At 45.4% G+C, this 72,089-nt stretch overlaps 1 protein-coding gene across 1 annotated transcript; it reads right to left on the bottom strand.

The window, feature by feature from the left end:
- Window positions 1-3,513: 3,513 nt before the first annotated feature.
- Window positions 3,514-51,981, bottom strand: svila (supervillin a). Its single transcript, XM_071896956.2, has 40 exons — window positions 51,924-51,981; window positions 48,219-48,282; window positions 46,833-46,924; window positions 45,706-45,769; window positions 45,434-45,576; window positions 44,708-45,019; window positions 44,293-44,671; window positions 41,579-41,662; window positions 39,740-40,663; window positions 39,029-39,178; window positions 38,232-38,266; window positions 35,905-35,969; window positions 35,003-35,139; window positions 34,366-34,461; window positions 33,442-33,760; window positions 31,387-31,933; window positions 29,525-29,708; window positions 26,618-26,750; window positions 24,393-24,446; window positions 21,956-22,121; window positions 20,933-21,016; window positions 19,915-20,001; window positions 19,304-19,481; window positions 19,046-19,218; window positions 16,230-16,385; window positions 14,351-14,487; window positions 13,415-13,562; window positions 13,164-13,309; window positions 12,753-12,928; window positions 12,028-12,181; window positions 11,141-11,420; window positions 9,390-9,544; window positions 9,061-9,166; window positions 7,719-7,926; window positions 6,971-7,104; window positions 6,460-6,615; window positions 6,168-6,311; window positions 5,869-5,990; window positions 5,348-5,503; window positions 3,514-4,521 (listed from the first exon to the last, which is right to left on the bottom strand). Exons 1-40 carry the CDS (start codon window positions 51,979-51,981, stop codon window positions 4,435-4,437), a joined length of 6,993 nt encoding a protein of 2,330 aa, XP_071753057.2. The 3' UTR covers window positions 3,514-4,434.
- Between the last annotated feature and the right edge of the window lie 20,108 nt (window positions 51,982-72,089).

The following is a 72,089-nucleotide window of genomic DNA, read 5'->3' on the forward strand; positions in this document are numbered from 1 at the left end:
AAAACACACATAGATAATAAAACAACGTATAAGCTATGTAGGCCTGCGTATAATAAGCTAGCTAACTGCTCTACCAAATTCAAGCAGTTATTGTAGTTGAGATTATTGCTAGCTAATGGTACATCTGAAGTCCTCATTAGGCTGTGTTGTAAAGCTAGTTTTATGCCAACCTTCCACCCCGAGTGTGACATGAGGTCAAAATGGCCGCTGTGGGAGTAAGGTCAGTTCCAGTATAAATCAGTAGAGTAAAGCTAACGTCTACAGAGCTCGTACTGTAGTGTGTGGTCCCTCTCTCTCAGGCTGAGCCTCAGGTGGTGCAGTGCCTCCGTCCAGCTTTAGAAGGGACCGTCCAGGTCTGAGCTGGACTGGAGACAGAGGGAGCGCAGGGACCTGAGGCACGTGGCTGCGCTCCACATAGTATAAATCCACACCACTTTTATGGGCTCCATCAGGGCAGCGATCTAAATCTGGGTTAATAAGCACAGCTCACCACTAAGAACCAAGGGCAACAGAAAAGAGAAAAAAAAGTCTTCTTTCCAAAATTCATTTCCCATAAATCATCTCGGCCCTGGGTCTTTGAAGTGGCTTTCTTCGTTTTTGGACAGGAAGCGTGGGGCTTAGAGCTTTTTCCAACCCAAGGAGCGAGGGAGAGACACAGGAGAGGAGAGGAGAGGCACAACCAAAACCCATGGCTCTATTGTGATGCTGAGAGCGAGTGATAATCCACACATAAATAGAAACTCTTAACAAAACGGAAACAGCACGCAGAAGAATATGTGCTAAGCCTTATTGCGGCTGTCATTGTTCAGTCCTTGTCATTTTGTGTGGATGGAGGAGAGGAGAGGAGAGGAGAGGAGGAGAGGGGAGGAGAGGTGCTGGGCAGGCACCAGGCCAAATGCAAATATTGTGGAATAAATGGTGCTAAAGCTCAACTGTGCCACTTTGCACCTAAGCCTGTGTGTTGAATTAACACTGTTATCATAAACATTATGTTCCTGTGGAAGTGGGCTGAGCATCGACAGATGGTTAAGAGCATTAGGGAGATACCTGCCAAAGGCCGCTTTTCACCTCCAGTTTGGGCTATTAGAATTCACAGGCGAGCCGTGGCTCCGAAAGCGCCTGTGGCATATGGCCCGCTAAATATTGACTGATATTTTAATTACGCTTTGCATAATCTAATAATTAATCACAAACATGCGGTTTCACCTTTCCGTAGCACAGGTGCACAGCTTTAAACTCACATGCTGTGGAGACTCCTTATGAATTGTTATTAGTGATTTCACTAATCAGGGATGTGATTATTTTTTGTTTTGATGTTGCATTTATTTCTAATGGCAAGATTATTGTTCCCCTTTTGAAGCTTTTTTTTTTGTAATTCTGATCACACCCATGTTAACAAAATGATACAAAATTGTGCCGGCCTGGAAAATTGAACCAATCAGTGGAGGACAAATGAAATGCAAAGAATAATTTTCAATCAATAACACACCTGAAAGCACAAGGGACCTGCTCTTTCTGGTTTGTTATGATTGATCTTTACTTGGTAGTCTTTTTCCGTTAAGTGCTCTTGGTACATCTATATGTGCATATATAACAATACTGTGCGCGCATTTACAAACTGTATGTGCATGCATGTTACAGTGGTTTGCATTCATGTCTTTGTATCCTATAAAGGGATTGTATGGTAAAGGAAATGCTCACTGGGCTCTGCATAGAAAACTGGGATCACAGTCAAAACGAGCTCAGAAATATTACATGCACCTGGCAGTGTCTGCACAGTGTACTGTACCTTCTACTGTCTTCCTGCTGAGAGAGAGAGAGAATGAGAGAAAGGGAGAGAGAGACGTAGAGTCAGAGAGAGGGAGGGAAAGGTTGGAGCATCTTGCGCTGAGTGGGTGGGGAGGAGTGGGTGGGCGGATTCACATGTCGCACATCAAACTCCTCACAGGCCAGGGGAGTTCAGAGGAGGCATCTGCAACAGAATAATACACCACAGGCTCCGCATCCAACAACTTAGCATGCAAGAGGGAGCGAGAGAAAGACAAGAGATGAAAACCAGCGAGGGGAGAGAGAACCCTCGCATCATGCCAACCCTTTGGAACAGCAACAGCTTCTTCTTCTCCTCGTTGCCGTTTCAGGGCAAGCTGTCAGGAAGGCTGTAAAGTGTTGTGCAACATCCAAGCAACGCCCCGCCTGTTGGATGAACAGAACAGCACTAGACGCCGGACAAAAACCTGCTGTGTATATTGTTCTACAGTGATTGCATGAAATTCCCCTCTAATTGCTCTTGTTCCTCAGCACAGTCCAACGGGTGATATTGAGAACATCTGAGAGCTTTCAGTGTTTCAGTGTGTGTGTGTGTGTGTGTGTGTGTAGATTTGGAGGACAGCCTGGAAAATGAGGCGGTGAGATTTGACAGGTTGGGCGGGGGGGAGTGTAGCTTTCACCTGTGTGCATGCGACTCCACATAGGTAACTGAGCTTTTAAATCCCCGTTAATGGAATCCGTCTAATTGCCTGGCATATGGGGGCCATGCGGACCACATGGTGGCTCGCTGCTGCATGTCAAACCCCATAGGACCAGTGATGATCAGAGCCACTGATAGAAGTGTCTGTAGCACAGGCAATAAAAGCTTAGTAGCATAATCACATAGTGCCTCACTGATGATTGACACTATTAATGCTGTAGTAGCCAATAGAAAATGAGGAATTACATAATGCTTGGATAAACTTGATTTCTCCAGACAAACATGCAGTTTTCCATCAACACCCTGCTTCCAATTCACACAGTTACACACATTTACATTGGGAGCTGCCCAGTACAACCACAGCCTTCTACTTGTGGCCACTAAGCAGCTCTATTGGACTAGTTGGGGGTTAAGTGCCTTGTTCAAGGGCACCTCAGCAGTAGCTGTTGAGGGAGTGGACAGCGTTAACATTTTTCCCCCCATACACAATGTTCTGGCGAGCCTCTAGCCTCAAGCCCACTTCTTTATCCTCTTGGCGACTGCCGCCCCACATTCAACATGAGCTACGGCGCGCTTGTCTTGTGTACTAGAATTTCTGTTTTGTCAATATCCAACAGTGAACCAAAAAAAAAAAAGAAAACAGAAAGGGGCCTGCATCATGTCATGTTGACGACAGAATCCTGGCACAGCTGCAGTGCGTTCATTACAGCTACTGATAGTAATGTACAGTAATCTAACATGACTTAAATATGACTCACTATGAGTCCATTTGATCATCTGAGTTTCTGTGCCAGTAATGTCTCCACTCTCCACCACTAGCTGCTTCCCAGCCATGGAAATTAGTATTGTACTGCCCTCTATAGGATGATCTGAGAAGTGTTCATATTGTGTTGACTGATCGCTTAGTCCATTGTATCTCTGTGGAATAACATGAATTTAAGAGAATCAGTGAATATAAAACCTAGATTTAAGCACAATAAGTATGCTGAATTTGTAATATGATGAGATGTGCTCAAGTAAAGAAAAAAAGACAAAAGGCTTTCTGATTTACAACTTTCAGTGTTTATTTCTCTAATAGTTCTTTATATCACAAAGAGTCTTCAAAATGCAGACTAGGATCTGTATATAAACTGTACACAAAAGCAAGGCACTATACACTGTAGGATTTAAAAATCACAACACATTCCCACCGCTCTTCCTCACCATGCCTTAATTCACGCCTGCAAAATGATCCTTCCTTCCATCTGAGCACCTGAACCAACAGTGACACTCGATACACCAGAACGAAGCTGCATCATTTGATCGGTAAATGGCAAATGGTTTACTGTACATGGTCTTGCGGCGAGAGAGAGAATCACCATACTTGTCCACTATTTATCAACATATGACACAAACCTCCTCCACGTTAATTATACAATTTATTTCATCATTCTTAGCTCAGTGAATACTCGCAAAGCTGTTTTTTAAAATTCCTATATGGATTTGATATAAATATAAATTATTTGTAACGCACAAACATACATACGAGAGTAGCGGAGAGTTTGATTTGGAGTGTGCCGAACAGGTTGACAGGCCTGCTCCCACTCCAGTGCATGGCTGCATGGCTGACAATGTAAGGGCAATGGCTGGCCTGCATATACATATGTACATACATCAACTACATAGTGTAGATTTAAAAAGCCACATGAACAAACACACATCCACTCAGAAGAGCATCCGCTTACATTTATCTCCTACCTACACAACCAAAACAAAACAACACAAAAAGGAGGGTGAGGAAATCGGCGCCGCAAAAAGGCCGGCACGCCTCTCGTTGATCCGTCTCTTCCACGCCGCAGCTCTTCTCGTCCGTCCTCATCCCTCCATGTGTTCGCTCAGGAGAGTCCAATCCTGAGCCTCTTATTTATCCAGAGGTAAATGGAACAAAAAAAAAAAGTTCTTGGTGGTTTATTCTGTTCCTGTCTGATCTAGAAAAGTCCTTTGGCTTTCTTCAAGTTCACCTGCTTCCAGCCGGGCAAACACTCGTACTCCTCCCTGCTCATCTCCAGGGCTTTCTGTGGGACCAGCCATGCACACAACAATCAACAATCAGCATACAATACTGTTACAGCCATCAGATTATAGTTCACCATACAGATCAATTTCAGACCCCTTATTTACAGACCACAAACCATATTCTGCCACCTGCAAGGTGAGGAATGCAGAGACGTAAGGAAAACGTAACCTCTGAGCACACACTCATGCATGAGTGAGATTAAACACACAGCCATCATTCTTCACTTTGCTTCCCAATAAGATATGGTTTGACAAACAGCTCATAACTCCACGATTCAGTACAAGTGTCCACACCACTTTGTAGATTGTGAGTGAATGACATGCTGAAAAAAACATACGATAGAGAAGTTAGAAAGGTCAGAACTAAATAGATTATGGAGGAAATGAGAAGAGTGATGGAGTAGAGTTGGAAGGAGGCAGAAGTATGGGTGATGTAGTTGAAGGAGGAGAGAGGATGCTGTGCAACAGGACTTGTCTGGGCCACCCATGCTCACGTCAGAGGACTCACCTTCCCATAAGCCCCTACACCCTGGAGGGTGGAGTGAATGAAAAAGGTAAGTTTACAAAAGAGACAGATGATGGAGAGAGGATGACTTGAAAACATAATCAAACACTTATGCACAGAGAGAAAGGAGGAAGAGAGGGATGAATAAGAGGATATTCTGAAAAGACAATGGATCAACACAGAAAAGAAGTCAGGATGACCATACAAATCTATTCTATTCCAAACAGTGATGAGAAACACCATAAGATCGACTAAAATGCTACACATAGCACTTGAAAGTAAAATCAGTCAGTCTGTACACTGTAGGTTCTGGGTCTCACCTCAAAGTCTTCATCAGACAGGTAGACCTCCAGGCGAAGGGGGTCCACTCCCTCGGGCAGCGGCCGGGCCAGCAGGTCTGCCAGGGGGTACGTGGTCTTACACAGCCTGGCCAGCACATCCTCCACCAGAATGATCTGGTTACACACCTCTGCCTCCTGGTAGGGGACACACACACACACACACACACTTAAATTATACACAGACCAAAATTTCTCCCATGCAAGTTCACAACATCATATATAGATAAAAATACATTTCACTGACCAAGTATTTGTTGTTTATGGTGATATATATCCAATATATATTTAAAATGAATATGATCTAATTGTACAAATAAATTTTTTCCAGTTTATATGTTTTGAAACATCTCTCTAAACACATTCTGAAGTATATAAGACTATTTTTTTGTGGTATGGGACATATCAGTGTAGACTGATGGCTTTCCAGTGGAAACTATACTGTTCACTTATATCAGATTACATAGCCTGCAGTATTAAGATAATATTATTTTTCCACCCACCCTCTCAGTGATCTCAGCGATGTCCTCTCGGTGCTCCCAGCTGGGGAACATGTTGGTGAAGGTGAGCGGCTCCAGACCGGCGTGGATCAGATACGATTTGGGAGGCTTCTTCTCGTTCTTTTCTGTGGGGAGGAAGCACAGAAGGATGTTTTTGTGGAGAAGTCTTACAGTGGTAATCCTTATGTTCCTTGTTTTTGGATTTTGTCTCTATTTAGCGTTTCTGCACTGCACTTCCCAGAGATCAGCTGTCAATCAAACAGTGTGTCCAGTACCGTGACTGTGAAAATATCAGACCATACCTCTACAGTACTGCAGCACAGTCTCCATGGCACACTTCCTGTCCGAGTCCCAGCGGATGCGAGCTGAGCCGGTGCTCTCGCTGTCCTGAGGCCACCAGCCCTGCCACAGGTAAACCTCATGGTGGTTGTCCACCAGGAACAGAGCTTCACATAGGAGAGAGACAACCAGAGGGAGATTACACCATAGTCATAGTGGTAAACGTCTGTTTTTTTTCAGGGAAGGTTTCCTGAGCACAATGCAGTTACACAAATTTCTGGCTATTCATTCAGGCCGATTCATCCATGTGTGTACCTGGCTGGGAGGCTGTGTAGAGGTCCTCCTGCAGGAAGGGCAGGGAGTTGACCTGCTGAGGGTCTCTGGCCGGGTAGAGAAACTCCACGGCTGAAAACTCCCCAGAGCTGCTGCTCAGCTGGTAGAGGCGCGGCGTGAAGTTAAACCTGCCTGGGTCTGAGGGTCAAAGGTCAAGAGAGACGCAGAATTAAAGTTTCTAGTAAATTAGACAGTCCACAAAGGTTGAGTTTTGGTTCAAGACAGTTGAATTCAAGAAGAGAAAATGTGACCCAAGATGGACACAGGCAAATTGCTTTTCAAAAATGCTTTTCATACAGGATTAGCCTTTGCATTCAGTTCCTATAAATGGTACATTTCCATTTGTTAACCCCTATAATTATCAATTTTTAATTACTGTACCAAAAAAGTGCATTTTGACTAATCTTTTTCTGATGTAAAATGGGTCTCCATTTAAGTTAAATGAGCATGCCGTCACACACGTGAACAGCTGGTGTCCGTTTGGTTCACCCACCTTGCAGCATGCAGTCGTACGCTTTCCTGTCCCTCCTCCCGAGGGCTTCCCAGAATCCCGTGGGCTCGGCGCCCTCGTCACATTCACGGATGGTCACCTTGCTGCTGCTGTGGAGGCCCGCTTCCAGAGGACAACTGCACACGGACAAAGGTGTCACACGGACTGATGATAACGCTATATATTAATATTTCAATACGTGTAATGAGGTTCTGATCAATAGATATCAATAGTGGTCTCAGGAATTGATTTTGTTATCTGTTCTTAAGGTCAGAACTGAATTAGGCATGTCCTCGCTCTTCATGGAACTCACTGCATAATGATTTCAAGTTGAAAGAGCAGGTTTAAACTGCATGATTTAAATAGGTTTTAACCTTGTGAACATGCTGGTTTGATATTGGTCTAGTGGATTTTGGAGCGCTTATACAGAAGATTTTACTTTGTATAAAATCAAAATACAAGCAAAATCACATAAAAGAGAACATTGTTTTACCTTGCTCTTTCTTTTATGTGACTGACTGTATTCCCACTTTGTACATTTTTGTATGCTACTGGTCTGCAGTGTTTGTGTTTGTCATGATGCTGCTTTCTTGGCCAGCTCTCCCTTAGAAAAAGAGTTTCTTAATCTCAATGGGACTAACCTGGTTAAATAAAGAGTTCCACTAGTTTAAAGTTTGCCTAAATAAATATAAAACCCGCTGTGTAAATACTGACTACTTTTTTGGGGAAAAGAAGTTCAGACGCCACCCACTGTTCTTTGATCTTGTTGGCGGCGGTGCGCGCCACCTCCCGCGTGTGCGTCTGAGACTTGCAGCCGTGCCACAGGTAGATGAGCGCCTGGCTTACGCTCAGCAGCACCATGGAGACCCTGGAGCGCAGGCTGCTGCAGTGGCAGGCCACCTCCAGCAGGTGGCCCTCCACCGCCACCTCGCCCCGCACGCAGTACAGACGCCAGTCGTCTGGGAGGGAGAGGGAGAGGAGGGGGGTCAGCGTCAGTAAATGCTAGAATCTGAATCTAAAAAAGGCTTCAGTTGTGTTTGCATTAAGTTTAGCATTCCACAAGTCCTGCAGCCAAAACAACAACAGCTCAGTTGATTCGGAGGTGCGGATAAATACGGAGCGCCTGCAAAATGCAGGGTGCTGAAAGAGAGATTGTGAATGTTTATCCCTTAGGATAGTTTCTATTCTCGACATCCAATTCTTCTCTAAGGTCCTAAGCAGCTCTCAGCGGAGTGAGTCACTCATGGGCAGATGATGAATTTACATGGCTTCCGCAGAAGAGCATTCATCGCTGTGAATGCACGGCTAAAAAGCAATTGTGATAGTCTCCTTCTTTCAGAGCCGGCATAGCTGATGTATCCAATTATAACTTGGAAGAAAAGATGGTGAAGAAAAGGTGTGGGAATTAAAGGGGAGTGAACACACACACACACACACACACACACGCGCACACACACACACACACACACAAACACACACACACAAACAGAATGGTAACAAAAACCAAAGGGGAATCCATACTCCAAAAGGAAGTGATTTGTTTAGGGGCAAAAGAATATTTTGCTCTTCTCTTTGGTGAGTTTGATTTCTCGTGTTTGTGGTGTGCTTAACTTGTCCGTTTTCAGTGAGTGACCTCTTCACACCTACCATTCTATTCCTCAAGTATGCCCCTTTTTCCAATGATTAGATGAATGTGTCATTGCTCAATTCACAGTTCTTGCCAATTCCCCCATAAAGACCAAAGTTTGAGCAGCAGAAGAGAGAGCAAACTGCTTTTTTGTCAGCTTGACGAATTACTTTTATGTTAAAGTTAAAGATTAGGTTAGCCGGTGTCTTCTTTTAAATCACTTTTAAAAACACACTTTTACCGTCTGGCTTTTACTTGAACCTTTTACTGGCTTTTACTTAATGTGTTTATAATCTCTGATGTCTTACCTTTTTATGTAATTTTGCTTTTTATTGTTATGTCTTTTTATGTACCTATTGTTCTCTCTGTTTTGTAGAGCACTTTGTAACTGTGTTTTTTGTCTTTGTAAAAGTGCTATATAAATGAAGTTTATTATTATTATTATAAAGTGCAAATCTGGGCTTACTCTGTGAGTTTTCCTCCTCCTCCTCTCTCTTCCCTGAGTGGACCACCATCCCTCCTTTGAAGCACTGCAGGAAACATGGAGGCTCCTTGCCCTGCTGGACCTGAACCTGGAGGAGGAGGAGGAGGAGGAGGAGGAGGAGGAGGAGGAGGAGGAGGAGGAGGAGTCAGGCTCACGCTTTCACATGCACGCAAATGCTTTGAATACCAGCAAACAAATGGACAGACAAAGAAAACAAGCTCATATCCACAGTGACCGTCTCTCTCACAAACACAAGTACACAGATAATGATCAGGATAGAATCTAACACACACACACACTCCCAGCTGTACCTGCGCTCCCCGCTCCTCATCCAGCTCCACTGTCATCAGCGCTGACGTTCCCTTCTCGCTGACGGTGGCGTTGCGGCCCTGCCAGAAGAAGTAGCAGCACTTCTCCTTCCCCGCTCCCGCCGTCCTCAGCTGCTCCGGATTCTGTCTCTTCCCAACTAACGGAGACATAAGTAGGAAGAGACTGTTAGAAAGACAGAAAGTAGGGATGTGTGTAAAACTACAATGCTGGAAAAAAATTGTGATATTAGTTATGACTGTTCTGTTGCTTGCCACCTTAAATCAGTTTACCCACATTTTTATTTGTGGAATAGAGCTTAGCCAATTTTTTAGGCTGATATAAATCTTTATGAAGTAAATTCATAGTATACATCTCAGTAAGTAGTATCAAACTGATCCAAGTCATTGGATAGGGTCTTTTAAAGGGAAAATGGGGGGGAGGGTATGTTTGGAAATCCTTTTTTTTTTATATAGGCTTTACACTACTGAATGTTCCTTGTTCCCATAAAAAAAAAAAGACAAAATTGTACTATTTCTTCTTTGCCAATCAAAACACGGTTGGATTGTTATATAGAAAGCCGACTTTTTTGGAGTCGACCAATCGTATTATGTTTGGAGCAGGGGGGCGGACACTCTAGTCCTGCCAGCCAATCAGAGCAGTGGCTCTTACTGGCTGCTACAAATGTGAATCCAAAAGGTCCTGTAGCTCTTTAGGTGGGAGGGGGGCAGCAGACAATAAATTACTAAAAATGTTTCCAAATAATTTTCACTTGGAAAAACTTCACAGGTACATTTCTTAGATTAAATTATAATAAAAGTACAGTGGTTGCTCTCCTCCACTGCTCATTAAAGGAGTGAGACAAGCCTTCTTTTCCTTCAACTCACTCCACTGTCACATGGGTTGCTGTCTGTCTGTTCACTGAAAGACTGTGGCCTGCCATAACCAACTAGTGGGTTGGATTCCTTACAGAACACCTTGGAAGACTTTCCTCCGGAGTTTATGTTGTGGTTGACTACCATGACTTAAGAAAACACAAGGAGAAGGAGGGATGGAAGAGAGAAGACGGAGGAGAGAGAAGAGAATAGCAGGGGGAATCTGACCTCGCATGGAAACACGTCTCCACAGGGTGTAAACGGAGAGGATTGGTGTCTAAATCAGAGACGGCTTCTGATATTCTTGGATGTGTTCAGAGTGAGTCAACAGAGGGGGAACGCGGTGTGCAGTTAGATTGGCCTAGATCTACAGTAACCCACATAAAATCTAGGTTCAACTAGTGGAATGGCTTCTGAGGAAGAGAGAAACTGTGAGAACCCTGCAAAAAATGCCCTTTAGTGGCATATTCACTAAATAAAATCTTGTTTTTTAAAAAATGGTAAAATGGGTTGAGGCTTGTTTCCAATGCTGTTTCACTTGCACAAGTGGAATTAGTGACAAGTGCCAATATCTTGAAACAAGGAAATGATCTCACTCTTTTGTCAGATTGTTTTAAGAAAAATAAGACTTTAAGATTCAATACTAGACTACGTGTTAAAAGGGATATTTTTTGCAGTTGAGAGAGAAATGAAAAGCTGGATGTCAGAGGGAAAGGGCATAAGAAAGAGCCAGATGGAGCAAGTCAAAGACTGTGTGAGTAAAGAAAGAGAGAATAAAATACAATAAATTGTGTGTGTGGTGACAGAATGTGTATAAGGCCTGGAACATAATAGCCGAAAGACAAAAGCTGCAGTGTATGAGTGCATCCGGCGACACTAACCCGCGGTGCTGACCATGTACTTCCACTTCACCACGTAGGTGTCTCCCTCGTGGAACTGGCCGATGCTCTGGCGCGGCAGGCGGCTGTAGTCGAACTCCAGGATGTGCCACACCTCCGCCGCCAGCGTGCTGACCTCGTAGCTCCGCCGCTCCTCGCCCTCCACCAGGCCGTAGCCCCGGCCCACGTTGAGCCCGTCCAGCACGGTGCGCACGGGCGCCTGGTGCAGGGGCAGCATCAGGGAGGCGTCGTACGCGCGGGGCTGGTCTGTGGCGGGCTGCTCCTGGGGTGATGGAGGAGGAGGAGGAAGAGGGAGAAGATGAAGAGGAGGAGGGAGAAGAGGAGGAGGAGGGGGGGGGGGGGGGGGGGGGAGAGAAGGAGGAGGAGGAGGAGGAGCGGGGATGGAAATAAGAGTGATTGCAGAGAGGGAATGTGGGAATAGGAACACAGACAGGCAAGAAAAACATATCAAAAAATCCTAAACAACCAAAAATCAAGTTGCTTTTATCCTTGACAGATTTTATGGAAGGTACTATTCTGTTTGATTTTGCCCACTTCTTAATTGTGTGTTTCTTCTTACGCTTTTGTTTTATGTTTAACCACTTTTCTCTTGAATGTCATCCAGTTTTTCCCCAGTTTATTTTATATTTCACTATTCACCCAGTTTCCCCATGGGGATCATTTAAGTTTCTAATTTTAGGCCTTCTTTTAAAGCACTTTCCAAACTCTACTTTTAGGTAAGTTAATATTATTTATAGAATAGAGTGAATTGAAAGTGAATGACTTCTGCATTTGAAATGTTTCTGTGTCTGAAACTCCATATAGCTCTCTGTGCCGTGTTCATGACAGATAAGACAGAGGAGCAGGACCCTTTTTACTTGTCTCTTTACCTTTTGGTCATTGATGTGGTCATTGCCGTTCTTGGTGGGACTGGGGGACTTCCTGGACTCGCTCCAGTCCAGGAACTTCTCCTTGAACAACGTGGTCTCGTTGTGTTGGGTTAGTCTGCCGAACACCGCCCAGTCTGGGCGGCCCTGGCCTTTCCTACAGGTGAAGTCCATAAGTCAGGGAAGAAACAAATGTATACTTCCAATACTCCAGTCTCTAGGATAATTGAAAATTATCTTGATGCATCATTCACTTCTGTAGTTTTGTTAGTTTTATGGTATTCATTCAATAATAACAAAATGAGGTAGAAATTTACAATAGTGTTGCAACCACAAAGCTATTTGATATTTAATAAAAGGCAGATAGCCAGATACATCGCCCAATATATCGATTTAACCCTAATTTATATAGCTTGGTGGACAATTTGATATCCAAGTTTGTTTATGGAATAAGGAGAGACAAGTTGCCTGAGCGGGGAGATGACAGTGTTGCCCATTTATAGCTTGTGAAATGCCGAGCCACAGCAAACGCTGTTCACACACACTGCTCTGAAATAGCAGGCTGTAGACTTTCAGAGGGGAACAACACAATGTGGAAATACACAACCTGTGCTGGCATGAGAGGATCTGATGGGCACCAAAACATACAAGCCTCTGCAGTTCACCATGTAGCTCAGATGATCTAGTGTCTCTGATGCATCTGTGCTGCGGTACGTGCGTTTCCTTACTTGGGTATGAGGGGGTTGCACTCCCCCGGGTCTAGCGGATTGATGTCACAGTTTGTGTAGTCGAAGGTGCCGTTCCACAGGTGCTTGGCCAGCTGGAAGGCCACCTTCCTCTGCGCCAGCGTCACTTCCTTCCCGTGCCATATGTACATCTCACTGCCAAAGTCAAAAACCAAAACCTGCAGAGGAAACACAGACGGGGAGAGTTGCCATTTTTCAATCCAAGATGGTTGTGGAGTCTGAGATGAGAGATGAAGCAGATTGTTCAACAAGGCGGTTTGTTTTGAAAGGTGAAAACGGTGGCTTAAGAGTCATGTGTGAAATATTTTTTAAGTACTGATTGATTTTTAGATTTTTTCCATGTCAAATGAAACAAAAGATAGGTATCTAACTTTGCGACCCCAGATGTCTTACCTCCTTGGGATTGAGCAGGGAACAGCGGGGGACTTTGGCCCAAAAGTCATCATCAGGGACCAGTTTATCATCCATCAGGCGGTAAATACAGTTGGTCTCCACGATGGCACCTTCATACAGTTCATCTTCATCTGGTGTTCCTGCCGCTACGAAGGAAAAAGAGACAGATTTACAAAGGTGCCTAGTAGTGAATGATTTATAGAAGGAAGGAAATTTATAGAAGAATAACATTCCCAGACAGTAATCCTTACACTGGTAACTGGCCTGCCCTCCCAGGATCTTCCAGAACTCCTTGGAGGCATGGCTGTGTGTGTTGACGCCCTCCTCGATCACCTGGACGTAGTTGGCACGGCAACCCAAGTCCCTCTTGGTCTGGATGAAGTTGGCCAACTCTTTAGTCTGCAACAAAGACAGAGAGAGACACTCTAAATGGAAAAAGCTCTCCTCATTACATATTCCTGACAAGTTTGTTTTGAATCTGATTGCAAAAAAGCACAGAGGTAAATTAATAGATATCCATTTTGGGGGGGAAAAAATGAAGTTCATCATTCAAAATCTGTAAAATATAAAGGATTGAGTCTGTGTAAGTGTTACCCTTCAAAAAGTAAATTGTTAATCTACTGTATGTGCCATCTATCATTTTCTACAAGAGTAGATGTCACATTTTTTTCCAAACGGGTGGATCTGTCATTTTGGATAGAAACTTTTTATTTATAACTACAACTGCTCATAAATAATGCGGGCCATGGCTAAGAGCTGAACTAGTCAGATTGAGGTCAATGCTCTTTTCAGCCACCCAGAGGTCATCAGGCCAGGCCGGGCTTTGAACAATAGCCTTGGTCTGTGTGTCAGAGAGAGGCTTCCTGCAGCTGCCCCCCCCTCCCCCCCCCCCCCCCTACACACACCCCCACATTTCCCTGCCTGCCCACGCACACCACTTCCTGTGCTGCGCCACTGCTACTTCCTCCCAGGGCTGTGTTTACTTCCTGCACGTGAAGCCCGACACTCATAACAACATCACCCTCACTCGACCTGTGTTGATATGACAGAGCTCTTTAAAAGGCTGTAAAACAAGTTCAGATCTACTCACAAATCCGAATTAAAATGTAAGCGAAACCGAAACCAGCTTTTTAAAAAAATCGACCGACTGTATTATTTTCCATCACGTAACAAAAATCGAGACTCACCTTGTTCTTCTCAATGACGTTGGAGAACTCCCCGGTCCAGATGAAGCAGTGGTGCGGCGTGATGAGCAGGAAACAATCCCCGCTGTTCAGAGAAGACGCTCTGGGCTCCACCAGTCTGGTCTGGACGTGCCGTCGGCCTGGGCAGGAGTAAACAAACACACAGACAGGTGGCTTATCAGGGACAGTTCTGATTATCGCTGTCAGCATGCCTGGATTATCCTGCTAGGGGCTTCGGGGCAACCATGTCCCCCTTCACTGCCAGCCATCACCTTTTGACCCTGTACATGGTGTACCTGCCCTGTCAAGTACCCACCCCATCATAGATAGATAGGTAATAGGGATGGGACAATATGCTTATCTCACGATACGATTACATATGTGATATGGGGTTCACAATTCCATACAACCATGATACAGTGTAATAAATAAAAGTTCAATGACAAAGTCTGACTGTACAGAATTATATTTATTTCTGAGCCACAAATCTGTCTAGCGATGGTACTGGCTTGCTAGAATTTAAAACAACAACTGGACGAACGAAAAGTTGCTCAATGTACACTTCTACTGAATATAGCCGAGACAGTATGCAAATATACAATCAAATTACAGATGTATCTACACAGAAACACGGGGCTTTTGGGGTCCCGTGGCCCTGCAGGTAATCCAGGCATGACTGTCAGAAGCCAGCAGAGCCTCTTCCAAAGAAACGGCTTTAGCACAATGAGTTTGGAATAGTTAACCCCCTAGTAAAGAGGTACCCCTGGTTTAGTGGATTTGGTCTGGATTACAGACAGTGGGAAGGTTGGGAGGGCGGATCAGCCCGGGATAGCGTGAGCTGACCTGGGGAGAATGATTTAGGGCCGCAGCTGTCACCGACAGACGCGTGGAGGAGGTGCAAAGACACCAAAATAGACCGCCTCCCTCTCGTCTCCCATTTTAGATATCCTCTGGAAAGGACACCCTTCAAGCAGCATCCTCCACCGCTTTGTCTAAAATGCCAATTATATTTCCACTCCTCGGACTTCTGAAATTAATTGCTGGTTTAAGAGGTTATCTTGAGTCATCAGTATGATATACTCTTATATTTCGCCAGACAAAAGGAAGATAAGTCTCTGCAGGACAAACAAGCCAATTTAAAAGATTAGCATAAAGTCGACGGACATTTTGTTCACCGTTCCCATTGGCTGGCCTCAACAGGGCTGATGGCAAATGTCTACGTCTGTCCAGTAAACAAGCTGCTTCTCCTGGCCTGTTTCTTCGAGGGGACTGGCCTCAATTTCACTTTTCTAGGCCAGTGCCTTCACACGGGACTGCAAGAGATATTTCTCGGTGCAGCGTGACAGCCGAGGAACGTGCCTTCTGAGGACAAACCATTATCGGTGTCCCAGCAGATAGCACCTTGCTCCCCAGAGTGTTTGCTGGAGTAGCAAGATCTTTAAGATGTCTGCTGCAAATCTGACTGGTGCACCAGCTCTTCTTTAAACTGTATTGCTGAGCTCTGTTGATTATATATCTCTAATAAGACAGTCCAGTGGAAAGATGGGCGAGAAGACAATGGTTGGTATTACGGCCATAGAAGGTAAGATTAAGGGGATCGTGGTTGCCATTATTTATTAATCAGTGCACATTTCAGCCACACATCTTTCACTGGGCTTTATCTAGTCTGGACTATCCCCAAAATGGGTTTCAGTGTGTGATTCAAGGTTATTATCGTAAACTAAAACTAGGACAAAAACTAGGTGTTAAAAAACAATGTTGTAAAGTGAAACATAAATTAAAAAATGAAACTTTGTGAAAAAAAAAAAATCCCAAACTACAATAACAGTGGTGTGAGAGCAGGTGCGGCTGTTTGTCAGGGGGGTCGGCCCACTGAACTGACCTTTGACCTGCAACAGCATGAGTTTCTTGTAGGGCACGGCGCTGTTGTTGGACATCTGCTCGGAGATGTTGACGCTGCGCAGGTTGACGTTGCTGAAGTTCTCCTTGCTGGCCAGACCGGCCAGAGCCACCTCAGAGAAACCAGAGTTCTTATTCACTGCAGTGGACGGGACAGAGAGGACAGAGAGGGGGGATGAGACCAAACAAGAGGCGCTTCAGCTGTCTAATGTCCCGCCATAATCACCATGATATATTAACAAACACTCTTTCATCCCCAGTGCTATCAAACTACTTAATGGCTGATATTGAACTTTTGACTGCTGTAGTGTTTGAGTAATGTATTTTTTTTATTTTTCATGATTATTATGTGCTTGTACTGTGTTTTTATGTGTTGTCATTTTTTATGAAATGCAAACCAAATTGCCCATAATAAGAACTGAACTGAACCAAACAGAACCAGTTATGCTAATGACAGCATTAATTAAGCAAATGAATGCATTAATCAGCAAATATTTCTGTCAACATAATACATGGGCAGTATTAATATATATTATATTAACTCTGTATCTTAAAGAATATTATAAGCACTTATAGTAGTTTGAAGAAAATCTGTTTTTCCTCATTAATATGCGGATTTAGCAGCAAGGTGCTCCAAAATTGAATCAGATCATCTACTCTATATGGGGAACCTGTGGTGTAAGTATGACGTTTCTATCACGTGTTGCTCATGAGTTATGTTCACAAGTGTAACAACATATTGTCCCACATACAAAGTACCATGGCGGAGGGACATAAAAACACACATACACAGACAGAGAGAGAGAAAGAGTGTACAAACAAAGACATTTTAGTAGCTCAGTAGATCCTGGCAAGTAAAATAAAGTTATTGTCACCAGCCAGAATCTGAATGGGGTTGCGGCAAACGGCACCCAAAACACTGAGCAGCGCTACGGCCTGAAACCATTACATTTTATCCCTGTACACAGATTTAGAATGAGACAAAAGCCAGACACACACACACACAGGAGCTCCCACTGAGTGCAATGATCTCTCAGGCCTGACATTCAAGGTCGCTGTACTAGAGCAACAGATATAGAACACTCTAGAGACATTTCACATGTTTTTATTGCTGTCAAAGGAGATGAAGGAGGAAGCCGAGTGTAACGCGGCTTTAACTCTGTGGGTTTAGTGACATCACTCTTAAGCAAGCTGCGGACCACGTGCAGCTGACAATGGTACAAAAACAATCCTGAGCTGTTGAGGATTGCTCCGCACAATGACAGGAAACCAAATGTAAAGTCCCAAATGTAGGTCAGTTTATCAGCGTTTGTATGTGATGTCCCAAGTGGCGTGTGTGGATTAATTCATAGCACGGACAGCCGATTTATAGATTGTGTATATCAGTGAATGTTGAATGTCTATGAGTGATATGTGTAGTTTATTGTCCACTGAATGTCTTGCACTCTCCCTTTGAAAGTGTCACATGTGTAAAAGCGAATGGACAACAGTGGCGTGTCCAGGCCATTTTGTCCGGGGTGGCCGAGGTGGGGCACAGACTCAGGCAAGGGTGACACTGAGCGTGGCATTTAGGAAGGATGTAGGCAGGTCCCATTTCTGTGTGGGTGTTGTTGTGTTGAAAGGACGTGTTTTAATCACTTTTTGGATTCAACTGTTGGAGATTGTGTTTGCCCTGTGTGTGTTTATAGCCGACCTATTGGACAGCAGCGCTCCTGGCTATCTGGAGGTATGAAAGCTCTACAGTGAAGTGATGAAATTTTGAACACAAGACTACGGAAGAGGATTAGGGCCACGTGAAAAATTTGAGTTCTGAGATTAATCTCAGAATTTTTTCTCAGAAGTCTGACTTTAATCTCAGAATTCCGACTTACTTTAAACTCAGAATTCTGACTTTACTCTCAGAATTCTGAATATAAACTCAGAGCTCAAATTTTTCACGTGGCCCTAATCCTCTTCCGTACAAGGCCCAGGTTGAAAACAACCAGAATTATCAGGCATCACTGTCTACTGTATATGCATATAAAAAATGTAGGCTACTAGCATTACCTCATGGTTTTTATCTTCAGGTGCGTGCTGCATTTATCTTTCAGTTTGGTCAGACAGTTTTGTTTTTTTTCACATTAAAAGATCCCTAATTTGGTCTTCTCTTTGCTCCCCTTGGCGTGTTTCTTGGAACACAGGTGCGCAGTTTTGGAAAAAAAAATGCACTGACTTGATGGTCCCACCTCTAACATGGCCATCAGGCAATCATAACTCAGGATTTTGGGGTGGCACCTGGGGTGGCCAATCAGATTTCAGGGGTGGCCCCCTCCACCCCCTAGACCCGCCCCTGATGGACAATATCACAAACCGCTGTCCCACATGCTCAGCAACTTTTCACAGCACAAACAGAAGTAAAGTGAGAAGCTGACAGTAGATGAATAAAAGCTCAGTGGCAAAACAAATACTGCAGTTTATTGAAAATGTGCAAATTCTGTTCCCATGTGACTGGCCATGAGTGGAGGCTGATTGAAAACAATTAGATATCTTACACAAATTGGCCAAATTCAACAGATTGATAACAGAGATTTCATTTGTAAACATTCGAGAATTGAACTTGGTGACATCAAAAATTATATTCAGTTGAGGCAGCCTTTTATTATGCAAATTTGGAATGTAAAATATTCATGATGCAAAATAAACTGAGCAACTGGTGGCCAAACAGCTCTCCCATTGAAAGAGCCGGTCACATGTCACATCCCTGAGTGTTTGGTCTCAATCATTCTCCAGCTCCTCATCCATTCATCTATCCTCACTCACTCTTCTCGGCCTTCATCCTCTTGCTCTCCAGCAGGCCGACGTTGAGCCTCTGCTCAGTGTATTCGTGTCTGATGTCCTCCCTGGCGGCCAGCATCCTCAGCGGGTTCCTGGACGACTGGACGTTGCGCGACGGGCGCACCGCTCGCTTGTGCTGCACCATCTCCGAGGTCAGCCTGGGAAGGGGTCAGAGGTCAAAGGTCAGGGGTCAGAGGGCCGTGGTTCACAGAGGGAATTACTGAGGGTCTTGTGATGACTTACTTTGGGATCTGGGGGCCGAAGATGGCATCGAAGTCGTCGTCTATCTCCACCTTGCTGGAGACGGCGGGGAGGTCCTCCACATGGCGGTAGAACTTGGAGAAGGTCTCGTCTTCGAGGGTCATCACTTCCTTAACCTTCTTCTCTGTCACTGTGATGGTAGCCTCTGGTAGTCCACACACTGGGGAGGGACAAGACGGGCAGTGGAATATCAATATAAATATAATCAATATCAGTACAATATCAATTTGTGTTGCAACTTTGATTCACTGACAAAACATTTTCATCATGAAAACATAAAAATTATGAAAAACAACCTTTGTCTTCGTCTTATTTTATGTATGCATTATCAATCAGTATAAGTAGAAAATATTGAACGCATGCAACATCTGCATCCTAATGTAATGCATCTGCAGTGGAATGATGCAACAATAACAGATTCTCTCACTTGAAATGAATGAACTTGTACTGGAGAGTAGCACATTCAACGCATGAAGTATGGTCCCAGCTTTAGAGGGGTCATACTTCATATCAATTATGAAGAGTATGATTAGTATGATGTATGGTGCCAAGCTGAGGCATGATAAGCTTACAGAGTGCAAAACAAGACTGACCTTTACTGTTGAGCTTGCCCAGGAAAGACTCCAGTTTATCCAGCTTCCTGTCCGTCTCCAGGTTCAGATCTGGTACGGCCTTGATCTCTGCACAGCCACACGCAGCAGTTAGACCCATACAGTTTCAGTGTGTTTGATTTTTGCACAGATCACATCTCTGAACAGGCAGGCAATCTGAGATTCTGTTGTTCAGAAAGTCACATTTGACACCACTGATGACTTTGGGTGACTTGAACAACTATTGAGGATGGGTAGATGCATACAATCGCATTCAAGTTAATCTGAACACATCTATTCATGGCCACAACTGTCAGTCACAAGCATAGTTAACAGCCATTCAATGGAATAGTGTTGCATAATTGTTGTAAATATGACGTTTCCTCACAGACTCGTGCATTTTCGTCCAAGACTGACTAAACACTATCCCACAGCTTAAATTCTATCAGGCATTGGTAGCCAGATAGAAGCATCACTGCAACATCAGCCACATTAGTGTTGATGATATTCATGGCATTGATGATGATGATGTACATTGCATACAGTGCAACACCAAAAGAAACGGGAATACACCTTCGATATCAGACATCTCCTCCATGTCTTTTAAAAGAAAAGCAAAAACAATGAATTACATAGTGTCCAAATGACATTTATATGAACCACAATAAAGTCAAAACCACAGTAAATTCTGTACCAAAGGGAAAACTGTGAGCTCAATGTATTGACAATGACAATCGGAAATTAGATCAGGAATCTAGCTTTGTGCGTACAATTCGTTTGGGCAAATGCGTGTCCGGTGACAGTTGAGCACATAACAAAGTCATGTCATTAAGTGTAAATCAGATTGGAGCCATCCAGTGTTCATTATCGCTGCTGCATGAGCTGAATGGCTCCGCATGACAGTAGGAAAGAAAGCAGAGGGTACGAGAGTGTAGTGAGAGGCAAAAAGGGAATATAAAAAGTGAAATGGGTGTTATGTGTGAGAGACAGAAAGGGGGAAATATAGCGGGACACAACTGACCTTCATGTGGTTTGGAGATGGCGGGGGTGCTGTTCTTGGGTTTGGATGGCACTGGAGACTGGAGGGCAGCGGGGGACGCCAACCCTGATGCACCAAAACAGACGGGCACAAACAACGGATGATTCAATAAGCGTGACATGGTTACTCTGCTGTATATCCACTACATTAAAAAATGATGGAATACCTAAAAAGGTCAATATTCCCCTGAATTTAATTTCACGGATTATGGCACAGGAGAACATTGTTGATTGTGCTAGAATGTAGGTCATGACTTACACGACAGAGCAGGTCTGTACCCATAATTAGGTCAACTCAAAGACACTTACACTCTGCTAGCCACTACCAAGAGCAGAATATAGTGGCGTAAACAGATTTAAAAATTAAGTGGGAGGAACCTCTAGATTATTAAGAATTCAGGAGCATTGGGATGCTAAATGTTTCAGCACCACACCAAATGACGGACGGGTATGTAGCAGTTGTCAAGGTTTCTTTGTGTAGCAATTTTGTAGCCAAGCAGTAGTAAACAAACACTGGAACTAGTGCTGTCAGCAGTAGCTTCAAGGCAGATAAAGTAACACTATCTAGGACGCGCCTGAGGCCGCTTCACTGCCTCACTTCTCTGCCATTAGTCCTGATGCTAATCCTTCCTGCGCCACCCTCCATCAGCCGTAATCTGGCTAAACCCACCGAACAAACACTCCCCTAAACACAAATGAAACCCACCGCCAGCCGCCCCCTCTGGCCTGGCCCAGCGCTAATAGGATAACAGGCCAACCATTAAATCGTTTTCTGCCTGAGCGGAGGCCTCCCAGCGGCTAAACTGGCCTGGTGTGTCTGGTGTAGCGGCTGATCGGGGGAACGGGAGAGTTATTGTCCTTCTGGTAGCTAAATGAGCAGGGGGATTTGGGGAAACAAGCACTGTGATTGAGTGGACCAAACTCTCCCTACTGTACCGCTGCTGATGGAGTGCCTTGAGGATTTCATTTGAGGAGAGAAAGGGAGAAAGGGATGGATGGTAGATACCTTTCTTCACCATGCGTGCGGCCACAGTGAACTGGGTGGAGTCGTTGGCAGCTCCCTTGCCCTTGGTCTTCCAGGCCTCCTCTCTGGCCACTATCAGCTGCTTCCTCTCCTGGATGGACATGTGAGCCTCGATGCACTCGCTCTCCATCTCGCCCTCTGCAATTCTCTGGAAGAGAGAGAGGGGAGGACAGAGAAGTTACTGTCAGCTACTCTGAATCCTAACCAACTGTTGAAACTTAAAGGAAAAATCCCCCCTCGGATGTTCTTCCACTGTTAGACATCATCAATCTGTGATGTATGTTGAGTCTAGCAGAAGTCCTCGCTCTTTGATTCTGAAGGACTGACACCAAAACCTGATGTTTACTGTTGATGTTTTAGATTGCTGTATTTTTTCAGCTATCAAACTCCATTGTAGCCACGCTGGAAATATTTAGCCACTTATCCATGGGAATAAGAAAAATACATCTCCAAACAAAAAAACATGGGGACAGAAATGCAAGGTACATCACCTATAGCTGTTTTTTTAAACAGTGTTAAAGTGTTGTAGGGTGGATGTTTCCTTTAACAGTGGGCCACATTCATTGGACAACAAAGTTGCCAAGCACAACAAGGACACCAATGGATGCCAACAAATACACATGGAGCACATCAGTCCTCGCCTTACATGTGAAATAACCCCTTACCAACATCCGAAGCATATGACTGATTTGTATTCTCTGCTGGTAGACGATTATGTAATTCACACCACTGAGGCAAAGCATGTGACATGGATTACACTGAACAACTCACACAGATTTAGAAGTTGTTTTGTTGTCAGTAACAGGCAAGACAAGGAAGAGAACAACATCTTAGTAACAGAGTATACCACAACTCATTTAGTAATAACTGGTGAACTGCAACGCAATGTGCTGCTTCGACTATTGAACATGTGTGCATGGCTGCAATAGGAAGGGGATATATGGGCCCATTGAAGTGAAAGTGACGGGGCTGGGTGGGTCACCTTCCGTCTCCAGGGGTGTCTCTCATCCACCTGCTGTGGTCTGGGAGGTCTGGTGTCCTTCACAACCAGAGGAAGGGATGGGATAAGGAATGGAGGAGAGAGGGATGAGGATGGAGAGATGAGGATGAAAAGATGAGAGAGCAGCTGCCTATAGAAAACCCATAAACTCGCCACGAGCGTCAGAAGCTGCAGGGGCTGCCATGCTGTTTTCACAGGCATGTAAACAGAGCTTTGGAAGAGCGATGAAAGCTTGTGTTTGACAAATATTCAGCGGCATACCACAGGAGCTGGGGGGGTTGTGGAGGATCAGTGAGCGCTGCAGACCACAGTGTGCTCTTGCCAGGATGCTTTTGCCCCAGCACGGTTGCAGCTGAGGCAGCAGAAAGGCTTGCATTAGACAGCCCAGCATTTTGGGAGAAGGGGTCTCTAATGTGCAAGTGTGCCAATTAACAATGCAGGTATGCTTATACAGCAACCAGGAAAATCCCACTCTCTATACTGAGTGTTTCAGAGATGCTTGTTAATGCACATTCTCCATTTGCAACTACTGACCAATTGTTTCATTTGTTAAAAAAGGGATTTGTGATTTCAGAGCCTTGCTAGGCAGGCGGGGAGGCGAGCAGGCAGGCTAAGCGGGCAGCAAGACCTGATGCGACTTCCTACCTGGTTGTCTGGCTCATCGGGGGGAGAGGTATGGAGAGGGGGCTCAGGAGGAGGGGAGAAAGTAGAGGCAAAGACTGGCTCCTATGGACGTATGGCCATGGAAAGTGGGAATACACACAGAGACACACAGAGTGAGAACATGATCAAGAGAAGAAGCAGCCGGAATGGAAAGGAAGTAGGAAATAGGAAAGAAAATAGGAAAGTGTGCCAAACTGTTGGGATTCAATTGCATGGATCCACAATTCTGGCAAAGGAATGGCTCACTTCTTGAGTGTTTGGAAGGAGGTGTGTATCCAGTTTCCAACTCCCATACATCCCTCACATTACCATTAAACATCTATCAAAGTCGTGCCGTTTAGATTCAATTGATACCAAGGGAAGCGCGAGAGAGACACTGTAGTGATGAGAAAACCCTGAAGCACCCATGATTATGAAACCCAATGAGCAGCAGTAGGATGAATTAGAGTGGCTTTGAGGTCACACACACACCAGCGTCAGTGCAACACCGTCACCATGAATGTAAGGGACACACACACACACACACACACACACACACACACACACACAGTATCACCACTAGTACCACCACATCTATGCACACACAAACAACTGTCTGTGTGTGTTACACTGGGAGTTGTATTTATCAAGAGTGTGCGTTAGTGTCCAGGAAATCTGTGTTAAATTTAGATCACTAACCCAATTTAGATAGATTTGATAAATACCACCTCAGTGTGTGTGTGTTTGTGTGATTCTGGCCTCGCACACTGGCCTTACCCATAGCTGATCGGACACAGCGTACTCATCGATCATCATCGGTGCTTCGTCGTCCTACAGACAAGCAGCCGGAGGAGAAAAGGGACACGTTTTCTGAAGACTCAGCTGTCCCAACAAACTGTACCATGGATAGCCCAAATCACACAACCAACTCCCTAGAAATCCTCAACATTAACTAACATCTTACCATGAACACTATGCACCATATGGACATTTCATTTTTAGGCCCCTTAAGTAGAACAGTACAGTACTTATTTTTTTGGGTTGATATGAAGTCTACAGTATGTGTGGTGTAACAAGCTGAAGGTTTGGCATTCCATCAAAAACTGGCATCCTTGGGTTGAACAATGGGAGCCTTTATACGCCTGATTGTTGGCATTTGCTCCACTCTGCTCAGTTTTGTATTTGCCTAATCTTCAGTGTCCCTCTTCTTTGATCTAAAACAGGAAATTGACTGAATTGGGCCCACTGGCTCTGATGAATGGGAGGATGAAAACATGATGAACAACAACAACTGTCCTTCCCCCTGACCTCAGCTAGAACCCTAAGCCAGCCCTTGAACTTGATTAAGGAGTTGTTTTTTTCATGTTTTGATTAAAGCATCATGCCTTTCTTCTGCTTTCTCAATCATTGTGGGAAAGGCCAGGAAAAGGCGATCCAAACCCCAGTGTGTCTGATCTTTCACAAAGGCGTAAGAACAAAAAAAGCCAAACCTCTTCCTGACCTTGAATTAATTGGAAAACCTAAAAGCATAGCCGCCCAGCAAAGCTGAACAAACCCAGATAAGCAGCTGAAAACAAAATAGTCCCGCTTTACGGAATGATAGCCGTTGTGAATACTTCTAAACAGAGAGGTATGCGTATGGTCCCGCCCCAACCCTCCCTTCAAAAACACACCGTGGATGTCAACACAGAACCACACTCACCATGCAGAGGATGAAATGAGGTTTATTTTGATAGGAAAAGGACATGCAAACAGAGACAAAGGCAAACAGAAGAATGAGAGGTTACATGAAACATGCAGTCCAATGAAAAGAAAGGTTAAAGACGAGTCTGACAGAAAATACAGAGGTTAAGTTGGAAAGGACAGTCATTATACAGTTATGTCAAAAGTGCAAATCCAGTATGTTCCTTTTTCTACGATAAAAATATACTTTTAGTCTAAATAAGTGATTTACAGTTCAGGATGAGGCAACAGATTGTATACTGATGACTGCAGTCCTGTCAATCACAGTAGAACTTGAATAATTTAGGCAAATTAGGCTTAAGGTAATTCTTGATAATAATGTATCTTTCACTAAAACTAATCAAAACCACGGTAATAAATAAACAACATATACCTAAACTACCATAAGTGACATTGGAATATATGAAAGTAATTCCTGATACAATCCAAGCACAAAAACATGCAAAAGCTGTTCATATGACAGAAGAGAGGAAACGACAAAGAGAAAAGACACAGACACACAAAGACAATACACAACCTCTCTGTTAGAAATATCCAAAATTACTACCATGTGCGTTTGCATCTATCTACTGTAAAACAGATTATTAAATGGATGATCTTATGCCCCTTTGACTCCAGTGTTTCGTGGCAGCAAAAAAAAAAAAAGATTAAGAGCCTGACTTCAAAGGCAGACACAGAAAATAGAAGAGCTCAAGGTAAATTGTCATGATAATGTAACTACCGTACACAGCGGATCAAATCAAATCCTCAGTGGCATGTTGGTACCACTGTATCAGGGCTGCATTTAAGTCACATGGGAAAAAACGTTGGATGACTTGACAGTTCAAAACAATGCCTGGGAAGTGTTCATGCATTTGAAACTGCCATGATTGGCGGTTTTCTGTAGAATTTGGTTGCTTCTGATTAGCCGTTCATTTAGTAGTTTTCCTGCCGAGGCAAGTTTAAGAGTTGTGATCACAAAATGACTTATGTGATGAAAATCGTCCATTTTGTTTATACCATCCCCTACAGGTAGTTCCTTGTTGGGGAAATTGGGGTGCATCGCCAAACCCCAAGTTCCCAAGCAGTATTCACCACCTTGAAGCTGAAATTAATGGTATTTTCAAGTAGGAAGCTCCTATCTATCGTCTTTCCCATATGACGTGAATGCAGCATACGATCATAACTGCTTCATAAACATAAGACGCCTGTTGGACGCGGCTGGGCTTGTCTGCCGATGGGTGCTCAGTCAGCAGTGAGTGTGTAGATCAGGTGGTTACCTTCTTCTTGAAGCTCTGCTCCGCCTCCCAGAGCTGAGCGTGGCGCTCGCCCACCGCCGCCTTCACCACATCCTGCTTCTTATTGATCCGGTTCCTCCAGTCCTCCTCGCCGCTCTTCTTCAGCAACGCCAGTCTGAGGAGGGGAGGGAGAGATCGTGGAAAGCAACTTCAGTTTCTTATTAAAAGATGAAAATACAGTTCATACGTACAGTCTGCTAAAGCAATAAGCCTTGAGAGGTCGTGCTTTACAGAGGCATTGTTCAACATGACTCAAACCCATGGCCTTTCATGGCTTATAAAAATCCAAAAATTTATTCATTTTAAATTAATAATTAAATAATACTAAACAAATGTTCCTCTTCCACCAAGAAATATAGTTCTATTAGTGGTGCAAGTGGCATTTTTTGCTTAGCAAATAGTTCCAGTCATCACTTCTGACTGGCTGAGTCACTTTTGAAGCACAAAAGTGACTGTGTAACAGTTAATTCAAATATTAATGCGCTAACTGAAAGTGCAGACACTAATGTGATGAGCCAATAACAGTGCATCAAAAGAACAGACAGCCAGGCAGGTTATCTAAAGGTATTTCTCCAGCCAACTAAGCTAGCGCTTGCTAGCTAACTTGAAACTTGCTTCCCATTAGCTTCCACCTGGCCCTGTCACAACACTGAGGTGAACAAAAAACAGAGATGGCCCTACACGCCTTGTAGTCTTATCCAAGTTTGGGTCGAATATGCTTCCCCCGCCAGAAGCTAGCAGACACTAAACAGAGCTAGCAGCATGTCATTTAGCAGCAACAGTTAGAAATACTGAACATCTCTGGAACATGGATAAACATCCCGGTGACAGCTAGAGTACACTTAAGAGATAAACATTACTTAGAGATGTCAGTCACTGTAACTGGAGCTGGGAGCGCGCTAAGCGTGTTAGCTCTTTAGCTTCTACTGTCTTTTAGGTAGGGGTTGTTTCCAAAAGGGGAGTTAAAACACTAGAAGAAGTGCTGAGATTTCATTTTAGCTACTGAAGGAAATTTAGTAGAAATGGTGAAACAAGTGGGCTTTAACAAAGTTAGTCACATTGGCTACCAGTAGACATACTGTATCTACAGTACCAAGTATGCAGTTTGTGTGTCTGTGCTATATACTCAGTAGTGAGTTTATATATTTACCTTATCATATGGTATTGTTATAGTATTTCTTTAAATCATATTATATTCCTATAGAGATAGTTGTGATATTTGTATGGTATACTTCTAAAATGTATTATAGGATTACATATGCACAAGGAGGATTACAAAAACATACTGAAGCATATTGTCTAAAGAACAGAGGTCCAGTTATTGAGCTCTTATGTTTCAGTGGGGAGCGGATGGGCTTTGACAGAGACCCATAAGGGGAGGGGGTCGGGGCGTTGGCAGTGCCCTCTTCCCCTCTTACAACCAACCCTCTGTGACCCAGTGAGGGGACGTCCTGTTCTGGCCTGGGGCTTCACAACAACGGCAAAAAAACAGGATAAAAGTAACACTGAATGGACATCGGCAGCTGGATCGGGGATACAGCTGAAAGAGGAGGCCTCGCTCCGACGTACAGTGAAATCCTTTTAAAAAGGGAGAGGCTCAGAGACATGCGGGCATGATGAAAGAATGTGCGAGATGTGACACAAGTATGTTGAGTACACACATAGAGCTATGGCTGCATACACGCAGACACTGACAGAGGCAACACACACACACACAGTCATTCTCACCAGTGTGTAGAAGCCCATGTAATTCCATTATGTCATCAATCAATTTATAGCCTGATTACAGCCTGCCGTGTTTACCAGTCAAACCAGCAAGCTGTGCATGTTAACACAGTGAGCTGGCATAACTGGACTTATATAATCATTTCATTAGATGGGGAATCCAATACAGGGCTTCAATCATAAAGTTAAAATGTACTTGAAATAAACTCTAACTAAATATTAAATGCTAACTTAAAGGACTTATTGATTTGTAGATCACATAAATGATGCACAACATGAAAGAATGTATGATCGTACATAGGAAGAGCAGCGACAGTTAATAGAACCAGGCTGAGCAACAGCCTAACCCAGATTTCCTGCTCCCTCTTGGGCAAAGGAACAAGGTTAGAAACACAGAATGAGAATACACAGAATGGACAATCACTGGTGTATCACAGTAATCTCCTTCAGTACACCTAACATACCTGACATGTGATGTTTGATAATGCCACATCAGTCATGAAATGAGCAGCATGTGTGGGCAATGCATGACACTTAGAAAGCTGAAATGACTGGACTGCCAGCAGGATGTTTAGTGAAATTTCATCTCTGCCATGGCAAGTCATCAGCTGACACAAATGGGAATGCCCATTCTATCCCTTCCAGCTCTGCGATTAAAGTGCTCCAACCTGCTGCTGCTGTTGATATTACTGTCCGTCTTCTTCCTGGGGAGCCCAGCAGCAGCAGCAGCAGCTCGAAATAACAAACTCTAATAACCCACAAGCTTTCTCTCTCCCTCTCGTCCTCATGATCTCATTTTTCTTTCTCCCTCTAACCTACATTTCATAAGGAGAGTCAAAGTGAGTCTCTCTCATCCCTCAACCTTAGCTTTCTTGGCTTCATTTACTACCAACTGATGCAGAACAAATGTATTGCATGCCAAGTTGACCAAAAAGGCTTTAATATCTGTTAATGAGAGATGTAATAGTAATTGCACACATCATAGTTCGGATTCACAAAATGTGAAAAATGCAACTTTACCCTTTGCACACAATATTATTACTTATCAGCATAATGGGAAAACAGGTGATAAGATTTTCTCTCTGCCACACACACAGCCAAAAACCAGACGTCAACAAAGTCATTATAAACTAACAAGCTCCAGTGGTCTGTGCTGCGGCTCACCTCTCTTTGATGGACATCTGTCTGGCCATCATCGCTTCGGTCAGCTCGTCTCCTTGCTCAGGCTGGACCAGGCTGGGTGTGTGTCCGCTGCCGTCTGCGTGTGTGTCCACCGCCGGAGGCTGGCACACACTCCTGGGAGAACAAGACGCTGCTCTGGATGTTACCACGCTGAACTCCGGCAGCTCTGCGAGTACGTGCGCACACACAAACACACAAACACACAAACACACACACACACACACACACACACACACACACACACACACACAAACACAGGAAGGGGATGAGAGAGTGCAATCAATAACCACTTACAAGGCAGCAGGTTGGAGCAGCAGCTGTACAACTCTAAACAGGGTTCCCATTGACTTTCCATAACTATCCATGACCTAAAGATTTTGTTAATGTTGTTTTTCAGCTCAGAACATTTTTTAAGGGGCAAGTAGTCTGATTTCCACTACAGTTGGACCTGGCGTGGAGAAAACAACTAAAATCCACCATCTAATGTAATCAATGTGTGAAACAAGTTGTATACATTCTGCTATATTCAAGTGACCCATGTGTAAAAATCCCTGATATCCAACGACTATCCCAGAGAATTCATCAAATTCCTTGACTTTCCTTGTCTGGAATACACCTCTCAAAATTCCACCATCTCACACCAATTCGCTCACACACACACACACACACACACACACACACACCAAATGCAAACTCAGCAGCAAAGCTCACAAAGCAGCGTGGGAGAAAATACCCTTCACACTTACCTAGAAGCTCTCATCCGCTGGTGAGAAGCCGCACAGACACTTTTCACAGCACCAAACCTCCCTGCCTCACTTCTCCGTGTTGTGTAACCAACAGTAATCAAATAACTCGCGTTGCTTTGTAGAAACACTGTCGCTCTCTCTGTGGCTCTGTCTCCGAGGCGCTGCCGCCTGCTCTTTGTCTCTGCATCCCTACTACTCCTCTCTGTCAAGCTTGTGACATGTTTCATCTGACTGATTCTGCGCTTAAAGGACAAGCCGAACACACGATACACACCGACAAACCAAGTGACGGGCTGAGAGTCACTTCTGCTCAGTCAAATGAAGGAAAGCCTGGAAACCACAGCCTGCATGTAACAACATTTTCGCAGACGACACAGGAAATGTGGTTTAATGAAAGGTAGCTGTCGTCTGTCTCCTCAGTTAACAGCGGCGTTTGCTTTAGTCTTACAGTTTGCTCTATAAATACTTACAGAAGTACGAGTGCCATTTCATTCACTTATCCTACGTCACAATTGTTTCATGAATGTTTTAGAGTAGAATCAAATAAGTATACTGTAAAATCAAAGTAACTCAACCTCAACCATCTCATTACCAGACAATTCCTCGTATTTTGTTGTGGATAAAAGACAAGCAAAACTTGATTTTTCCAAACAATTCTTCTTACAGATGGAGCAAAAATGCAGCATTAGATCAAGAAGCATTCAATAAAAGTGTGACTTTGACAGTGACTAAATCTGTACACCAGAAAAACCACAATAGGCTACAGTCTTGTTTTCCCTAGTCTCAATGCATGATGTTGTAACTATGAATATGGTTTAAAGTTCTTGGCACAGGGAGCATGATATTGCGCTAACTGGGTAAATTTGGAAAGACAGGACATGAGATTCAGCTAATGTAATTTGTCAAATGTCCAAAGAGAAATTCAGAATACACATACTGTACAGAAAAAGTGAATTAAAGAGGGAAAGCAAGAAAGAGAGAGGATGACACATTAAGGCGTGACCTCTGCAATAGCAACAAAGACATCATTTTATAATAAAAAGAAAGCAGAAGGTACAAAACTTAATTAAACCCCTCAAACTCCCTGTCTGTTCTTACCTGCACTGGTGGCCCTGCTCCTGTGGCTGTCTGGGTAATGTAGTTCCTCCCTCAGAGAGCCCCTCTGCTCCTGCCTCTCCTGCAGCGCGAGGCTCTCTGCGCTCTGCACCGCTCCGTCTCCCCTCCCCCTGGCCAGCCGCTGCTCCTCCTCCTCCTCCCCCACTCTCTCTCTTCCAGCGCGGGGCTGGGGCAGGGCGGCCTGCCTGGCTGCTGCCTCGGGAGAGGGCAGCTTCCTCTTCCCCCCTCCTCCCAGATCGGCCTCCTCTCCCTGGGGTACGGCTCGGCCGGCTCGGGGCTGGCTCTGGCGGTCCGCGGAGCCAAGGGACCTCCAGCCGGGGCCCTCTGTGGGCCTAGCTGGGGGGCTGGGGTGGGACCTGTCGTAGTAGGCAGGGGCGGGGGCGGCCTGGGCTGCGACCTGGGCTGCGACCTGGGTTAGGTGGATGTCTCCGGCGTGGTCGGTGGAGACTGTGCCTCCTGGTCTCAGAGCAGAAGAGGAGGAGGATGAAGAAGGGAGGTGGCCGAACCTGGAGCCTGCTCCGTTCTGAAGCTGTGTAGCAAAGAGGCAGAAACAGAGAGAGAGAGAGGGAGAGAGGCAGAGGGAGACAGAAAGAAAGAAGTGGGTCAGCTCGGTGCAGGGGAAGCAGCCGTAGCACTGAGGCTTCCCGTCTAACTGAGAGACAGGCCAGGCAAGGCACACACACACACACACACACACACACTCGCACAATGGTAGAGAATCACGCTGACTAATCACTGCCTGACTCACTGCACTTCCTGAGCATCAAAGGGCAGCCTGTCTACCCGGTCAGTCGCAGCCCACGTCACAAAGCCATGCCAGCACTCCCCTTAACACCCATAGGCGACTACATATAAACCCTGGGCACAATGCATCCAGCTGTAGCCAAAAGATTCAGTTCATAACCATTACTGAACACCAAATCAATTTGATCGCACATAATGATACAGACTGAGATTTCTGTTGAGTAAAGAATAACGGGAAGCAAGTAAATATCCAAGTGCACAACTGTTGAGAACTTAACCAGCCTCATAAAGACATATTTCAGATCGGCAAACTACAGTCTTTTATGTTAATAAGTTCCATTAATTCCTACTATGTTTGCTTCCGTTTTCTCTCCCCGCCTCCCCGCCTCCCCGCCTCCCCGCCTCCCTGAAACAGTTGCAGTGAGCTGATGACAAATAGCTGCTTTCAGTCCATTTGGCGGTGAGCAAGGGTCGAACTCCCTTTGTTCTCCTCTCCTCCGCCACAGAGGCTTCTTTCATGCCCATGCCTTGCTGAAATATGGCCAGCAGCAGCATCATCACAGCCTCCTCGCTGACACAGCAGGCTGATGAAGGGCTGACGCTCAGTACAGTAAGCCACAGCAGCACTGAGTCACACTTACTTACAAGCTGGGCCATGCGCTGAATACGGCGTACATACATACACCATGAAATCACACAACATGGACCAAAACTTAGATGTTTTTGCCGCACAACGCGTCATAAGGCATGTGGCCATTTCTGAGAATAGCCAAGTGTGTCGCCGCAGTTGCATCAGCCTCCATTGTCTCAGGCAAGTGCATGGTGCCACAACGGCCCGACATGGAGGAACCTTACTTGTAGGTGCTCTACCGGGCTGTCGCACAGCTCCTGTTCATCACTGAGCTCTATGTCTGAGGGCTCCTGGAGCGGAAACACACACATGCTACAACGCACCGTTCATGTAGTTCCCTCTGGGGGAAGCTGGAATGGAATCTATACTGTACATTACAGCATGGTTTTACAAGTCTGTCCTTAAAACAATATTTTTGCAGTGCGTCTTCAGCATAAAAAGATCAGACATGTTAACACACACCCTGAAACAGTTGATGATCTACATGATAAGGAGATGAATTGAAAGGAAACCTATCAGTTCTAAGACTTCAAACAAAAGAAAAGGGATATGGTAGCACTGCTGTGAGAGTTAGAAAGACTAAGTTTACAAGACTTCCAGTAAACTTGAGTAGGAAGAGAAAGTCTGTTTTTCTATTGCACATCATCTAGCTCCTCCCCCACCTGCTCCATATCACCCAGTGTGATGGGCTGGGTCTGGTAGCGGGCGTTGGACCTGCGCTGCCGTGTGTCCCCTCTGGTGCGGGTCACCCTGCTGGGAGGCTGGGCCAGCCGGTTGAACAGCGCCATCTTCTCCGCCAGGCTGAGGGTGCAGAGGTCAGGCTCCTCCTGACCCTGACCCTGACCCTGGCTCTGGCTCTGGCCCTTCACCTCCGTTGGGGAGACCTGCTTGGCGCGCTGGGCCTCCTGGGCGTCCTGGATCTGCCGGGCCTCCCGCGCCTGCTCCCGGGCCGCGGCGCTCTGTTGCGACGACGCCTGCAGGCTGAGAAGGGAGGGGGGGTGGGGGGGTGGATGACACCCAGAGACAGAGGAGGAGGAAAAGAGAGGGAGAGGAGACTTCTGGTAAACATGGAAGCAGCACATGCAAGCTAGCAAGTGGCATGCTACAGGCAGACAGCAATGTGGAGCTGTGTGCATCTGAAATCAAAAAGATACAAAATGCAGGCTGAACAATGTGATCATTATGGTATCAAATAAAAAGAAAAGTTAAAATGGTTGTTAGACATGCAGTGTGAGCCATGCCCACTACAAACAAAAGGGGTTGATAAAGTAAATCCCTATAGCCTTCTGAGCCATTCAATAAAACCTCATATAGATGTACAAATCATGTAGTTTCCTCCAATCACACAGGAGGGCACCAAAACGTCAAAAAACATTAAGCGTCACTACGTGCAAATCCACCAAGGACTTACATCCATTATATCCTCCAGGGTAAAACCCACTAACACCATCAAACACACAGACTATTTTAAAGTTGCTTCAGTTGCCACTCTGAGATGACAACGGTGTACGGTGTTCATGCCATCGTGTTAGTCACTTGGGGCCGGCGTGAGCCTTCATACCCATGCACACGCGTGTGCCGTGTACCTGTATGGCGGCAGAGTGCTGCAGACTAGGGTAGGGCTAGGCACGCGTGCTACAGCAGTGTGAACAGTCACTGCTTGTGGCACGGGAGTGGGGACACTACAGAGTGTAGTCAAGGACAGGGACACAGTCACACACATGGGTGACAGAGGAAACACACAGGTGACAGAGAAGGAAAGAACCAGATCACTCCCAGGTGATAAAAAAGGGGTTATTCAAACTATAGGAGGGGAATATCTAGTATGTTGAGGGATAGACAGTGGGTGTATCAATGCAATCACTGAGGGCCTTGGAACATCTGAATGCCTAATACTCCAGGCTATACCAATGTTTAAAAGCATCAAGGAGGGAGGATGGAGGATCAATCCAAAATTTAATTTCATGGAGAATTTTGCACAGAAATGAAATTTCAGTTCACTTCCAGAACGGAAAAGGTGATGGATTAGGTTTCAGGCTGAGAAAATGTTGCTGGAGCTTACAGCTTTAAGTTTTATGTTTCTGAAGAACTTGAGGTGTGCTGGATTTAACTTTACAAGCTTCAAATGGAGTTACTTGAAAAGAATGTGTCAGATAAGATAAATCAAGATCTTAAAATGTGCAGTATTTTGCTAAGGTTTGAGGGTTTGGAGTAGAGACTTACGTGGCGGCGATGACCACCTCCTCGGTGGTGACTGGCTGGGTTCTGGATCGGTCCTGGGTGCGTCTCAGCCGCCTCTCCACCGCTGCGTTCCTCGACCGCGGTTTAGGGGCTCCGCCATCGATGCTCTTCTCCAACTCCTGGGTGGGAATGGCGGGGCAGATAAGGAAAATCATTATGGATAAAAGTCTAACTTTTTTATATTTCTCCTCACTGCAAGCCAGGTGGGATATCCCAGAGTGGAGTTTACTCAAGTGTTGTGGAGTTGGAGCAGAAGTGACACACAGTTAAAACACAGGGCTTTAATAGACTTCAACAAAGGATTATTTGCATTGAAAGCAAGAGTGGATTGATGACTGAATAGGGCTACCAGAGTAGATTAAGGTAATATATGGCTAAACAAATTTGCATAACACTGACTGACCAAAGACAGATGATGATTGAGTGGGTTAAGATAATCTCTGTATGACAATGTGCAATTAAAGTATAGTAACTGCAGTATTCAGCGCCTTAAGCACAAGCAACTGAGACTACAGTGCATGTTTGGGGTGAATTCCACAGATGTGGATTGAAATGTGCTGCATTAAAACGCTTGTTCCAGTGGAATTATCTGTCTCGTCTGATTCATGTCTGTGATGAAACCGAGTCAAGAGTATTTCCAAGAGTCCGGCTTCGAAAGCCTCATCGTGAGGAGAGGACAGACAGAGGCATCCAAATGGAAAATTAGACACGGTGTCAATGTCTGTGTCCCTGATTGGAAGCACATTTCTCCGTGCTCGCTGTTCAATACCAGCATGTAATCCGCAGACATATGTGCAGAGTCAAAGAGGAGGAATGTTCGCTCACTGTGTGTATAAAAGGTCAAAAGAAAATGGCAGGACAAACAGGCAGGCGTTGAACTTTACCCTGAAGAGAGAGCGTTTGGCTGCTACACTCAGCTTGGCCCGATCATCCAGCTTCTCTTCATCGGCTACAGAGGGAGAGACAGAGAGGGCACAAAGACGTTGGAAACACTGGATGATTTCCTCTCCAAAGCACACGACTAAAACCAAGAAGCGCAAAATAATCTAGAAAAAAACGGAATAACATACTCTGTCTTAGAATGTAAGTTTGGAGTTGAGGAAAAGCTTACTGAATGATCTGTCCATCACAAATAAGGCCAATATTACTTGTTTACAATTAAGGAGCAATATGTATGTGTATGCATATAGTATAGAAAACAGAAAACTTTGTATTAGGTGTATCTCAGTCTTTTCAGTTTAGTGTTGATGTCTAAAAAATGAAAAAGCCTTAGGGGAAAAGCTGTTTTTCAAGAAATTCAAAAGGTAGAAAATCCAATATGGTGTGCAATAATAGTCCTAGAGCAAGGTCAGCTAGATATTTGCACCAAATTTCATGGCGATCACATTTACAGTGTGGAGATATGGTTTGTTAAAATAGTTTTTTTGACCTGTAATTGTAGCACCCCCCTTGGGCCAACCACTATAATTTTACAAATGCAGAAAGGCAGTGGTGAGATGCATCATTCCTCCAAGTTTCATCAAAATTGGACCTGTAGTGTCCCGAGATATCGCACGTTATGGACTATCAATTGGAATACAATAAGTGTTTTTCTTCTCTAAACAACAGTGCAATGGTGTAATGTACTTAAATGTTTTTGTTTACGTTCGTCATTACCATCTGGCTTTATACCTGGGAGCAAAGATAAACCGCGTCTCAACACTTGACTGGCGTCATTGGGAAGACTGTGCAGAGCTAGACAGGTGTGAGAGGCATGGCTACACACACACACACACGCTCTGCAAGACACATGACATGACATCACCAAACAACTATTCCCTTTGACTGACGCCGCTGTGCTGAGCTCTCCTCCCTCTCACTGTAGTCAGAATAAAAAGCGTCCCGGGTGAACGTCTGCTTATAAGAAGCAGATGAGCTGGTTCTGCCCTCGCTGGAGCTGCTGTGCTGTTATGCTACTGTGAGCACCAGTAATGACTCTATAAACCCCACTTCAAAATGTTGTGCTTTCCTATTAAAAAATAAGACCTTGCACAAAGAGGTTTGAGTCGCGTTGCCTCCACCCTCTTGTCTATTCTTGGGGCTTTCATATAAACCCACTGGAAAGTCGCATTTTATTTATTTGCGTTCAGCCTCACGGCAATTTTTAAACCCTAGATAACCACGTCCTTCATGTTGTTTTCATTGGCAGATAAATAAATTAAAAAGGAATTCTTGTACTTGAGTATATTGGCCATATTCACAGACTGGGTGTGGTAACAGCATTGTTTGGTTAAGTAACAGTATTTGGCTGCTGAATGATAATACCAGCCCTCCTACACTGAAACACTGCAAAGATTAAGTTTAGTTCAAATGTAAAGCAATTCAGCTGATGCAAATACTGAATTGGATGCTTACATCAGCATCATTAACGCTGCCCATCCCAAACTAAAGGACTGATGAAATTCAATTTGCTTAGATCACTGCAGTGATATGCACATTATCTGCACTGTGTGTCCAGTCTGTTTGGGCAACAATCTCACCCTTTAGAGCACCGACATACACTGTAAATGTTTGCTTTTGATAGCAAGTCAATCTAGTAAGATTTAAAATGTACCATATGTATTGAAAGCTGAAGCTAAAAACATAGTCCCCATGTGACAGAAATATTCACAGTGCTGCAAATGTGCCATCATACATTATGCAACTGGTTAGTCTCAGCCAAGCAATCTGACTGGTCAAAGGCGTGTCCCAACTGTGCTCATAGTTCCCATAAAGCTTTACTGGTTGCTATGCCAACTCTTGCGACAAGAAGGGAGCTAGTTATTGGTCTTTAATTTCTCTTGATGTATGCACACGTGTTTGTAGAAAACCTTCTAGTCAGCACACATGTTGGTAACTCTGCTCTGCCTCATACCTGGCCACATTACAGTTCCTGGCCATCGTAACAGTAAAGAATGCCCTCTTGGTTACTGTTAAGTGCTCTTCTTGTTTATTATATAAGCTCTCATTTTGCCTGGTAGCGCAATTATTTATAATATTTTATGAGTGCAATACCTCACGGATGTTTTTAACGGTGTTCATAAACAAGTATGACTGCATTCCACCCATTTATGAGAATACATTAAATCATTAATGTTCCGAACAGTGTTACAGATAGCTGTGAGAACCAAATTCTACCCTCAGGTCTAAAACACACAAATCTTTGTCAAGACATGTTCAAAGCACTACTTACCTTCAGTGCTGGCAAACTCTGAACTCACACAGGACCTTCAGAGGCAGAGAAAGAAAGAGACAATCAGCATAAGTTACTGATATCCATGCAACAACCAAAAGGTGATCGGTGGTTCAGGTGATCAGTGGGAAAGGAGAGAGAGGACTACGCACAGAGCCGGTGAGGAGACTGAGTGAAAAGGAGCAGAGCAGAGGTATGTTGCTAATGTGACGGCGTGCGTTAGGGGAAGAAATTAAGGGGAAACCGAGTCTGGCAGAGCGGACTAAGCTGGAGAATTAGACGGCATTACAGAAGTCTGTGCGGTTCCATGGTCTCAGAGAGTGAACACCAACAAAGGCCGATTCATGCTTCCCTGGTACGGTCACATGTGATGGCCGCTGCCAAGGCCCAATCAGCGGGACCTTTGGCCTTTAAGCTGCCCTGTTAGACTGACTGAGGGACAAAATCAAGGTGGAAGTCTAGGGGAAAGTGAGTGAGAGTGCGCGTTTGCATGTATGTGTATGTGTGTGTGTGTGTGTTCCCTCTTATGGCATTCATCAGATTATGGATTTACCACATACTACAGAATTATTTACAGTACACTAGGTTAATAGTTGATTAGGTTACTGATTATTGATCGGCTTAGTTCAGCAAAACCGGATCAGAATTTAACATTTTTCCCCTTTATAAAACAATATGACACAGAGCAAACATTATGTAATGATTTTCTTTTACGTGCATGATCATATGGACATTTTCCCGGCCTTCTTCGCTCTCTATGCAAACACAGCCATGCATACTTGAGTCCAGTGCAGTACCTATCAGTCTCCTGGCGCTCAGCAGAGGTGATGGGCTGCGTCCTAAACCTCTCTGAGGTCTTTCTACTCTCCCCGGGACAGATATACTGCCTGGGCCTGCGCCCCCTGTCCCTCTCCCCTCTCCAAGGGGCCTCGTAGCCCACGGGCACCCTGTCCACCTCAACCTCGCTGGAGGGCCACCCAGCAGAGGGACCAAGGTGGGCAGACAGATACCCAAAGGAAAGAGAAAATACAGTGTGGTAAGGGAGAGATAGAAAGGGAGTAGCAAAAATGGAATTGTTTAAAAACAGAGGCGTGGGTTAGATTTTGAACGTTCTGTACAGCAACCACACCCCTGGTTTTTAAATCGAGTATGTGAGCAAGGCTATGTCATGCTAATTTATTAGTGGTTAGAGCACAGATTATTCTGGTAGATTGGGCACGCACAAACAGTTTGACTGGCCCCAGATGTGGACCAAACAAGACACAGTGCCAATAAGCTACAAGGAATCATAGGAAGCTTACTGTTATGCGATTAATGCATGAGTACCATTTCTACAGATTAGAAATAGTGCAATAGCATCATTGTAGGCTGAGGTTATTATCACCCTAGACTTAGTTGTTTGTTAGTCATTCATTAGCCAGGCGATGTTAGGTAACAAGCATCAGTGCGAGCTCCAGAGCAGCCAGCCAGCGGGCAGCACCAGTGCAGCGTTTTACTGTACCACCTACAGCTCAGGCCTGCGGCCGGTCGGGGGGGTGGTGGTGCTCTCCAGGTAGGAATGTCTGAGCTGGGCCACGGAGATCCGGGGGTCCTGCTGACTCTCTCCGTTACTGAACTCCTGTTTGCACATCTGGACACCGTCACCCTCCCGGACCTCTCGGGGGTCCTGGGTCTGGTGGTGCGGGTGCCTTTGACTGGGCCCTCGCGGAGCCCCGCTCTCTGACATGGAGCGACTCAAGGCTGCGCTGGAGCTGGAACTTTCCGGCATCGCTGTATGTGGCACCGGCGCTTTGGGCTGAATGTGGGTGGCGGCCGGGCCTCTGTGGATGTAGATGGCGTTCTCCCGCTCCCTGGCTCTGCTCTCGGCTGCCTGCAGGCGGGAGATGTGCTCTGCGTGTCTGGGTGCTTCTGCTGCATCTTCCCACCTGTGCCTGCCTCTGCCTCCATGGCCTCCTCTCGTGGGGTCGTCTGCCTCCACCTCTCTGGCCTGGCCGAGGCTTTGAGCCCTGGGTGCCCCCTGCTCCTCTTCCCCCCTGCCCCTCCGCGGGTCCTCGGTGCTCCTCTCCCTGCGGCGGATCTCTGAAGGCAGCACCGCTTTCCTGCTCTTCAGAAGGCCCTCCGTCTTCACGTCCTGGGCCTCTTCCTCCTCTTCCTCCTGGGGCTGTTGCTGCTGCAGGGCCCTGGAAGTGGGCCCAGAGGCCATGGACAGATAACTGGGGTAACCGCCGCCTTCCTGGCTTTCAGGTGGCCCAGATCGGGTGAGCTGGGGCTGGGGGTGGGAGTAGGCTAGCTGAGCGTCTGTGTGGTAGCGCGTAGAAGTCTGGGACTGGGGTTGGAGGTGTCTGCGGTACACCGGAACTTCTGTTACATTTCCCAGCTCTGGGCTCCTCTGGTGGCCCTCCTCCCTGGCAAGCCTCTCCCTAACTCTGATTCTTCAGGGAAAGAGAGGGCCGGTTAACATTTGTAGCACAAGCGCACACACACACACACCCTCGCATCATTTACAACTGTAAAAAGCTGCTGCCACTCAATATGCACATCTCTTTATCTGTACATAATCAAAAGGAAGATTATCAGCGCCTTGGTTAAAAAAAAGGAGCCGACAAAGCACTGCACTCAATTCCTGCTCTAATCTACATGATTTTTTGTATGAAGGCTTGTCAGCATGAAGACAGAAAGGGATTTTTTCCTTTGTTTAATATAGCATCTACCTCATCTTCTTCTTGCTACGTTAGCAGAGAGAGTGACAGAGAAAGAAATAGAGAAGGACAGAGAGAGTGTGAGAGAGAACAAAAGAGAAAGGGATACAAAAAGGTGCTTACTGTAAGCAAAGCACACTAAATCCATAGTCATCGATATAAAACCAGAGTTACTCTGGGAAACGAAACTATACTGCGACATCACTGCCATCTATCTTATCCTGCGTTGCTTTTGTCTGATGCATTTTTTCTATATAGTTCCTCAAACATTCGTTTCCACGTGGGGATTAAACTGAACACAGCAACATGTCCATGACACATGATGTTATGGTGCGCACCCAAGGGAACTGGGGCTTATGATGACTGATGATGATGAGGTGATGTCAGGTGACTCAATACTCAAAAGCAGGGGTTCTTAAACTTTTTTAATCAGCTTTGGACCCAAACTGAGTAAATGTTTCGCCCTACAACGAGAGATCATTAAAAGATGCTAGTACTGGTTGTCTTCTAGGGAACCATTTTGGGTCCTGCCCCATAGTTTAAGAAGCACTGCTGATAAGGGTCGATGAGTTATGGGTAGTCCAGATGAATGGGAGGATGGCGGGTGATTAGGGGGGGTCAGACACAACCACCCCAGCCTGGGTGTACCTCGATGGCCAGTTGATAAGGGAGTGGGTGTCGCCCTCAGCATCGGTCTGGAGGAACCAATCGCTGCTCTGTTTCGCCCCCGCACTGCACCAATGAAAGCCCGGTGGGAGACAGCATGTGAGAGAGCGGGTGGGTGGGCAATAGTCTAGACTCAATGCTCACTCGTCTTCTTGGAGCACACACGCAGACAAGCACACACCATTGACTTCACATCGAGCTTGACCAGAGTGAGAATGGGCTTGGCGAGGAGCCGGATCCTACTTCGAATGCATGTTCAACTCCCCGGGGAGCCGTTTTATTGTTATTCTGGTATTGGGAGAAGCGTCATGCGCCATAAAATATGAACAATGGACCTCCCTTGTAACGTTTGTTGAAATGAACTGCAATGGCTATAAAATGCAATGACCCCTATGTTATATCAGAACGCACATGGCTACATACTGGTGTATAGACAAATGTGTACAACTGATGAAACACTAAAAGTCAACTATGCATCAGTGAGTCCAGAGAAAAGCTTCACTGAAGTCAGTCCTGACTGTAACTAAGGCCTTATCTACTGGAGCAGATATTCAGAGGAAATGCCATCTCCCTCCACCAGAGCCAACAGGCAGGTGAGTCATGCTGGCCCTCTGATGTTGAATAAAGACAAATAGCCGGAGCCATTTCATTTAGCGCAGGCCCGAGCTAAACAGGGAACACGCCCCACTCAGAAATACACAAAGGGAACTCATGATGCAAAGAGAGAGAGAGAGAGAGAATGCCAAATATAAGACTTTTTAAAACCTTTTTAAGGCTGCCTGGAATTGAATTTAAGAGCAATTTAAAAACCAAAACAGAAACAAAACCAGCATATTTCCGATTGAACATCTAATGAAATTTCTGAGACTAAACAGGCTGTATAAGAAAAACAGGAAATTAATTGTTAAAGGAGAACAGCCCATTTACTGCTGTCTGTCTAGTTTACCTTTCCCCAATCATTTTGCAGTGCATGTCGTATGTAATGTAGATTTTTTAAACATTTACTCATTTACATTTATGGTGTCAAACCTAGCTCAATTAGCAGCTGTTAATAACATTTTAATACTTTATAAAGCCTTAGATTTTAGCTAATTTAGTTTAAGTCTTCTTCCCAGACTTTTTAAGGACATGCGGATACCCTGGAAAGACAAACAGAGGGTAAAGGGGAAGGTCTCTGTAACTCTGTGTAAGTCTTTCCCCTCGGGCCTCGCCGGTCTTGATCAGGCCCAGCTGTGGGTCACGGTTCTGACCGTGGAGTCACACTGAGCCGCCCTGTAACACAACACCCGCCCCCCCGCCACAAACACACACACACACACCGGCCAAGTTTTGAAACCCGAGAGAGGGGGGACGGAGGAAGAGAGAGAGGGGGAGATACAGACAGAAACAGAGACAGATAGAGAATGACGGCCTGGTAGGGTGTGGAGCCGGAGCATGCGTCTCCAACTGTTCACTTAGCAACAGCAGACTGCAGCGCTGCAGCCTGGCCCAGACCCGGGCTGGGCTGGGCTGGCTATTACATCAAAACTGAGCAGGACAGGATTATAATATGGGTGTATAACGGTGTGTGAGTATATACACAGAATGTACCATGCATTAGGGACATCTTCCTGATGTTGAGTTGCAGCCCCTTTTGCACAATCCACATCTTAAATTGTCTCAATTGTCTCATTCCTCTCTTTATCTACACCTCCTTTGTGATTGGTTTAGATTTAATAAGGGAAATCAATAAGGGATAAAGGCTTTTACCTGGATTCACCTCATCATTGTACTTCATGGAAAGAGTGGGTGTCCCTAATATTTTGTACAGTCAGTGTATCTTTTTCTGTGATGTGCATATGATCCTCAAAGGAGCAATTCTCTTTCAGGTCAGAGGTCAGAGTGCAGGCTCAGCTACAGAGCAGCAACCCTAACCCTATATAACCAAGTGTTTATCTCCATCTTTAAACGCCATCCTGGCATCTTGTGAATAACATCTAAAAAGGTACAATTTTGCAATACACTAACTGTGTAAAGATGGTTTACTCTGTCATCCAAGCAGCCCTCAAAATAAAATCCCTTCCAATCAAAATGACAACAGCTTGGCCAATGACTTAAGCTTTGGGAATTACACATTACAGCAATTTGCTGTTCTAAACAAAGCCACCTGAAACCTCTGGAACAGAAACACAAAGACACACATGAACAGACATTTTGTATTAATCTGTGTGCAGTGTGTTCAGTGGGCCCAGCTGTGGGTCTCAGTCAGACTTGGTCTGAGTTCAAAGATCATTCCAGAACAAGCTCAGGTTGCCTGACCCGGTATGAAGCCGCACTCCTGCCAAGAGGACGACCTTGGACATGAACTGAGAAAAGGGACAGAGACAGAGATGGAGGGAGGGAGAGGCAGCCTGATGGATAATGCTGTCACAGCTAGTCCATCTAACGGAGGGAATGATAAAGCAGTGTTCTGTCCCAAATGGTAACCCTCCATTGTGTATACAGGTCTGAGGGGAAGCTGGGATCTGGGGTTTAGAGCAGGTACGGCATCAAAAACACTGAGAGAAGTGGAAGGACTTAAAAGCTAATCTATTTTGGGCAATTTTGCAATGCCTTTCCAATATATTTATGAAAGAGATAAGAGAGAGACAACTGAGGGGATAAAGACAGATTAAGAAATTTGAGGCCAGAGAAAAACAAGCATCAGGACCACTCACCCCTGTCTGCTGAGGATGCTGTGGGCCTGCTGCTCGATGAACAGGTCCCCAGGAGACGTTCCATGTTTAGGTGAGGGGAGGGACGGGTGCCTGCTCAGCTTGGGCGAGCTGGGTGGCACTCCTGTGACTGCATAGTCTTTAGCGGGCGCCCTGGAGGATGAAGACAGCGATGTCACGTCCATGTAGGAGGAGGAGGACGGTGGCTCAGGAGGGACAGCCCTCTCCTGCAGAGCCCTGCGCTGGTTCTCCAGGTTCATCAGCCTCTCCCTCTCTGTGAAGGAGTCCACCCTGGAGCGGCCCGGCTCGTAGTCGGGGTCGGGGTGGCTGTGCTGGGACGCCGTGCGGCTCGTCCTGGGGCTCGTGACGGAAGTGTTGGCGTCTCTCCCTTCCTCCCCCACAGACTCCGCCCTGCCGCGCCTCTCCGATGCGTCCGACTCCTTCCGGCCACGAGCGTAGCGCGAGGAAACGTCCGCGTCCGGCTCCTGGTCCAAAGAGATGCCGTAGCGCTCGGCCAGCTGCCGGCGCCGCTCCGCCTTGTAGCGGGCGATGCGCTCGGCCTTGGACTCCAGCTCCGGCGCGTCGGTGGGGGAGCCCGAGCTGTAGACGGGCTCGGTGTGGACGGAGGACTGAGGCTCGGGTCGGCACCGGGCTCTGGACTGACGCTCTGGAGCGCTCAGCTGCAAGTCTGGGCTTTCCAAGCCCTCCAAGCCATACCGCTGGACTGTAACTACAGGCCAGAGAGAGAGACAGTTACTTCCACAGAGTGAAACAATCTATTCTATTCTCTATGTGTGTGTGTGTGTTTTGGGTAAGCCTGTACGATTATCTTGGCCAAAACTACACACACAATACATTATCTCGATAGTTATTAATAAGATGAAAACCTTAACAGTACTGTAATATGCCATCAATTACTTAAAAACCAATTTATCATATCAATCACAAGTAATAAAAATTAGTGGCGGTAGGGTTAGGGTTAGGGTTAGAACGCGATATATAGTAATATATATTGTCCCATCCCTAATTTTGGGTAAATGACTTGATGTGAAGTGTTTATATCCATGTCCATCTACCTATAAAAGCTTTCTCCATTTATGTCTGTGCTGTAACACTAATGTAAGCCTGTACTGTACTGTCTCACCACCACAGGGCTCACAGGGGTCGGAGGCCCTCGTGTAGCGCGGTGTGTCCTCCTCCAGAAGCCGGTTGGCCACCAAGCTGGGCAACAGAGACGGGTGGACCTCACCCTCTATTCCCTCCAGCCGCCGGGCGATACGCTCCTTCCTATACACACACACACACACACACAGGACAGACAGGAGAAGAAGTGGTCAAGAAGTGGTCAACCTCAGACATGTTATTATCCTCCACAACATTATCATTATCAAAAAAAATACATCATCATCTTCTCACCTGTTCATCTCCCAATCACTTGCGCTTGTAGTAATGCCTTCAAATCGCTTCCTCAATTCAGAGACTAAAAGAAGAAACAAAAGAAGACATGACAAAGCTGTTAGAGCTCAACAAACAGAAAACAAATGCATCTGTCTTCGCGTTGCTGGCTTGTAAAAATGTGACAACCGCGACTGTGTTCCTGCCAAGACAGTGATAAATAGTTACGGACATTCATGGGTAAGATCTTGGTAACAACTTTTTTGTTTGGAATCTTTTTAATCAAGAAATGTATTGTCTATTATTTAAAGTCTTCATGTAAGATGAATAGAAAACAAGTCTGACCACACTGCAGAGCATAGGAACTTTAGAAATTATACAAAAAAACCCTCAAAAGCATCGTACAATATGGGGCGAAAAGTTATGTTTACATTATTGAAAAAATACAAAGAACAGTTTATATGGACATGTGGATTGCCTACTGCCATTACGACTAGAGTATAGTGATGTACTATAATACTGTCTGAACCGGACTGAGCTGAATAACTCCTCTACAATAGAAGAATCCTCTCCATTAGTGAGGTTACGCAACACACACAAGTCTGTTCCACTGGGTTTACAGCCCTGCAAAACATGCTCTACAATGCCCAATTCTCCTTTCAATCTGATCCAAATCAATTTCACAGAAGATTTAGAGACTTCTACACTACAGCTAAGATCATTCCTGCTCCATGCCCAACCCACAGTATGGATTTAGTGGTCTGGACATGTCAATAACAACTCAACGAGTGGCCTTCAGGGCCTTAAACAGCTCATCAAGTCATTGTATTCACCATCCAGTGGGACTTCACAAACAGACCCAAGGACCTCTAACAGACTGTATGTCTTTACTGGACTTGTGTTTTGGATGAAATGGAGACTGCATGAGAAAATGGAGATTGCAGCACTTGATATTATACGATATGTGCGGATTGTGCTGTTAGAAAAACTAGTTTTAGCCAAATCTGGACACGAATCCACCTGGCAAAGAGGCTGCTGTTGCACAATAGCAAAACAGAGAGCTTACCCCCCAACCTCCCCAAACCCTGGGAAAGTGGACATTGCGAGGGTCGTTTGCAAGCAAGCAGAAATCAAAAACCCTTACTCACCTTTGGGGAGATTGGCCAAGAGACTGACATCTATATCCTTGGTGCTTTTGGCTGGGTCGTCTTTTTCGTCAAATGAGAACTCTTTCTGGAAGCTGAGGGGTGCAGGAAAAATACCATACTGTTATTGAAACAGCGCTGAGCTGCGGGGAACAGGATTTGTTTATAGACTGGAAGTGTAAGCAATTGTAAGAGGCTCATTGACTGAATTTGAATTTCTCAGAGATCAGAGGGTCATCCAAGTCAGAAAAAGAAAAAGGAAAAATGTTGCTGGAAGCATCGGTTTTGAATGATGTTCAAGAATCTAGTAAATCAGCCAGCGGATTGCGGATGGAGCTGCAACAACAAGCAATTAATCATCCAAACAATATATTCGCTTCTCAACCCCCGTCATACATTACTGTAAATTGCATCAAGTCTTGAATCCCCCAATATTTATCCAGATTTTATGAGAAAGCCTAAACCCCCCCACCTCAACCCCCCACACACACACACAGAAAATCTCTCTCGCACAAATATTCTGAAGTCGTTCGTGGACCCGATTCAAAAACCACAACCGAAGTTATGATACAGCTATAAAAATTTGGCAGCGGATTATCAATGGGAAGAAACAGTCAAGAATTGGGAAAACATGATTTTGCGGCTTTGTCCGTTCCAACACTCGTTCACCACAGAGTAGTGAACACACCGATATGCTGTGCAAAGCCATGAGTGAGGACAAGCATAAGTCTTTTTTTATAATGACAGCATCTATTTTCATAGTTGAACATCTTATCGCTTCCAACATATAACCCCCTGATTCCTGGATGCACATTGTTTTCTAGTCCAAATCACACCCAAACACTTTGGCTTCAGCTCGGTGTCAGTGTGTCCGTGGTTCTCACTGGCGTAAAGGAAACTTTATATATAGAGTGGAGGCTGTGTGTGTAGGCTGGGTGGAGTATTTGACACCCGGCCAATAATGTGATGCTGAGCAATCCTGCTAATGCTGCAGTAGGGAGCACAGCCCAGCAGCAAAGTGACCTTATCTTTCACTTTCTCACTCAGCTTGGAGACCGGCCCTGTCTGAAGCACCGGAGCTTTGTCAGTGTGGCAGGTTTCCTAGCAAATTCTAACCTGGTGGCACACAATGTAAAATGCAGTGTAGAAGCCAGTAGAGGCTGCTAATCTTCTCAGCAATTGTCTTGTCCGTTTATGGTAATTATACTAATGTCTCAAAATGTATGTGGTAACGATTTATTGATGTTAAAATGATACATGTAGCACCTTTAATATTTAAATTATCACTTATGTGGTCACACGTTTTCGAATGCGACTCAGCCAATCAGAACTGAGAACTTATGAAAACATATTAAACACAAAAAAAAAATGTTTCCCCCCATATCTTACCTCAGAGCCCTCTTCTGTAGCAATCTGGGGTTGCCAAGTTTTATGGGGGTCTCACTCCCAAGCCCTATGGACAGAACAAAAAGAGAATAACACTCAAAGTCAGGCCATATTGTTCATTGGCTAAGTGCAATTTCGAACTTCAATTTTAGCTTTTAATGAACAAGCGCACATTGCAGATAGGCATCTTAAGGTGAAACGGCCAGTCTGTCTTAGGGGGCCTTGGCACTAAACCACATTCATTAAGTGGACTTCCACAGAGAAATTAAATGATTTGGAAAACAATAATCTGCTGCCTGACTGAATCACATCAAATAAGTGAAGTGTGCAGCCAAAAGGGTCGCACACCCTCCCCACACACACACACACAGATCACAGTGCACTTACATACAGAGACACAGTCTGTCTCCATCTTAAGTGTCAGTCTATGTGCTGTGCATGAGGTCATAGCTTAAGGCGTTCGACAGAGCAGTGACTGGCTGTGTGTCACTGAGACAGACACTGTAAAGTCTGATCACACGTCAAGGTTGCCTTGCTGTATAGCTGGGAACAGAGCCAGCAGCCAAACACATCATCATCTCTAAAACTAGCCATGAATACAGAGAGGGGAGACAGCATGAAGAGAGCGGGGCTGGGAAATGGTTAAAATACAAAGGCTAACCCACACTGTCCAGTACCTACAGCCTTTAAAAACATGCCATCATGAAGCGCGATGTGATAAAACACTCTGCAATTAGATTACAGGTACACACAAGAGTCCCCATTCTAACCTATTAAAGTCTGGTATCTATTAGGAAAATGTCCAGAGTCGGTAAACAAGGGCAAAATGTGATAAACACCTGCCTACAGAGAAATACAACCTCATTACCTAGACAGAAAAGGCATTAATGGGTATTTAGCGTCATAAACAGCCTTTCAAGGAATGCGAGTTCTTTGCAACATCCCTTTAAGGAATGTCTGCGCCTGGTTCGGTTATTGACTCCAAACCTCAAACGTGCGGTTTTGGCTGCCCCGGACCTCCGAGTGGCCAGAGCAGGCAATTTTGGGACAAACATGTGGTCCCACTTCCATCCAGAGACCAACCCCTCCGAGTTCACCTCAGGGCCGCCCTAGAGCCCCCCCCCCACCTCCCCCCCACCAACCTCTCCCTGAAGCCGCCCCTAACCCCCCATTCCAGATCTGTTAGTCCTTATTAAGGATGTTTGGGTTGATGCTTAAATCCCTCCTACTTAAGCAAAACATCATTTGAGAAGAAAGAAGAGGGCTTATTTGGAGAAGGCTGTGCGCCGGGATCTGTTTGGGATGGTCGTGTATTGTTTCAGCTGGGTGGAATATACGGCGGGTGAAAACACGGCTCGTTCCACGCAAGCCGTGAATCATAATCCTGGTTATCGGCTGCTGATGCTATCCTCTCTTGACAATGGTACGGAGATTAAGCTGACACTGCTCTAAGTAGAGTACCGGAGTCTAAGAATCATAGTCTCATAAGCGCTACTGCTTCCTAAATGGGACAATAACATCGCATAGCTGTATGCATATATTATTATGCAGCAATCTCACATATCTAGCCATGTGCGAAAGGCAGATGAAAATCTCATCTCTGATTTTTCCATTAACACCTACGCATTATCTGCAACTACAAAATTGGCTCAGAGTGGGGTTCATAAGCCCTGGGGTAATAGAACTTACTCAGCACATAAATCACCTTCCATTCAACTGCAAAAAAAAAAAAAGAGTTACAAGGTTTTCACACCACATCGTTGACATAGCTGATATTAGCATAAACAGAGTGTGAAACAAAGCCAGATACCAATGTAAAGCCATAATGAGCTGCTATGCACTGGTGCTAGTGTGTTGTCCCTCTGGAGCAGCTGGCTGTTGTTTGGCCCTCTGGCCTGTCAACCATATAGAGTCACCCACAGCCCAGACCTGCGTTCCTTTAACACTTCATACAGCCTATATGTAATGGCATGTGGGCCATCAGGGGCGACCCTTTTGAAAAGTGCCTGAACGCATTCGTCATTCCAGACACAGACATAAAAACCTTCCGCAATGATCACAGATGTCGCGAAGCCTTTGATGCCTGCTGTAATCTACAGAAACACTATGGCTGGTATAGCCGGGAGGGAATGCGCAAAAAAAATTCCTCAGCACCGTGCCCCGTGTGTTGATGGGGCTGTAAAAGCGGCTTGACACTGATAAAACAAGGGGATAAAATGATTTCATGATTCACTGGAGTGCCATTCAGCCTCTGAAGTGAGGAGGGCCTTTTATGTCATGATATCAAAAGGTGCGAGGGACAAAGACTGACTGTACAGAAGGAAAGATAGTTGTGTTTGGCAATCCTCCACTCTGATGAACTGTAGTCTAACCTGAGGCACTGATCAAACCCCGCAGGCTTTATACACGACAAAAAGATGGGTGACTGCATACAATAAAAATGAAGCTGATGTCAATCTAATTATAACCAGCCACACATACTGCTTGTGCTCACACACACACACACACACACCCACACACACACTGTGGTTACCAAAGAGGCGTTGGGGGTGAGCATATGTCCAAGTTGAGATATGGGATTAACTTCCACGCCTGGGATTACAGAGAGCCCAAAGGGAAATGTGTCACTCCTTAACCATGGGCATTACATCACACTTTATATGGGTGTGTGTGTGTGTAAGCCTAAACAGCCCCCCTCCCCGCAACAGTTGCCCACCTGCCCTGCCTTCTATGAATCCCAAGTAGTAACTGAGGACTAACTGAGAGGGGCTTATGGAGTAAAGCGATAAAAAAAACACAGAGGGGGAATCACAAATTAGATGAGGCCAAGCCAGACAGAACAAACAGTAGATTTAACAAAAGGAGGTGACAATAAGCCAATTACATCCTTAACACCAACAACGAGTAAACAAAACCGCTCAGTCTCAGTAGCCAGGCTCGAACTGAAATGTGGAAAAGAGAAGGCAGTGGAGAGCTAAGTGCATGTTTTGACACAGTTACGCATAGTAAATGTGGAATGATAACGTAAACCCCCCAAATGAGCTTCTGCGCAGCTCCCTTCCCCCGAAACCCGGCTCCCTGCTCGCGCAATGGCCTGAAACTGCGAGCCACCTGTTGTGGATTCCCAGCCAGTTAACCCATGAAGAGGCCAGATCTCAACACTCACTCCGCACTCTGGAAATATTACTGAGAGGAGTGGGAATGAGAACCACTGGCAGCCCAGCACGCACACCGACCTGTGGCCAGTCAAGAACGCATTCTCATTTGTCACACACAGGTTCACGTGTGCACACACACAAGCACGCGCAGCCACGAATGCGCACGTAAAAGCCTAAAAATATGTCCATACATGCACAGTCCGTGTACAACCACATAACTCTCCTAAATAAGTCGGAGACAAAGTAAGCTGCGGAGCCCAGAAATAGCTGGCTCCCTGAAACCGCCTCCTGCAGCGTTAAGAGTCCCTTATCTGTGCTACGTTGTGTGTCCTTGGAGGCTACAGCTGCAGTGCAAGGACAGCTGGCTGGAAACCGGGGCAGTGAGCAGAGAGGAAGGGAGTCTGCAGTTTGCTGCCTGCCAACTCCCTCCAGCTCCAGGCTCAGCCTCCCAGTCCCTCGCACAGCTCCAGCACCCGTCCCAGGCTCCCAGCCCAGGCTTCGAATCTCAAGCTCTGCCCCGAGCCTCCCGGCGCCGGGCTGCTTCCCTTACCTTGGCTGCAAAACTTGACGTGGCTCAGGTAATTCGAGATCCACGGGTTCCGGTACATTTTGGCAACAAGGTAAGGGAGAGGGGGGGGGGGGCAGATGGAGAGAATAAGAGTGAAAAGAAAGAGAGAGTGAAACAGATGGAAAGAGGGGGTAGAAAGAGGGACAACAGACAGAAAGCTGCCTGGGAGGTGATGCAGCTACAAAAAGCAGTTCGTCAGTGCCCCGGGACGGAGAGAGAGGAAGAGAGAGAGAGAGAGGGAGGAAGGGAGGGGAGTCAGGTAGCGCTAGAGTAGAGGGAGAGGGAGGGGAGAGAGAGAGAGAGAGAGAGAGCTGATCCACGTCCCAGCAGCAGTGCTGGAGAAGTAGCAGTGGTCCTGGTAGGCAGAGAGGAGCGGTAAGGCTGTGGCTGCAGCTCTGCCCCTTCTGTGATCCACTCCTCCGCTTTGGCCCCGCTCCCGAACCACTGAGGGCTAACCGCTGCCCGCTAAAACAACCTGCAGGGCTAAAAAGCTGCTCAGCACGGGCTAAGCTCATTAGCCAAGGCAAGCAAATTAGGCCCCATCCCTTCTACACCAACAGATTGGTGTCTTGCATCCTGCAGAATGAGGCTCATGGAAAAAAAGAGTGCGTGAGATAGAGAGAAGGAGCGGAGGGAGAGAGAGAGAGAGAGAGAGAGATGGAGAGGTAGGAAGTCCCAGGAGGGTGCTGCCTTCCCTTGGCTCGCAGACAGGAGCGGGATGCCAAAGAAACCGGTGCAGAGCGGCAGAAAGAGAGAGAGAGAGGGGGAGAGAGCAGGGAGGGCGGGTGGGAAGAGGAAATAAAAGTGAGCGGGAGAAGAGCAGAAAGTTCAAATGACCCTCTCGGCCGGATGAGAAATTCCAGTCATCTCTCAAAAAAATAAAAGGGGCAGCATGCAGAGAGAGAGAGAGAGAGAGAGACAGAGAGAGAGAGATGGAGGGAGGGACAGGCAGGAGGTGGGAGAGAGGAGAAGAGAGGAGAAGGTGAGTGGGACAGAGAGCAATAGTGCAAGAGAGTGAGGAAGAGAGACGGAGAAAGAGAGCGTGCAAACTGAGAGAATGTGAAATCAGCTGTGCGCTCTGCTATGGGAGCTTGTGAGTAATGGTATCATTATGCTAAATGCTTTGGTTATCCCTAGAACGGACAAAAAGAGGTGCTGGGGGAAGAAAAATAGGCTGATTTATTGACAGCCTCGGAATTCTCCACTCTTTTTTTAATACACTCATCAAAAGTCTGCGTGTGTGTGTGCGTCCCAAAGAGCGCGCAAATTGATATTCCCCGTGAGTCGGAGGGAAATGAGCCTGTGTAAACCCGCTCCCTCATATGATTAGGCTGTAATTGAACGCCAAGCACAGGACAGAAGCACGTGCAGACACACACACACACACACACACGCACTGGCGCAGAGCCCAATAACACTTTTCACATGCTGTTGGGGGAAAACGGTGACCGCTATCTTATCTCGCTGCAGCACACAGGCCGAAACCTGTCACCGCCAAACACACGGGCATCTACACAGGCCAGATCGAACGGATGGGAAGCGGAGGTCACAAGTGTCGGTTTCTCAATTAGGATGAGGAGGAGCGGTCAGGATAGCAACCGGAGAAGAAACACATGAAAGAAAACTTGTGTTCTTCCAGAGAAACAAGAACATGAACATTGATCTCAGCGGACTTTTAAAAACTTCTTGTAAATGTAAGCCAGGTTGTTGGAGCATTTCAGCAACACCAATGCAGAACAGTCTTATCACATCATAACATTTGTCAAATCATATTAATCTGTCAAGTCTCACTATCAAGGTCTATGCAGGTGTGTGTGTGAGTGTACACAGCGCAGCCAGACGGGGGGTGTGTACGATTAAGAGGTGGCATATTTGGATGATTCGCAGAGGTGAGCTCATCTGGCCCAGAACTGCACGCACACACACACACACACACACACACACACACACAAGCAAACCTGCCAATTCACACTAGGGGTGAGAAGATGGGAGCGCTACCTGCACGCAACACTTGAACCCTGTTATTTGCAGCACTAGCCCTAGGGGGTGAGCAGGGGTCCTGCCCAATATTTATTTCCTAGTAAAACACACTGAAACTGCAAATCATAAATGTCAAACTAGATTCAGGGTGGCAGCAGACTGATTCATGCTGCTCAATTCTGATGACTTGCCTGCAAATCCTAAGAAATCTCTTATTTGTCTAATGTTTGGATACAATGGTTGCAAGCTTGATCCCTTGTTGGAGATCAGTGGTTCAGCTTATTACATGCTACAGGATCTAAGAAGTCGTCTTCATGATCTGCCTCAAAGGTGCTAGTATTTTGTGTTTTTCAAAATTAAAACCATATTTTCCCATAAATCCCGGTGCTTCCTGGATGTTGCTACCTGTCCCCTTCCCCCTCTATCTGGTGTCGGTCCATTTGTTTTGAAGAGCAAGAAGAAGGACCAGAGCCAAAAATAGCCAATGTGCATGCATTCTGACCAGGTAAACCAACATGAAGATGAAAACATTCAGTTAGAGTAGTGGAACTGGAATAAAGTTGTGTATAGTTCCCGTTCTGTGCCGTAAAGCAATTCAGCAGATTTCCCACGGAATCAGTTAAATCAGCTGCTGCAGTGTTTGGTTGGAATGAAAACCTGCAGACTCATGGGCCTCGCTGGCAGGTGGTTGAGAACCACTGATGTAGAGTCCAGCAGAGGCTGCCAATGTTGTCAGCGATGGTCTTCTTTGTTTACAATAATTATACTAATGTCTCAAAATGTATGTGGAAATGATTTACTGATGCTAGAATGCTCCAAGTAGCATAAAAATAGGATTAAAAATAGGATCACTGTCGATTTCAATCAAACACATATCAAACCTGGCCTCACAATCCTCGCCATCGTCATCGTCACTACGTCTATCACTATGTGCGGTCTGGCAGTCAGAGTTGTGGCTAATGTTTGTTTCTATGACTCATCTGCTACAGGGATGAGATCAGGCCTACAAAACCACCTGACTGCTTCTACCCTGTCATTAACGATGACGACTCCTCGCTGCCAAGGACTGGCAAGACCGAACAGGCCGCCGCTGTGATGCAACACCGCTCATGTTCTCTATTCTTTGAGGTGGATCAGAGGATTTATTGAGGCAGCAATATAAGGCTCCTAAAGGCATAGACACAAAAAAGTATATACAAGCATCTAGGCAAAACAATATGCACAGATGGCCCCGAGGAAAGCAGCCCCATGCTCATATAGGTCGGTGTTAATTAGTAGCTATGCAGCAGCAGATATGAGGAATGCGAACATCTGTAGTGCTGCATTAAGAGGGATTACTTTTACTACACATCACAGCCAAACAGGCAACCGCACCACAAACAAACTGAGGTAAACCAATTGAGAGTTTACTCTGAGAGTTAACCCTAACCTGTCTGTTGATTATACAGCTGAAAACATAAAGGGCTTAAAACTTTATCTGACAAACTCTGTAGAGCCTAACTGTAAAAATATAGACCTTTCAAACTATTGGTTCAGTCTATAAAATCTAATGCACATTATGACTCCCAGAACTTTTAGGTAGGGAATCATCTACTTTGTTTATAAGCTTCATGGAAGCTGATTTAAGTTTGCTTCTGTAAATGCTTACACATCTACAGTAAACTGGCCTAAAATGGTTTGAGGCATAGAAACTAGATCAAAGGTTGATGAGAATGAAAACAGAAGCCATCTCTGACAATGTAATTCAAGACTTGACAAAGTGGTGAAATTGATAAAGGCATGAACAGCAAGGCATTCCAAGAAAGTAGGGTTAGACCAATATGGGTTTTTGAAGGCTGATACAGAACCGATATTTTTGGATTGAAGCTGCCGACAGCCGATAATTTATGCGTCTGAAATTGCATTTAGACCATGGGAAACTACAAATCTACATTGAAACCGGGATAATACACACTAAACATTATTAATGCATACTTGTGTGGGATCCAATCGAAACATTGCATTGGAAAAAAAATCTGGTTAATGACCACAGTACTGGTCAATCATATAATTAATATGTATTCAAACAAACTGACTGACCGATTTTTAATAAAAGGCCAAATCAGCCCGCTATATTGGCAGATTCATATATATTGGTCTGACCCTACAAGAAAGGCACTTCTGGATCTTGAAATTAACCAGCGCAACGAGCAAGGCGAGCCATGTTTAATATCATAACACCACAGAGCCACGCCTCTCCACTAATCATCAACCCAGATGTTCAGTCAGCCACACATTCAAAGTCGAGCCATTTCAGCCTGGACAGCTTCACATGTGCAGTCAGTGGGTCATTAATAGATAAACACTTCCAGACAGGTCCGTGTTGCACTTAAAATGACCTCTAGCACGCGGAGGCATCCCGACAGGTCTGCCGGGGTAGAAATACTTAATGGCTGCACCACCTTCACGGTTGGAAAATCTTTTGGGGAAGAGAGGGAAGAGAGAGAACGACAGAGAGAGAGAGAGAGAAATAAGCATCAGCAGGGCTCGTCTCCTGCTCTGCGCTCTCTCACAGCCCTCTTAGAAATAAAGTCCAGATTTATGGCACCCCACAGGAAAGATATCCGTCTTTGCTGGCGAGAGAGCGGCGGAGGGATCCAGCGCACCCGGCCATGCCGTCTCTGCAGACGCATAACAGACTTCGCGCCTGCGCTGCATGGCCGTAAATTCAGACAGGGGAGGCGGGGAAGGAAAGGTAAAGATATTCATACTCACGCATAAAGGGAGTTAAGAGGGAGGCGGGGGGACCGAGGCTAAAACTCCATTTGCAATATTGTTTGGTGTCTTTTACTAGGCATCTTTTACTAGGCATGATTGGATTTCAGTATGAAGCCCTTTGACCTTTTGAATAGTAAAAAAGGTGTGTTCAGAAACTATATGCTCCCTCCAACACCTCAGTGACGACTCTGTGGATTTGAATACAGGGTCTAGGTTTCATGTGGGACCAAGAAAATATCACAGTAATCACAACATATTGATAATATTGAATATTGGCCCAAGTTAGTCGCCCGAGTTAGTCGGCCAGCTTAAATATCACTGTGTGTATGTTGCTTTACTGGCACCCTGACTCTTGCTGGAGCCTCTGAGGTCAGATATGACACACCTCTAAACTTCAAGACACACTCGTGGACCAGAGGCTTCAGACCTCGTTATCAACTTCCTTTCATAACTCCCTCAAGTCCTTTGAAACTTTACAGTCGCACCGCTGCAAATAGATGCACCAAGATAACGCTGACCTTCCAGAAACACACACACACACACACACACACCTCAGCATGGCTTTCCCAAAATAAAACAGATAAGAGGTCTTAAGCAGGGACCTCAGCGCTCCGAGGGGTGCAGCAATGTGTGCCTCTCAAACCTGGCAGGGCGGCACAAGGCTCAGCATAAACCCAGCGCTGTGCAGCAGCTACAGCCAACATCTTTTTCTGCAATCACTCGCTGGAGGACTGAAGAGTCCTTTGTCCAAACAGTTACAAGACAGTGCCCAGAGATAATTGAGTGGTTAAAGAAGCATTTCACCCTCGGACACTCTTACATTGTTAGATATCATCAATCTGTGATGTTCAGTGCATTCCTAAATTTCCCAGAATGCCTTTCGGCAACCCCCAGAGAACGTGCATGAACTTGCTGCTGTGGGTTATACATGTAGATGGAGAGAGTAATAGTGATAGCAATAGCAGAGCGACAGGTTTTCTGGTTGAGAAAAAGCGAAGAAGAATTGTGCCCCATATTCAAAATGCAATGTCTCATGGCTGCATTGCATTCTGGTCTATTGAGGTGACTGTCAGTGGAGAAATTGGTCTCTCTGCCTCCTCTACGATGGATTTCTCCCTGCATGATTGTTGAATGTCGGTGCAAAATGGTGAGGCTAGAAAGCTCTTTGATTCAGAGGGACTGACACTGCAAACCTGATGTTTTAGATAGTTTCCAAAATTTTCTGCTACAAAAATTCATTGTAGCCACACATTTGGCCAGTTATCACTGGGAACAAGAACACACCACTAAACAACAACAAAATGGATCCAGGAATGCAACGTACATTGCCAATAAGTGATTTTTTAAGTGTTTAAGTGTTTTAGGATGGATTTTTCCTTTTTCCCCTTATAATTAAAGAATAAAAATGCGAAATATGAGTGGACTGCACACTCTGTACACAAAATAATACATTACTCATGATTGTTATGCATGAATAATATCTTAATATAAAAGCCTGTATAGTACCATCTGTTGCTGGTGCACAGTGATGATGTGATCCTTGAGGCATGTGATGCACCTGAGATCCTGGAATACACGTCTACAGTATCTGATTCAAACGGAGCCCTGGGGAAAGATCTGTACCCAAGTCTGCACACACACACACCCACAGAACGTTCTGCTGTTAAATGAGCACACGTGTGCATGTGTGTGTGTGCTTGAGTGTGAGACGATACAGCACATCTGGTCAGGACAGCTACAGCAACCAGAATCCTTCACCGATCCCGCCTGCCAGGGAATTCCTGGTGTCGTTTCCATCCCCGCACACCTTCCCAGGAGCTGTCATCCTGCTCCGTTTAGAGAGATGGGAACGGTAAAAGGGGATGGAGACGCTGCTGGAAAAGCTTGTATCTCTCTCATTTCCCTCCAGAGAGCGGTCCGGATCAGACGACACAACGCGAGGTGAGCCAGCGGAGGGGAGGCTGCCATTTGGTGGACTGAACCAAGTGTAGCAGCAGCAGCAGCAGCAGCAGCAGCAGCAGCAGCGGCGGCGGCGGCGCCTGGCACGACACACCTATTTCCACAGAAAGAGCTGGGAACTCAGTGAACTATGAGCTCAATAGTGCATGTTTCTGCTATGTTCAAATATTGTAAAACAAGCATATTATTATTGGCATAGATCATAACACGTACTCCATAAGTTAAGGACGTTTGACCAGCCCGGAGAAACTAGAATAGTCATATAAGTTACATGAAGATCAGTATGAGCGTATGATCATTTATGGCCCCCTCTTTCTCCGTATTCAATTTTACAATTTTTGCCTGGATATCTTTTTCGCCAAGGGACCCAAACCACGATGAGTCCTCCTTTCCACAGCGATGTCCTGTCCAAGTTTGTGTGCATGAGTGTGTGTGTGTGTTCATAAGTCTGTATCTATAAAGACAGTGTTGACAGATTGTCAACACACAGCTGGCTGTATGGCCCCACAATGTCGCCACAGACTGTTCACCCTCACTTTCTGTCTTCTTCTTCCACCTCCTCTCTTCAAATCCCATTGCTGAAGCCCAGTGCAGCCGATGAAAGCCAAAGTGTAAAAAATAAAAAAATAAAAAAATCCAACAGTACTTCATCCAAAATAGAGGCACTTCTAAGGGAAAGTCCAAAACCCAATCAACATGAAGCTTGTCACATGGCTGTGCCTCTTTTCATTTCCACAGCTCAGTTGGGACAGGGCTTATGATGTTAGTGCTGCGATAACTACAACCAGGCATACGACCAAGCTCGAGGGATTCTGGGTAAAAAAAATAAAAAAAACGAATCAAAGTGCACTGGAGTCTGCTTTCTCTGATCTCCCTCTGCACACCTGTACAGGATGTGTGTGTGTGTTCATGTGTGTCTGATCTCCATGTTTTCAATGGAGTATAAGGTCAATTTAACAATGTCCCATCTTTTGTATGCATGTATTTATGTGCCACAGCCGTGTTTATGTTCCTCCATACATGTTTTGTTCTCAGACTATGACCAAAGCATAATGAATGACTAGCCACACTGTACTGCAGCTTGTGCCAGAGCTCAAGTCTGAGGTCAACGCCAAGGGCAGAGACCCCAGCTCAAAGTACTTTGCGCTATTAGTAGCTCTTCATAAAGCACCGCTAATTAGATTGCAAACTGGGGGCAGTGGGTTAAAAATAAAGAAAACGGTGTCATGGAGGAGTAAATCTACACTTAAGACCCTACGCGTCTAAGACCACCAGGAATAAGCCTCCTGCAAGGCTGTGGGTGCTGCATAAAGCCTGGAGCGCGTCCATAAGCACGTCCTGGGTCTGCAGACAGCTGAGACATGGGACACTTCTCCCTCATCCTAGCCTCGTCTGCCCCTCTCGGTCTCAGACAGGCTGTCGAGGGATGGGGGTCCGGTTACCATAACCAGGAGTGAGCGAGGTCAGGTGACCCCAATACTCATCACAGCTCTTGTATATAGTATGCTAGTGCCCTAAACAGCCATTTGAAATAGACACAATTCTGACAAACGGTTTAAATTAACAGAATGGGAAGTCTGCATGGAGCAAATGGGGTGAGCGTTTCCTAATCAGCTGTGAATGCCCGTCTATGGTGACAGGCAACAGGACTGTAAACAAAACAAAGTCTTAGCACGGTCTAAGCCCTATTCAATTTGTCAGCGCTGTGTTTGAGGCCACCCCAGGGTGCTGACAAGGGGACGTCCAGGCTAAAATAAGGGTTTGAACAGCAGTATGAGACATGTGTAGTAGTGGTGCCTCCATCGACCCTTCCATGAACACCTCCTCTTTGAGATGTGACGTTCATCCACATATAGGCTCGACCACTGCCTGCAGACACACAGAGTAGTTCCTGGTAAACACATTGACAAAAAGGTACCAATCTGTCCATCTTGACATGTGAATGAGCCATCCATTCCCCAACAAAGACAATAACACATTGGCTCTCAAAAGGATCGGCTGGCCCCAGAGTCACAGATGCAGCTACAACACAGATACATCAATACCTTGTCTAACTCCAACACACAACCCTAACTCTGACATGTGAACACAGTCCACCTCCCCTAGTCCCCTGTAATCATCATATCCAAGAACTAGGAGATTAGATGCTCTGGATCCAAGCCAGTGAAACCCGGGTGATTCCCCCAGCAGCGTGACAGTATTACAAACAGCTGAGAAAAGTGACGGTGACACAGCCGGACCGATGGTCAGCGATTGACAATGTGTAACACAAGACAGCGACAACATCACAGCTCTGCTTTACCTCCCCCAAGCCGGAAATTAGATCAGCCCAGCCAATTAAGTAACTGTGAACTAGGGCTGGTGTATTTTTGGAACGGCCCCCTAAAAATAAACCCATCGCTCAGGGCGTCATGATTAAATGATGCACCGAAATGCAAACAGAGATGAGTGTGTGTGCACACATCTGGGTTATCGGTGCTATCATAACAAGACAGAAGCAACAGAGCAAAATCTGCACCGTGCTTGTGCCTGTTTTGATGTTTTTTTTCCTGACAGTAATCAATCACTCAATCACATCAAAAGAAACTCTTCACACCTTAACAGAGGCAACCGATGAATCATAACATGCATTTTGATTGTTGAGTGTTTGAACTTAGTGATAAAACCAAAGTGGACATGACTAGTGATTAAGGACAGAGGGTCATATGCATGGAAAAACGTGTATGTGTGTGGGGGCGTGTGTGTGTTGCCCTGTTAGGATACACAGACAGAAATAGAGCGCTGCCTGACAGAGTGAGAGCAGGTGCGGTACAATGAACAACTGTAGTTTCCCAGCCAGCCATTCACAACTGAATGAATCACACATGGAAGAAGCTCACTACCCCAAAATCCAAATCTCCATTTCAATCATTCTTAAACTTTTCACTTTTCAACCCAGGCTGAGGTAAATGCAATTATGGAAGTATCCAGTGAATCACTTCCAGTCAAGTAGCTGGAACTATAAAACCATTTTACAAAGCAGAACTCCACATTTGAACATAAATACCAGCACATGTAATCAATCACTGAGATAGCAGACATTAAAAGTCACATGAGGACAGTTATAATTTGATGCTGGGCGGCTCCCTGTCAAAATAGGTACAGTAGGATCCAAAATGGATCTGAAACCCTCATCAGAAACCTTCAAATGAACCAGACTCTTTTATATCAACATACCATAATTCAAAATCCCCTCCCCTCCGGGCCACTACTCTAATTTACATTAGATAAGACAAACACTGCCATCAGACTCGTTTTTTCTCCTAACACATAATAAAGAACTACATTTTTATAGCACTTTTCTTAAACTTACAAAGTACATAAAACACCAAGAATACATCACTATCAATGACACTCTTAAGAAGCATGTGTAATCTAATTGATGCCAATCACAATAAGAGACAATGGAAATGCTGAAGCAGAAACTTTCACCACCAAAGTCACTCTTCAAGCCGTTATGAAACCTCTGGACAACAACCAAACCTGTCATTGAACAAAAGCAACTTACCTCTTTAATGCAGGTTATCTTCTCAGGCTGTATTGAAAGCCATTGTGTCCGAGGGTTCAAGTCTTGTTGGGGGGGAATGTAAGGGTACGAAGTCTTTCGGGGTTTTTAGGGGTCTAACTGGTTCCACCGTCCTGGGGAAGGTCAGAGCTCTGGAGGCTGGCGGGACGGTGACTACTGGGACATAAAGCTAGACTGACAGGCCCAGAGGCGCTGCCACCACCCCTCAACTCGACCACCCCACCCCCCCCCCCCCTCCACCAACCCCCAGCATGTGTTGTGGCTAGAGGTGGGGGGGGGCTGATAAATTTAGAACGGTGCTTTCCCACTCCATCAGCGGCCAGGCCAGATCAATCAAATGAGAGACAGGAGCGGCGGTCATGAGTGGGCGATCAAACGGGGAGCAGTGACAGGCAGATGGAATGGGGAGAAAGAAAGAGAGGAGGCCAAGATGCAGGAAAACAGCATTAAAAAAGAAAGATTCCAGTATGTACTTCCACTCCAAAGTAATAAATAGTGGAAGTACATTCATAAAAAGTCACCGTAAAATATATGGCAGCTTTACTTGAACTATGGGTCATATGTATGTTTCTGCTAAAGTACTAGAATGTTTTAAAGAGTCTGGGTCTTCGGTTGAGATGAAACATACCCAATTTAAGTTCTGGGATGGAAAGTTTTAACAAAACCCAGATAAACTTCCCTGTGGGTGTCAAAGTGTGTTTGCACCCACAGATCCATAGGTATTTTATTCATCCCAGGGTGATATTCAACTGTCACAGCAGCAATACACACTTTAGACACAACAAACATACCAAAATGCTGCAACAAACGCTATAATCACCCAAGCTGTTAATTCTTAACTCCTGTCCTCTCACATGTACCTGGGGCCCTGAAAGGTACCCTGTTTTTTTTAATGGAAGGTGGCCCAATTGGAGCAGAGGGAGGAAACTGGACCCAGTGGGCAAAATCCATTTAAGGTCCTCGACACTGAGGTTTTGATAGCACTCAATCTCCCCAAAATAGACCCCATGCAGCTCACTGGGATCAAATCAGCTGTCGGGCCAACAATCCCTCCGCTAGAAGCAAACAAGCCATTGACATACCTATGCAACAATTACGTGCAGACAGACTGTTTCCTTTGCACCAAATCTGAAGCTTGAGACACAGTTTAGGCTATACCATAACTGCTCCATGAGACTGGTACGTGAGTCTTTGCTTCATTCCCACTTCCCACTGGCAATGGGCAGTGGAAAGTAGTGCACTCTTCAGAGGGTGCAGAGGTGACATGCACCTTTGTGGGTCAAGGTCTACTGACAGGAAGCTGCAGCAAAGTTCAGTAAGCTATTTAAAGACCGCCATCGCAATAACAAACCATAGGCTCAGTCACACCAGTGGGATGCATAGTACTGGGAGTAATGTGAGCGATGTAGGCAGTAGGAGTTGATGTGCTGGGTTATATCTATCAGGCAACTCGGTGACGAGGCGGAGTTATGCCACAGAACTAGGCCAACGCAGCGTGGCTGTCCTCACAGCGAGGGCCACAGGGCTTTTAATGCTGACATGCAGAGATCAAACCTAACAGCCACACACTTCATCACCTAGCTTGGAGATGGAGGCCGAAGAATTTTCAAGTGCTAAAAGGGACATAAAGGTACTGCAAGGGTAACGGCGGTATATCATCGATATAGACGCGCCTAGAAATTAGGTTTCTCTGGGGAAGATTCTGTATTCTTTGTATTCTTTCTTCATCCATTTTGATTTTTGGGGGAACTCAGAGCAGTCCAAGACATGAGACAAGAAAAAAAAAAAAAAAACATTGACTGACTTAAACAATCCCAAGCTCAACAAGCAGACAAACCTCTCATTCATCATGCTGATGATTACACGTTTGAGGTCCAAAACCCCAGCGAAGGACAACATTAGCCAGATGGAGAGGAAGGAAGGGAATCGAACACACACAAAGACCCAAAGATAAGGACGGGGCTCCGTTTCAGCTGGCCGCTGAACAAAGGACACAGTGGGCAAAGGAGAGGCCACTGGGAGGCTGCCAGTCAATGAGATGAGATGGAAGAGGGGAGAGGTGGGCAGTGAGAATGAAGCAGTGATTTCTCATTATATACTCGTTTAGTGGAGGGCAGTGTATGGGACACATGGGCTACATAATCATTAGAATTATTGGTATGCATTTATCACCATACAAAGGGACAGACTTGACTTCTCATTTGGTTTTAGATTGAGTTTCACAACAAATAGCACCATCTAGTGCTGACAACCGGGTACAGCCAGAGAATCCCTCAGCCTCCACTCCAAGCCTCACTGACTTCTGGTCCGTTTAGTTGGCTTTAAGGCTCAACACCACCTCCTTCTCCAAGATATCACACCGATTGATTTGTTTATGGCTGTGTGAAAAGGTAAACCCTGAAATTGATTCATGCTTTTTTGGCTGCTTTGAGAAAGCAGGCCTGGGTGGGCACCGGGCCAAGTTTTTTAGGCTCTCCAGCGGAGGCGAGGAAGCAAGGCTTTGTACTTTCAATAAGCTTTGAAAGGGGTTCAGCAACTCCAGCGCTAATTAGCAGTGGAGAAACATTAGTGCTTTAGCAGCCAGCAGAGAAATGTGGGAGCGAATGTGATTTCAATTTAGCCCTTGTTAGGCGAGGGCTGAATGTTGATTGCTAACATGTCCCGACCGCACTGTACTGTCAGCACAAGTGAAAAAAACTGAGGGCAAAAGAACTTGCCTCCTGTTTTTCCATAAACAGCTACAGATGGACCACAACAATGTCCTGGGATGCAGAAAAACTGGAAATATTTGTACTTTTAAAACCCACCCTCCTTCAATTCCTCACTTTGAGAAAGGTCAGTCACGCAGGCGATCTCACACTCAGCGGCTCTGGTTTAAAAGGGAATATCGTGTAAAACTTGATACAAAAACCTCCAACTGAAGTGTTCCTCTGTGCAGAGCCCTCACACACACGCAAAGGCAGGCATGGAGACAGAACGGACCAGACTGGGCCTACTCAGCCCCGGACCCATCCGACAGCATGGGTCGCCATTCACACGGAGCATTGAGCATGAACTACCAGACCCAATTAAACTGAGACACAATAAAACTCTGTTTAACAGTGTTCAGCAAAGAAATAACAGATGGGAAAGGGGAACAACAGCACGAACAGGTTGGAGGCAGAGAGAGAGAGAGAGAGAGAGAGAGAGAGAGAGAGAGAGAGAGAGAGAGAGAGAGAGAGAGAGAGAGAGAAAGGGAAAAAAGCAATTGCTTCCTGCTCTAGCTGCTTTTCTGCTTATCAAAACAAAAAAAAGTTCCATCTCGTCATTACCATCAGCTGAAAAGTAGCTTGTTATTGCATATTTGCAAGACTCTAGGTTGTAAACAGAAAGGCGGACTCATGAGTAAACTTAAGAGTCAACTACCATGGTCAAGTTTTCTCAATTTTATTTTTTTTACAGTGTACCAAACAAAACAAACAAAAAAAGATGAATCTCAACCCTACCATCATCTGAAAAGTAGCTCAACATTACATTTTTGCAACATTTTAGGAGACAGAAAGACAGAAAACACTTTTGGCACATTGCTGCATACATGAATACAATCCAGTCAATGCCCTGCCACTGTCTTTATCCTTGATTGTGAATCTAACCTGAAACTCAACAGTTTTCATTCAGAAATACAAGCATATGACATGACATGCCACCCACAACCCCAAATTACTGAGGGATTGAGGGGTGAAAACTCATCTCAACATTCCCTCTCTTTCACTCCCAACATCATGAGACATAAACAAAGTTGCTTCAGCTGAGTTGTGCACTCACAAACCGCATGGTCAGCAGCCAAAGAAGCGAGAGCAGTTTGGTAAAAGCGTCTTCCTCTTGCTTAACACTCTACACACTCCTCGTCTCACCCCTGATGAACTGCACATCAGGCCCCCACACACACACACACACACACACACACACACACACACACACACACACACACACACAGCACAAGCTCGGGGGAAAGTTCACCGTTGAACAGCCATCGCTACAGTCTTCAAGATGTCATTCACTGGCCACAAATAGACACAGTGCATGAGCAGATAAGGACTTCAAAAAAGGGCGGGAGATAAAGAGGTTAGAGGGTGAGAGAAACTGAGAAGAAAAGAGAGAAGCGGGCAGGAGAAGAGTATGCATCAGAGAGGGTGATAGAAGCACAGAGCCAGAAACCAGAAATCAAGAGAGGGAAAGAAGACAAAGATAAGACACGGATAGGAGAATTTTCTTTGACAGAAGCTCTGCTCGTACAGGAGAGCACCTTATCTTGACAGCACCCATCGATGACAGCTCCGACCCCTCTACTCCCCCTCCATCCCTCCCCTACTATCAGCCTGTCCAGTCTCCTCTCCCCGTCTCACCCCCGCCGTCCTACACTGCCATGACCTACATGTCTACTCAACAGCGGAAAAATTGCCGCCACACAAACCAGACCCCCTTCTCCATGCACCAAAGCCTGCCGCCCGGGCCCGTTGGCCCTTTGGCCCCGCTGCGGCAGATAAATGGGCTTTCACAGTGCATTAACGAGCGGATACGTCCGCCGCGGAAAGCGATGAGAGCAATCACACAGCCCGAGTAAGACAAAATGGAAAAACAGAGGCCCGAGATTGAGAAATTCGATATTGGACCGGAAGAGAAAGAGAAGACAAACGGTGGACTGTACCTTTCATAGTGCCCCTCTTTTCGATTGGGTGGCCGCTATCTTTGTTTTAGAGTAGAATATCTCCGCTAAGAGTGAATATCCACAGCCAGATGAAATAAGAGACAGTGAGAGAGAGGAGACAAAGAGGAGAGAAATGGAAAGAGGTAGCAAGAGCATGAGAAAGACAGGCAGAAAGAGAGGGACAGAGAAAGAGTGAGACTGCCAGAGAGGGTAGGACTCCGGACTGGGAGTCACGTGAGCAGACTGGAGGCAACTGGCGGCTCACCAGTAACCGCGGCCCACAAAACCACGGGGCGGGTTTGGCGGTGACACCAGTGTTGGCCCGTTAAGGCAGCAACAGGGGAGGTTAGACAGTCAGTCTGGCATCTGGGTGTGGGTCGCCGGGATCCGGGCCAGCGATTTATCACCGAGGGGGAGACGTACACCTGGAGTGTGTCTAGCAGCGCTAACGGACATTATGGCAGGGATGAATAGAAGCGGGAACGGTCATTTGTCCTAATGACCTCCAACGAAGGGCAGGGAGGGGAGGGAGCGAGTCGACCGCCAGAGATAGAAGAGGAGGAATCCCTCTATGCTGCTTCCAACGGCCCTGACGAGCCAAACAGAGGGACAGTAAAACCAGAAAATAGCAACAACACAGAGGCAGAGGGAACAACTTTCCCACATGGGTGAAAGCCAACGGCCCTAACTGACAAACGCAGACACAAACACGATTCCCGTTCCTCCAGGAGATAAGTGGGAGTGCTACATCACTCCCTCTGACAGTTTGAGAGGTATTTTTCTTCCAGGTCTGAGGTTAAGTAGACTGAACTGCTGGTGGGTTCTACATCAGACTTCAAGCCAGACTGTGCAAAATCAGGTCCCACATGTACCGAAAGCAAGTGACAACAATCAGGAAGAATATTATTCTCGTCAGGGTGGAGAAGCATCTGAAACAGCATTGGGACCATGGGACACCTCATGGGAGGAACCTCCATCATAGTGGAAGTGGGCAACACTGAATGGCTGATATCTGATTTTAATAAAAGGCTGAAAAATCCCACGTCACATTATGAAGCCAGTCTTCAAATGAGTCAGCAACTTTACTGTAAACGGCCGATACCATTATTTCTCCATTCTAAAACGCTAAAGTGATTACTGAGTGGGAAGAAACGCAAGTGGCGCACTTTATGGTCTCAGTCAGTCTAAGTAAGCTGACCAATAGTCCCAGGAGGAGAGGGCCAAGCTAAGACATTAAGGAATGGAGGGAGAGAGTCTGGAGAGAGTAGCAAGCAGTCTTTAGTCTTTTTTGAATCACTTCTTAAAATTTCTGTTTATAGACATGTCTTTTATCCTATTTTATTACTGTTTTTACCCTTTATTCTTATCTTGCTGTCTTCTTGTTTTTATTTGTTTCAATTTATTATCTTGTATGATGGGTTGTTGTAGCATTCTGTAAAAAAGGTGCTATACAAATACATTTTATTATTATTTGTAGTAGTATTAGTACATTTGCTTTTTTGGTAGCCTAACCAGGTTTTGACATGAGTCCAAGTACTAGGAAGTGCTGTAATTTATGGCATTAGCAATAGATAAATGGGTAACTCTGATGTGATGAAAAGTGTTCAACAGCACTATGAATCTGCCTCAAGGTATTTAACACATGGGTATACACAGAAACGTGTACACACACACACACACTCTCTTACCATCCCAGGCATTCTGTGTGAATGCTTTGCTATAAAAGGCAAGCCGTTAGGTCCAGCATGGCATCGGACCAAAGGCAATGACGAGCAGCACCAGGTGTAGGTGTGTGTCCATGTGAGTGTGTCACCTCAAAGCGGTTACCGAGTCAGTCTTCTACACTTGATGATGACTCCCTTTCCCCTCAATGCCCACCTCTGGCCGCTGCTAACAGGCTAGACATGAGGAAGACGTCTCAAAGAGAGAACAGCATCTGAATGGTAATGCCACACACAACCTCACACCATCACTGCCTTTTTTATTGGATGACCTAACCCGTGTTGAGTGCCAGGTGGGAGGGGTTTACCACATCAGGACGGGTCCGATGGTGTCAAGTTGAGTATGAGTAAACTGTGCCTGAGTCAGGTCTAACTCATGCTAAGAGTAACAGCCTTCATCATGAGCCAACTATGACACATGAATCTCTCACTAACGCACATGGAGGGTTGTACAAAACACACCCCCTGGTTTTACAATGATGGGTAGATGTCATAAATCATAAGGTTACATGCACAGCACATACATGCACGAGCACACACACACACACACACACACACACACAATTCTATCTGCTCCTAATCTATGGAGGATGAATATGGGTGGATTTTGTGGTGGGGTGTTTATTTGTCTAGGGCGTGTGTGGGTGTGCGTGTGTGTGTGTGTGTGTGTGTGTGTGTGTGTGTGTGTGTGTGTGTGTGTGTGTGTGTGTGTGTGTGTGTAGTCTTGAGGGGCTCAGGGGACTGAGGACTGAAACCTATTATGCTTTGGGCAGGGTGACATGCAGCTAACAGCAGGAGGCTGTGAGAAACTGTCAGCAGAAGTCACACTGCTCGAACACCTGTCATCCAGACCTGTATACAAGCTGGGCTTTAACCCACCACTAACCAATAACTATTATTGTTTATAATACCAACAGTAAAAAAGGAGGGCACAACTACTACTTGACCTATGGATACTCTGAGAAGAAAAAACTGAATAGGATTGATGAAGAATCCAATACAGTTCCTTAGACTCTGAGAACATCAGAATTACTTAGGAATAAACATGTTGGTCAACAGACTGGAGCAAAGTCCATCAGGGTCGCCACTAAAGTACTCAGTGCACTCTACCACTCGCTCACTGACACAATTAGGCCACTCAAACCTGTGTGTGTGTGTGTGTGTGTGTGTGTGTGTGTGTGTGTGTGTCTACTTGGCAACGCACCGCCTATTGTGTCAACACAACAGCTGCTGAGCTCCAATCATCACATCCACATCTACGAAGACAAACAAAACAAACAACGGAAAGTTTGTGCAACAATGCCAGTGCGGGTATTAGGTTATTAATATTTAAGGACCATGTTATCCACATGCATTGACCACATAATAAGTTCCGTCTGAGAATTACCTACAGTGGAAAACACACACACGCACACAAATTTGCCCTTATAGTTACATACAGACACTCAATCCACCCACATACACACCTATGTGATACAGCGAAACCCCACACAACCCCTGCCCCAAATGCTAGCAGTAGGATGAGATATCGCACAATAAATTTTAACTGGCTAACTTGATTTACGTAATCCAGGTATCCATGTTGACATGGAAGAATGTGAGCGTTGCGGTGGCAGGGGCTGAGTGTGTGTTCAGACTGTGAGCTATGCCGAGCGCTCCTCAAGCAAGGTGGAGCGAGAACAACTGGACAGAGGAGCAGAGGAGGCCTGCCAATTACCAACAATAAAAAACAAACAGGCAGCTGGGTCCGGTTCTCCCAGGTTGTTAAACACTAACAGACCTTTAGCGAGCGGGGAGTGAAATATGGAGGTCTACTGGCAAAGCCCTTCAGGTCTTCTGGCATGGGATCCCTCTTCATCGTGAACTCACCTCCCTTCAGGGAAGGGACCGAAACAAGGCAACTAACACGGGCCTTCTGGGGCAACACTGGTATATAACCACAACGCTCAGATGCCACTAAACCATTCAGGACAACATGAATGGCATTCTGAGAGCGTCTTGCTTCCACAATTCGACATAGAGGGCTTTCAAGTGACGTGACGAACCCTCTGGCGGCCATATTGAAGATACTCAGGTCTTGGACAACAACAGCTATAACAGATAATTGAGTTTCTAAACATTCAACTCAGCTGTCTCAACCATAGACTGTAAAAGAAAAAAAAAGGTCCCAACAAAATTTAATAGACATGGTTAATTTCTGTGCCATTTTTGAGAATATCATTTTGCCACTGATACATTTGACCAATTTTGTGTCAAGATGATCTTAGCTTGTTAGCTAGCTAATAGTATCTGGTCATCTACCATCAGTGTCTTGTTGTAAACACTGAACACATATGTTTTGCACATTAGCTAACGTATCTAGTAGTCTAGAAGCTAACGTTAGTGGTGGCTAGTAAACGTTAGCCTGCTGGCTCATTAGCTAGGTAACAAAATCAAAAACTAGCTGTTTGTTCTGGGCTGACTCTTCAAGCTACATTTTTCTGTGCTTTGAGACTGTAGACCAGAGGGCCAGGGCTAAAGACAAGATAGTTTCTGTATCACAGTAAACTAAATTTGGAAACAAATCTTCCAGCAGGCAGTGGACCAAAGCCTCAGAGTGCAGGAAGTGGACGAGGGAGAGGAGGAAGATTTTGTCTGTGGTGTCGCAACCCGTAAGTCACGTCACTTCAGTTGTTAAGTTTGTAATTTTTGGGGCTTGAGTTGTCAAACAGGTGTATTTTAGGACATGTAAAATGACCTAACATGGTGAAAAAGATATTTTTCACTTCATTTTGTCTTTAAGGGGTTAACATGAACCAACTAACAAGGATGGAGGTGGCGTAGAAAGAGGCTGGATCCAATAAAACCCCACGCTGTATTGTAGGACACACATGATATCCCCAAAGCGTCCACTTGATGACCACAGAATCCCTAATCCTGCATGGAGGTAAAGGTGACACTCAGAGGGCCTTGTAGGTTTGGGTTTTCCCCCAAGTCGAGTCCGTCAGGCTCCAGAGGACAGGCTAATTGAAAGAGCATGTGGAGGGACAAGCCCTACTGAACAAACAAAACAAAAGAGCAAAAACAGCAAGGTTATTATCATAAACTAAAACTAAAATGAAAACTAGGTGTTAAAGAACATCGTTATAAACTAAAATAAAAATAAAAATGAGACTGTGGAAAAGCTAAAGCTATCTTGTGTATTTGTAATTTTGTTTATGTGCAGGGTAAAAAAAAAAAAATTTGGACAGAATTTTTGACTATTTTTAATGAATATTAAGTGAAAAATGTATGTAAGTAATTATGTTTTGCCACCTCCATCCTTGTTAGTTGGTTCACATTAATCCTTAAAGACAAAATGAGGTGAAAAATTACTTTTTTTTTTTAACCTTGTTAGGTAATTTTACATGTCCTATACCCATTTAATAATACAAGCCCAAAAAATGTATTTATTTATTACACAATACCTGTTGCAAACACATCGAAAATGCCATATACCA

This window comes from Centroberyx gerrardi, chromosome 22, assembly GCF_048128805.1.
Source record: "Centroberyx gerrardi isolate f3 chromosome 22, fCenGer3.hap1.cur.20231027, whole genome shotgun sequence".
Lineage (NCBI taxonomy): Eukaryota > Metazoa > Chordata > Actinopteri > Beryciformes > Berycidae > Centroberyx > Centroberyx gerrardi.

Coding starts and splice junctions, on each gene's coding strand:
- svila (XM_071896956.2), bottom strand. CDS start 51,981: ATGTACCGGAACCCGTGGATCTCGAATTACCTGAGCCACGTCAAGTTT. Junction 39,179..39,739: donor ACCGGCCGCAGGCCTGAGCT/GTAGGTGGTACA, acceptor TGAGGTGGACAG/GGTGCCCGTGGGCTACGAGG. Junction 4,522..5,347: donor TGTCTGATGAAGACTTTGAG/GTGAGACCCAGA, acceptor CTGGTCCCACAG/AAAGCCCTGGAGATGAGCAG.